The sequence below is a fragment of the Elephas maximus genome, chromosome 5, assembly GCF_024166365.1.
Source record: "Elephas maximus indicus isolate mEleMax1 chromosome 5, mEleMax1 primary haplotype, whole genome shotgun sequence".
Taxonomy (NCBI): domain Eukaryota; kingdom Metazoa; phylum Chordata; class Mammalia; order Proboscidea; family Elephantidae; genus Elephas; species Elephas maximus.
This window is the reverse complement of record NC_064823.1, coordinates 87,649,314-87,721,402: the sequence shown is the minus strand read 5'-3', so window position 1 is coordinate 87,721,402 and position 72,089 is coordinate 87,649,314. Positions and strand designations below refer to the sequence as shown.

General features: G+C 37.8%; 1 protein-coding gene and 1 long non-coding RNA gene across 2 annotated transcripts; one reads left to right on the top strand and one right to left on the bottom strand.

Annotated features, from left to right (window-relative positions):
• Positions 1–31,239: 31,239 nt before the first annotated feature.
• Positions 31,240–32,439, top strand: CABS1 (calcium binding protein, spermatid associated 1). The gene has a single exon (XM_049886164.1). It carries the CDS (start codon positions 31,240–31,242, stop codon positions 32,437–32,439), a length of 1,200 nt encoding a protein of 399 aa, XP_049742121.1.
• Positions 32,440–53,272: 20,833 nt separating this feature from the next.
• On the bottom strand, positions 53,273–65,624 carry LOC126077150 (uncharacterized). Its single transcript, XR_007517664.1, has 5 exons — positions 60,626–65,624; positions 59,788–59,863; positions 59,441–59,501; positions 56,628–56,727; positions 53,273–54,224 (listed from the first exon to the last, which is right to left on the bottom strand). It is a non-coding gene; the product is annotated as an uncharacterized LOC126077150 (long non-coding RNA).
• Positions 65,625–72,089: the final 6,465 nt, after the last annotated feature.

Below are 72,089 nucleotides of genomic sequence, written 5' to 3'. Positions count from 1 at the left end.
GGATTGACTCCCCCTTCATCTGGTCTAACGGATGAAATAACCCACTGAAGGCAAGCAAAATTCTGAAACAGCCTAAAAAAAGCCAAGTGACAACTGCCAAGAGACAGGTAAGACAAACTGCAGTAGCACAAAAACCATCTTCAGCCAAAAAGAAAAGTCGAATCTATAAAACCCCTGTCCACATCTGGCAAAAAGCAGTTGAATAGTCCAAGAGTAGCTAGAACAGCACCAAAAAGACCTTCAAATACAAAGAAAAGTACAAAAAAACTAAGAAAACCTAATCTACACCTGCTAAAAAATAGTTAAGTCAATCCTCAATTAAAACAGCTCTGAAAAGATCTCTACCTAAGAAGAAATCCTCTAAAAAGGCCTATCTACATCACCCAAAAAGCAAGCATCAGTTAAAGCAGTTCCTAAAAAAAACCCTAGCCAAAGAGGACACTCTAAAGAAACCAAAAAATAAACAGTTAACTTCAGTCAAGAAGAAGCAAACTAAGTCAACAGCAACAAGAACAGATTCTGAAGACAAAAAGAAAAGTCTCAAAAAAAAGAAAAGTCTAACTAAATATCAAAACACAGTGTTCACACCTGACAAGAAAAAGCTGAAGCAGGCAGCTACAGCAGCTACAGGAATCCCAAAAACACCTTGAGCAAAAAAGAAAAATCTGAAGAAATCTAAAAAATCTTTCTCCGCCTCTGCCAAGAAACAGCTAAGTCAGTCTACAGCAGCTAAAACAACATTAAAAAAAAAATCTCTTACCTCAAAGAGAAGGCCAAGTAAATCCAAAAACTCCTTGCCTAAAACTGCCAGGAAGCAATCAAGTCAGGCAAATGAAAGCAGAACTTCAGTTTCAAAAAAATCTCTGGCAAAAAAGAAAAACCAAAAAAAAACTAAATTATCTCAGCCTATACCTGCGAAGAAACAGCAGAATCGGCTAAGTCTAATTATATCAGCTACAAAATCACTTCTGGCCAAAAAGAAAGCTATAAAGAAACCTAAAAAACCCCTGTCTACATCCACCGAGAAACAATTCAATCAGTCAATAGCAAAGCCAAAACCATTTGTAACAGCTAGCGAAACTCTAAAAAAGACCAAAAAGAAGTTATCAATCCGTTACAAAAAGTTTCAAACAACCTGTATCTGCTCAAGCTGTACCAAAAAGACATCTAACCAAGAAGAAAACTCAAAAGAAATCTATACCTGCCAAAAAACAACAGAATCGACCCATAGCAGGTACAAAGACTGCAAAAACAACTCTTGTAAAAAGTAAACCTATAAAACAATCTAAAAAAAAAAAGACAGCCTACAACCCTAACAGCAAATAAAAGGCTAAATAAATTCAAAAACAGACCATGTAAACCTACTAATTCCCCTCAGAGAGTAAAAAGGCCACCTCCTTCATCAAGAAAAATTGTAAAACAATCTAAAAAAAAGAAACCTACACTTTCCAAAAAAAGATTAAAACCATCTAAACTAAAAAGATCTAAATCTGTTCAAGCTACATGAAAAAAGTGTCCATAGTCCCAGGCTACACAAGGAAAACTTAAACCTTTCCAGAAAGCCACAAAACCATTTCCACCACATTCCCATGCCTCTGCTTCATCTAAATCTCCTTCATGCCCATTTGCTAGATCTCAGTCTCATCAAACTAAACTTTCTCGTCCACAACCAAGACGTCCACGACCAAGTCAACCCCGTAAGTGTCATTCGCCTCCACCAAAACGACACCAAAGTTCATCCCACTCCCCACATCCTCATGCAGCCCATCATCATCACCATCACCACCATCATCATCACCACCACCACCATCATCATCACCACCACCACCATCATCATCTGCCTCCTAAACCACCTTGCCATAAGCCTCAGACCAGTCCAACAGTCACAGCAAACGTTACAACTGAGCCAACTCGCTTAACTGATACCCCAACCACGGCCGCAGCTGTGGCTATTACTACTTTAGCCAGGATCACTAGTACTGTATCCAAGAGCAAAACATCTGTGTCAGTTACCACAACTAGTAGAAGTGCTACAACTTCTGCTGCTGCTCCTGACACTACTGGATCTAACACTGCCACTACAGCTGTATCTGATACTACAGTTATATCTGCAGTGGCTTCCACCTCCATGGCTGAAGCCAATGCTTTTACCACTGATACAGAAACCACCACCCAGTACCTTGACTCTACTACACCAGAACATGAAGCCACTACAGAGTCAACAGATGACACAACTGTTAAAGCTACCACTTCAGCTGATGAGCAAACCAGTGAATCAGCCAACACAGCACTCTCACTACATCTCCATATGATGCAACCACAACCCCAGTACCTGATGCTAAAACCTCAGCAACAGACGCTGCTTCTACTTCTGTTCCAACAATACCTTCAGCCACAGCCCCAATACCTGCCACCAGCCCAACTGTAGCATCCACTACAACCCTAGGAATTAATGTATCAGGTAGTACTGATACAACTCTTGCTTCTACTATGACAAACATACCTGGTACTTCTACCACAGTTCTTTCTGGTTCTGCCTTAACAACAGCATCAGGTACCACAACACCATCAGGTGCCACAACCACAACTGCATCAGGTGCTATAACTACAGTTGCACCAGGTACCACAACCACAGCCATATCTGGTGTCACAACTGCAGTTGCACCAGGTGAGACACCTACAACTATACCAGGTGCTGCAACTACAACTGCACCTCGTGCCACAACTACAGTTGCTCCAAGTTCTGCAGCCACCAGTGAACCTGGCAGTGCCACCACAGCTGCATCAAGTGCTACCACCGCAACAGAGGGTGAGGCTACCACTGAAACAGCAGATGACACAACCTCTGAAGCTATTACCCCAGTAGATGAGGAGCCCTCTGAGTCACCAGAAGATACAAACACTGTAGCTGCGACCACAACTTCACTTGATGGGTTTACAACTGATGTAACTGACTCCACAACCTTGGAAAGAGACTTCACATCCACTGCTACTAGCACAACTGCTGGACTCACAACCACTGGAAAAACAACTGCTACAACAGCAGCACAGGGATAGAAACAGTCACCAGTGGTACAGGCACAACCCCAGCCACTGGTGATACAACTGCTGCTGCCAGCACAACTCTAGCAGATGCAACCACAACTGAACATGGTTCTACCGCTTCAACCCCAGCTACTTCTGCCTCTACTGATGGCGTGTTGACTACTCAGTGTAGAATCACCACTCAGTCATCTGAAGCTACAACTTCAGGGATTGAGGCCTCCACCGAATCAGCAAATGACACAACCATTGAAGCTGCCACCACTCCAGCCGAAGATCCCCCAACCTAACCTCCTGATGCCACAACCCCCATAACTAACCCTACATCTTCAGCGGTAGATGCCACATCTCCAGCTGTTACCATAACAACTGCCTCAGCTATAACCACAATACCTGCAGAAAGAAGCTACCGCTGCAACCATAGCACCCTCCACAGCTCCAGGGGTTGATGCCACCACAAGCATTGCTACTACACCTTCATTCACTGGTACTACATCTCCTTCTGGTGCCACCACAACTGTACCAGGTGCCGATGCTACAACTGTACCAATTGCTTCCACCACCACACCAGCTACTTCTGCCTCTACCACTGAATCTGGTGCGCTGACCACCACTGAAATCCCTGAAACTGCAACTCTGTGGGATGAGGCCACTGCTGAATCAGCAGATGACACAACCACTGAAGCTGCCACGACTCCAGTTGAAGATGCCACCACTTTATCTCTGATGCCACCACTTTACCTGCTGATGCCACCACTTTACCTGCTGATGCCACCACTTTACCTGCTGATGCCACCACTTTACCTGCTGATGCCACCACTTTACCTGCTGATGCCACCACTTTACCTGCTGATGCCACAACTTTACCTGCTGATGCCACAACTTTACCTGTTGATGCCACAACTTTACCTGCTGATGCCACAACCCCCATGGTTCATTCCACAACCTTAGCAGCAGATACTACATCTGTGCCTAGCACTGCAGCAGTTGCTGCGTCCACAACTGCTGTACCTATAGCAAATACCACTGCATCAGCTGCAGCCTCCACAAGTATTGCTACCATGCCATCAGCCTCAGGTGCCACAACTATTACCAGTACAAATGTACTAGATGCTGCCACCACAGTTCCAGTTATTTCTGTGTCCACTGTTGAATCTAGGTCTTCAACTAAAGCTACAACTCCAGTGAGTGAGGCCACTATTGAATTCACAGATGACACAACCCCTGCAGCAGTGGCAACAGCTCCATCAGATTCCATCTCTACCACTGAAGCCGATGCTTTAGCCACTGAATTGGGCTCTACCACCCCAGAACCTGAAGTGACTACCCCCATTGATGAGGCCACGACTGAGTGAGAACATACCACAGAAACTATAGGTGTTGGTACTACCCTCCCCACAACAGATGCCACAAGTGCCACAGCTGCCACGACTCCTGCAGAATCCACAGAAACCTCTGTGAAATCCACACCTGCAGCAGATGCTACCCCTCCACCTCCTGAAGGAATGTGCACTGTCCCACCCCTCACAACAATAGCAGCAACTTCCACACCTGCAGCTAATCCTATCCCCACTGCCCCAGTTGCAGCTACCAGTCCTGTAGCTACGACTGCCAATTTGGTACCTGTCTCCACAAATACAGCCTTGGCTGTGACCACCTCTATTGCTGGTAGCACCGCACCTTCATTAACTGATACTACACCAGCCAATATACCTACCACTGGCATTAGCAATGCCTCCACAGAGTGAAAGCAATACAAAGGCACACCTGAAGCATCTCGGTAAACAGGTAAATTACTACACGCAAAGAATTAGTTGAGGAAACTCAGTAGTGTTCTGTATATCCCCAAACTCCTTACCTTACCTTAAAAAAAAAAACAAAACAGCTAATTATTCCTGATAGGCCCAAATTCTGATTTTTCCAATTCTAAAAAAGAGCACGTACCCTCCCATTTTACGTACAAGGAAACTAAGGCTTAGAGGTACAGGATTTGCCAAGACTAGAATCTAACTGTCTCAATAATTTACATAGTGGTCAGAAATCTTAGGATCCTAACACAGTGATCCCAGAAATAGTATAGAAGACAGATGAATCACAATCACTTAGCTTCTTTTTCAAAATAAAGATTACTGACCTCTACCACTTTGGAAACTGTATTTTTAACATGATCCCTTGAAGTAGGGCTGGGAGAAGTCTGAGGAGGTTACACATTTGAAAACATTCACCCAGATAGTATTTCAGAATGGGAAATCAGCATATATACAACCTCAAACACAAGAATGAGTGAGTCACGATCAAGAAATTATAAGCAGTAGAATTTGACTGGATATAGCAAAAGTGAAACCTCAGTTAAGTTCAGATGGAAGTGAGGGCACGCTACTACTACTAATAAAGAAAACTTGTGAAGAAGAAAATATAATTCAGAAAATGTTGTAATCATCGAGATACAATAAGACAAAGAATTAGTCTACATTATGAAGCCATATTCTAAAACTCCAGAGACATAAGGGGAGGATCTAGGACTATTTCAGAGAAAGGGTTGCTGGAACATATATCTACAAAATTTAACTTTTATTTTTAATAAAAAGATGAATGAAAGCATCCTAGGTAGTAGTAATGATGCACTAAGACTTCAATATATTTAGTGTAGTTGTTTTCCAAATAGCTAAGTAGATACACTTTTCTCTGAAACAGAGTTACAGGCTCTTGGGAAAATAAAAGAGGGGTGTTGGGGGAGGGGGGTTTGCTCCTGTAAAGATTTAGGACTAAATTCATAGAAGAAATATAAAAGAGTAATTTAAAACAACTAGGTAATATTTATAGGACTGTAGAAATTAATTTTATATTTCTCAACATTTTTTCTAGGTCCTAATGTACCTACCTACTGAACTTCCCACCCTAACTTTTGCCAATATTGCCTCAAGAAATGGCTATCTTCGCACTCCCAAAATGAGATTATTCTCAAAATTCTGCTTCTTTTACTCTCTTACTTTTTAAATGTGTTCATTTTCACTTCTTCCGCTTTTGTTCAATAAATCATCTTGACATTCATTTGTTCCCTGTGTGCATTTTTCCCACTCCCTTAAATGTTTAGAAATTAATTAAAATATTATTATACTTCTCCCTCTAGAAATCACTCAACAATGGACAATACTTAAACATAAGGTAGATGTGTGGAATGCACAAAGAAATGAAGAGGCAAATAAAGTTTGGGTTAAAACTCCCTTTAGCCAAGCTCAACAAAAATGAAAATAGAGGGCTATGCCAGTAAAAATAACCTGAAATATCTTTCATGTTTTGCCTACTTTTAAGATCCTGTACTATATATTTTAAAAAGTCTGAGATTGAGAAATGCTGAATTAAATATAATTTATTAATATTAAATATAATAAATATTTTATAATGTATAATGTGTTATAATATATATAATAATAAATATAATAACTATTTTTTAAATGTACAATTAATTTTGGGAAAAAAACAGTAATAACAGTAAGGGAAATTCCTACTGTACAGAAACAAAAAGGAAATGAAACCCTAGAGATATGTATGGCTCTGAAGCTGCCGAGAAGGTGATGATTGGTTTTGGTAATCTAAGAACTTCAACTTATTAAGACGTAGGTGAAGACAAGATAGGACAATGAGTCCTAACTGAAACACTGCATATATATCTGGGGCTCTCAGAAATCAATATCCTGCAAGTGGATTACAAAAGTTTTGATCATTGATAAAGGGAAATTAAAAGAAATTGCTGTGCTCACTTGAGCTCTGAAAGATTAAAGAGAATTTGAGAAATATGGGACACAAGTTGAGAATGACTAATATCCTTCCAAGGAAATAATGGAGACAAAGAAATGGATACTATTCAAAGATTTAGGGGCTGAGAATCAGTCACATCATTCACATTTTGATTAAGACAACAAGCAAGTCAACAAAAAAAAAAACCTGCATGTATCTTCTCCCTGAGCAGGACCTACGTATCAACCAGATGTCTCACGTACTTTGGACAGGTTATCGGTAGGGACCAGTCCCTGGAGAAGGACATCATGCTTAGCAAAGCAGAAGGTCAGCGAAAAAGAGGAAGACCCTCAACAAGATGGATTGATGCAGAGGCTGCAACAATGAGCTCAAATATAGCAACCATTGTAAGGATGGCTCAGGACCAGGCACTGTTTTATTCTGTTGTATGTAGGGTCACCATGAGTTCCAACATCCTTTGGTGGTTACCAGGAATAAGAAGGGGAGGGAGGGAAAATCACCAAATAGAAGACACGTGTAAATGTTGGTGAAGAGAAAGGCAATATACAATATGGGAGAAAATAGCACAATACAACCAAAGCAAGAGAGGACGCTGACAGGAATGTAAGAATAAAGGGCAACTAAAACCCTGGTGGCGTAGTGGTTAAGTGCTACGGCTGCTAACCTAAGGGTCGGCAGTTCGAATCCGCCAGGCATTCCTCAGAAACTCTATGGGGCAGTTCTAATCTGTCCTATAGGGTCGCTATGAGTCAGAATCGACTTGATGGCACTAGGTTTGTTTTTTTTTTGGTTTATTGTTGTTGTTAGGTGCTGGTGAGTCAGTTCTGACTCATAGCAACCCTATAGGACAGAGTAGAACTACCCCATATGGTTTCCAAGGAGCAGCTGGTGTATTTGAACTGCTGATATTTTGGTTTGAAGCTAAGCTTTTAACCACTATGGCACAAGGACTGCATAAATACTATAGCATAGAAAATCCTGCAACAATAGTTTTAACAAACAATAATTTACCAATGGATACATAGGTAGATATGCCAAGAGGTGTGGGAGGGTGTAAAGGAGCACATCTTGTGGAAGACATAAGTTTGGTAGTGGATATTTCTACATACATGAATATAGGTGCTCCTCATGTATTAATATGGACAATAGAACACACAGGAGGCACAGTCATGGAAATCTCTTACACATAACCAAACACCTCATGGGATGAAATTCCTAGACTTAAAGGAAAAGGACCATAGACTTGGTGAACATTCATGCCAATTGGCACAACATAGTTCATAAAGACGATGTTCTGTATCCTTCTTTGGTGAGTAGCACCTGGAGTCTTAAAAGCTTGAGAAAGCCATCTAAGATACAACTATTCATCTCTCCCCATCCGGAGCAAAGGAGAGCAAAGAAAACCAAAGACTCAAGGGAGCAATTAATTCAAAGGACTAATGGACCACATGAACCACAGCCTGCATAACCCTGAAACCGGAAGAACTAGACGGTGCCTGGCTACTGCTACAGACCACTCTGATTGGGATCAAAACAGACGGTTCTGGACAGAGCAGGAGAAAAAATGTAGAACAACAACAACAAAAAAAAAAATCAAATTCATAAAAAAGATCAGACTTACTGGTCTAACAGAGACTGGAGGAATTCCCGAGAATATAACCCTAAAACACCCTTCTGACCTGGAACTGAAGCCATTCCCAGACACCACCTTCCAGCCAAACAATAGACCAAAACTCAAAACCTAAAACCCAAATCTACTGCCATCAACTCATAGTAGCCCTATAGGACAGAGCAGAACAGCCCCATAGGGTTTTCAACTCTGTAAATCTTTTAATGAAGCAGATTGCCACATCTTTCTCTTGTGGAGCAGCTGATGGGTTCCAGCTGTCAACTTTTCTTTTAGCAACTGAGCATGTTAATCATGGGCCACCAGGGCCCCTTATAAAACAATAGACACGCCCATTAAATAAACAATAACACCCAGGAGGAACCTGCTCCTTACAACAATTAATTTTCCAAGATCAAAAGGGCAATATTTGTCCAAAACAAAGATAAGAAGGCAGGAATGGGTAGAATAACAGGATGAAAGGAAACAGGGAACCCAGGGCAGAAATGGGGAGAACACCGACTATAAAACTCCAAAGACAGAAGGGGAAGACCTGGGGCTACTTCAGAGAAAGGGTTGCTGGAACATATATCTACCAAATTTAACATCTATCTTGAAATACAACATTGCCAGTGATAGAATAATATTCGTACCTCTACAAGGAAGACCACTTAATACAACTATTATTCAAATTTATGCACTAATTACTGAGGTCAAAAATGAAGAAACTGAAGATTTTTACCAAATTCTGCACTCTGAAATTGATCAAACATGCAATCAGTATGCATTCATAATTACTGGTGATTGGAATGCAAAAGTTGGAAACAAGAAGACGGATGAGTAGTTGGAAAACATGCCCTTGGTGATAGAAATGATATCAGAAATCACATGATAGAATTTTGCTAGACCAATGACTTCATTGCAAATGCCTTTTTTCAACAACATAAACAGTGATTATACACATGAACCTTGCCAGATGGGATACACAGAAATCAAATCTACTGCTCTGTGGAAAGAGATGATGGAAAAGCTCGATGTCACCAGTCAGAATAAGGCCAGGAGCTGACCGTGGAACAGACCATCAATTGCTCACATTCAAGTTCAAGTTGAAGGTGAAGGAAATTAGAGCAAGCCCACAAGAGCCAAAGCATAACCTTGAGTATTTCCTACCTGAATTTAGAGACCATCTCAGGAATAGATTTGACGCTTTGAACAGTAATGACCAAAGACCAGATGAGTTGCAGAATGACATCATAAATGCAGAAAGCAAGAGGTCATTAAAAAGAAAGATCAAAATGGATGTCAGAAGAGACTCTGAAACTTGCTCTTGAACATCGAGTAGCTAAAGCAAATGGAAGAAATGATGAAGTAAAAGAGCTGAACAGATTTCAAAGGGTGGCTCAAGAAGACAAAGGAAAATATTATAATGACATGTGCAAAGATCTGGAGTTAGAAAACCAAAAGGGAAGAACATGTTCGGTATTTCTCAAGATGAAAGAACTTAAGAAAAAATTCAAGCCTTGAGTTGCAACATTGAAGGATTCTAAGGGTAAAATATTAAACAACTCAGGAGGCATCAAAAACAGATGGAAGGAATACACAGAGTCACTATATTAAAAAGAATCGGTCGATGTTCAACCATTTCAGGAGGTAGCATATAATCAGGAATCCATGGTACTAAAGGAAGAAGTCCAAGCTGCACTGGAGGCACTGGTGAAAAACAAGGCTTCAGGAATTGACAGAATACCAATTTCAACATACCTATGCAGTCCTGGAGGTACTCACTCATCTATGCCAAGAAATTTGGAGGACAGCTGCCTGGTCAACTGACTGAAATAGATCCTATCTGTGCCCATTCCAGAGAAAGGTGATTCAACCAAATGCAGAAATTATCAAACAGTGTCATTAATATCAAGAGCAAGTAAAATTTTGCTGAAGATCATTCAAAATCTCCTGCAGCATTTCATCGACAGGAAACAAGAGGACATGGAACCACAGATATCATTGCTGATGTCAGATGAATCCTAGCTGAAACCAGAGAATACCAGAAGGATGTTTACCTGTGTTTTATTGACCATGCAAAGACATTCGACTGTGTGCCTCACAACAAATTATGGATAACATTGAGAAGAATGGGAACCCCAGAACACTTGACTGTGCTCATGAGGAACCTGTACATAGATCAAGAAGCAGTTGTTTGAACAGAGCAATGGAATACTGCATGGTTTAAAGTCAGGAAGTTGTGCGTCAGGGTTGTATCTGTCACCATACTTATTCAGTCTGTATGCTGAGAAAATAGTCCAACGAGCTGAGCTATATGAAGAAAAATAGGCATTATGATTGGAGGAAGGCTCATTAACAGCCTGCTTTATGTAGATGTCACAACCTTGCTTGTAGAAAGTGAAGAAGACTTGAAGCACTTACTGATGAAGGTAAAAGACTACAGCCTTCAGTATGGACTATACCTCAACATAAAGGAAACAAAAAATCCTCTCAACCAGACCAATAAGCGACATCATGATAAATGGAGAAAAGATTGAAGCTGTCAAGGATTTCATTTTACTTGGATACACAATCAACACTCACAGAAGCAGCAGCCAAGAAATCAAAAGACACATTGCATTTGGCAAATCTGCTGCAAAAGGTCTCTTGAAAGTGTTAAAAAGCAAAGATGTCACCTTGAAGACTAAGATGCACCTGGCCCAAGTCATGGTGTTTTCAATCACCTCATATAAGTGCAAAAGCTGGACAATGAATAAGAAAGACTGAAGAAGAATTTATTCCTTTGAATTATCGTGTCGGCGAAGAATATTGAATATACCGTGGACTGCCAAAGGAACAAACAAATTTGTCTTGGAAGAAATACAGCCAGAATGCTTCTTAGAAACAAGGATGTCAAGAGTGCATGTCACACACTTTGGCCATGTTATCAGAATGGACCAGCCCCTGGAAGACATCATGCTTGGTAAAGCAGAGGGCCAGCAAAACAGAGAAAGACCCTCAACGAGATGGATTGACACAATGACTGTAATAATGGGTTCAAGCACAAAGATGATTGTGAGAATGGCGCAGGACCAGGCAGTGTTTCATTCTGTTGTCCGTAGGATTGCTGTGAGTCAGAACCAACTCAATGGCACCTAACAACACCAACAATTAATACCTGACTAAATGAATAAATAAAGGACAATGAACATTGTTATCATGTACATTACTTTCTTCTTAGAATAAGTTGTAAATTCTTTGCAAGCAAGGACGTATCTTCTACATCTGTATCTCTACCAGAGCAGTTCACAAACAATAAATAGTTGTTGAATTGATGTCCATTTTTGTCCGTTAAATATATGATACTGATAAGCTTGGAGATTCAATAAAACAAAACAAACGTTCTGTGCAAATCATTTGGGGCAATAAAGTGGGCTGCATTTTTGTTATGTAAGAATCACAGCTGGATGTGGACACCAATAACGTACTTCCTGTTCAGTAACTCCTTCAAAATGATTATTTTATTACGTGAAATGATTATTTTAATACATGAAAATTCACTGATGTTAGCCTACATCTGCATTACAAAAGACAATTTCTAGAAGCAGTGAGAAGCTCATAAACTGGGAAGCACGCAGAAAAATAAATGAACTACTCACCTTAATGTAGGGGTACAGTGGATTAGAATTCCTTGGAATACAAAAAAAAAAATCAAAGATGAGGTTTCTTAATACAACAAAGCCTTGATTTTATTGTCCCAGGTTCAACTTTGGAAACCGTGAGGCAGAAATTCTTAGCTATCTTAAATCTTATGAAGATGAATTAGTGCCAACCAGGCAGTCTGAGTCTGAGGCTGGCGGCTTACTTGAAATGAAAATACCTGCAAATACCATCTCTAATCAAATGAACATTCCATTCTTAAGCATGTATTAGTCTCCTAGCTTTCCAACAATTTTTTCACTTGCCTTGAAGGGCAATATTTAGTGTCATGGGAACAGTATTTCCAAGCTAATAAAGTGATAACATTATAATTGCTCAAGTCATGACATATTTCTTTTGATCTGAAGGTAATTATCATGTGCATAGATGCTTTGTGCATCAATACTTTGCCTGATTAAAGGAAAAATCCAGTGACTGTCTTGGATATTATCTAGGGAATTTGGCATTTGCTTCAATGTGTAATTAAAGAAATCAGCTATAGAAAAGTATTAAGATGAACCTAAAGATAGTGGAAAGTGGGGACCTTGAAAAAAATGAATTACACAAAGTTTGAACTCATTTGTCTTTCTACCTAGTTAGACCCATCTATCAAAATCATCATTGAATTTTAAGGTTATGTTATGTGAAAGATGCTACGGGTTAAAAACAAAAATTAATTAAAAATAAATTAATTAAATTCAGACTAAGCCTCTATCATGTCTGATAAAACTACTCTTGCACCATGAATTGCATAACAATAATTGAAAGTCAATAACAACTTAAATTCAGGTTTTCATGGAGTATGTACCAAATGAATCGCCTCAGCGAGTACCACAATACAGTTGATGTATTTTGGTTGATTCTATCTAAATATCCAGTTTAATACACAAATAGCTTCAAAAATTGGAGACAACAGCCAGTGTTGAGTTTACTGAAGAAAGTGGATGCCTGAGAGATCAGCATAAAAAAAGAAAACAAAAACAAACCCGTTGCCCGTCAAATTAGTTCTGATTCCTAGAACAGGATCTATATAAATCATGAAGAAAAGAAAAACAACTGTTATAAGCCATATTATTTTTTTAATTTCTTCTTTTCCTGTATTATAAAGACATTTTTATATAGTCAACAAAGTATAACTCCATCCTTAAGAAACCCACAGACAAATAGAGGGACTCTCAGGGAAAACTAATGACAAAAACGTGTTAAATGCTATTAGAGTCAATCAAAAATTTTGCTGTGATGCGGAACAAGGACCAATTTCAAGAAAGCAGTGAAGTAGGTGGAAATGTCACTATAAGCTAGGGAATTAATTTTTGGAAGGCTTTATAATATTTAAAAACACGAGACTTGCCCCTTTCAATTTGAAGATAAATGTTATGCTGTTCCTGAAAGATGTATTCAGAAAAGCCAACAGGCATTTCCTCTTCTTTCTTTTGTTTTGGGATTAACTCAGAAGCAATCCCTTATATGTGAAGCTGTTTTTCTCTGCAATGAAATAAAGGTGAGAGAACGAGGAACCTGTGTTTCTTTATTATATATAGTAAATTTATATGGTGAAGTCCTTACTGAAGCACTCCTTCCAAAACGTGTTTGCTAGGTATATTGTTTACTCTTTGATGGTCTATAAACTATAGACAATGGCCCGAATTCTTCCTATTCTCACTAATTGATTAGAATTGTACTGGCCTTAGGAAATAAAGCACTCCATTCACTTACTACGTCTAATAACATGCTAGAAATACTGGGGTATTGTCTTCATCTTGGGGAAACCCTGGTAGGGTAGTGGTTAAGAGCTACAGCTACTAACCGAAAGGTCCGCATTTCGAACCCACAAGGCACTTCTTGGAAACTCTATGTGGAGTTCTACTCTGTCCAATAGGGTCGCTATGAGTTGGAATCGACTCGACTTTAAAGGGTTGTCTTTATCTTATTAAGTAAGCCAGGATTTTAATTAATGTAAGGAGCCCTAGTGGTGGCCCAGTGTTTAAAGCACTCGGCTGCTAACAAAAAGTCAGTGGTTCAAATCCACCAGCCACTCCACATGAGAAACATGTGGCAGTCTGCTTCCATGAGGATTTACAACCTTGGAAATTCTATGGGGCAGTTGTACTCTGTCCTTACAGGGTCGCTATGAGTTAGAATCAACTCGATGGCAATGTGTTTGCTTTTGGTTTTTGGTTAGTCATGTCAATAATATTGACATAATAGAAATTATTAATGAAGTTCTATTTTTTTAAATTGTCATTTATGGTAGCTTAGCGAGTAAATGTAACTGAGGACAATCTTGCGCTTTACTTGCAGACAATAGCAAGACAAGATGAAAACCCTAGTCTTGACTCTGAGCATCTTGAATTCTGTGGTTTGCTTCCCGGTAAGTTCAAGTATTTTGGAAAACAGAATCCTTATGGAATTATAAATTAGATGAAGAAAAAAATAGGTTCAAATTATCAGCTTAGGTTTAATGCAAGAAAGAGCATTTTGCCAAACAAGACGTTATTGCATTTTGACAATCTGTTTTCTATTTATAAATTTCCATCTTTTAAAATTAAGCATATACATAATGAAATGAAAATAACAGATGTTATAATGTACGGTATCATAAAATTTGAATGGGTTTCTCTATACTTTTTCTTTTTTTTTCTGTAAGAGATTCTTTTCTGAAAGTTTGCCAGGGAACACCCAACTGAATATAAATTTACACAGAGGGTAATTAACCCCAGCATATTAGCTGCTCCTTTTCACTTTGCATTTCTCATCTGATTAATGATACAACCAACAGATAAAGAGGGAAGCAGAGAATTTTATTCAGAATGTGTCTGTATCTGATTAACATCATGACTATTGATTTTAGGTTTTTAGTAAAATATAATCTGCAAGGGCAACCTCACAAAAATATTGTGCTTCTTTCCCTTTAGTATAATGGGAGTCAAGAAATACACAATCAGACAAATCAACATTTGTCTGCCAGTCCGTCTTTGTCCTCATCAGACAACCACACAGCAAGACTGATCTTATCCATCCTAAGTACAAAAGGAAATTCTGCACCTACGGAAGGCACAAACAGCTACTCTGGGTCTACCGAGAGAGTAACAGGGCTCTCTGAAACTCTCACAGACTCACAGACTCTTCAAACTAATATATATAACCTTCCCCCATTTGGGAATAATGTACCAAGTAACCCTTCAGCTAGCCAGACTTCACCTAGCTTTGCTTATGTCCAGAGTACAGTAGACAGCTCTCCTCAAGCAGAGGCTCCAAAGAGTAATGCCTTATCCTCTGCCACTATGCAGGACATTTCTACTGTCTATAAAACCCCCACCACAATTACTGCAAGTGACACCAAAGCCAAAACAGATGTTGAAAGAACCACAGCCAATTTCCAGGGTGGTATCACTCCTATGATTTTAATCATTCTCCCTGAAGCTATTAAAAAAAAAAGGTCTGCTAAATTTAGTGAAAATAGTGAAGTTGACCTCGCCTCAACTTCAAAGTTCAATATTGCCACTTCGGGTCAATCTACTGATGTTACAAATGAAGTCATTAATCTCTCCACTAGTGACAACAATGTTCAAGGTGTTGCAGGTCCTGACCCTGAAAGAGACTTTGTTATGAACAAAGGATACACTCTTCAGTCAGTAACTGAATCATCTACTGTAATGTCCAATGCCCAAAATAATGAATCTCAAACCTCTCTAATAAAAGATGACTTTTTGACTGATGCTTCAATGAAAATATCAGATACTGTGGCTGAAAATTCTTATCCTATTAATGATAACATTATACAAAAATGGGAAATTGAGAAAGTGTCAGTGGATCCTTTGAACATCCCATTGGGATCCATTTTGCTTACAGCTGATTTTGACTCTCCCAATGATAAAAACAATGTCACTGCCAATGTGGGTAACAGGACCATAATTATGACTGACAGCTCTGAACTAATGATTAATAAAGTTACTATGACAGAAGGAAGACCCAATGTAGCCATTACTTCTCAGCCTGAAAAGACAGCTGGTACTCTTACACCCAGAAAAAGGTTTGGAATTTTGGCAGACAAAAAAAGGGATAATAAAGAAGAATCAGCTTCCTCTACAGAAACAGATTCTATAGTGGAGGAAAATGCAGCTTTTCAGATAAAAGAAAATCTTTCACCTGCAAGTAAATTCAGGTACTTTGAACCAGGAGATAGCGTGTTTGAGAAGGATGGATTTGTGGCTGCCAATACCAAAACACCTCTTTCCCGATTAAGTAGTATTATACCTATTGCTGAAGAAACAATGAGTGACACAGATCTTACCAATCCTGCAGAAGAAACTATTGATTTGCTATATGATGTCACCTATCCTACAAATTACAACCAACAGTTTAAGCCAATGGCCACCAAAACAACAATTAATGGTTTGGGTGAAAGTGCAGCTGTGAAAAAGAATATGGAAGCAGCAGATGCCACAGTATTCCTCTCACTTAGCAATTCTAAACACCAAACTGGAGGAAAGTATTACCTTGTACATCCTAAGATATACTACAATGCAACCACTGACAACTCACTTACTGTCACCAAAGAAAATCCAAATATTGCTTACAGCACCATCAAGCCCAAACTATAGCTCTTCACAAAAGATACTACAGACCCTATTCATTACGGAGATGGCTATCAAACTCCTGTTTCCACCACTTCAAGCAATACTAAGAGACTGGCCAAAAAAGACAAAATTCCTGAGACTAAAATAATAAATATCCCTCTTGGCACTACCACTGCAACTGACAATATTTTCTATGCAAATGAAGATACTGAAGTTGTAAAAGACTTGATTTCAATACCTGCCACATCACCAATAAAGAAAGACATTTTAACCATGTCTAAAGGCACTACTCTTAACAATGAGCCTAATGAGCCTGGATACACCTTTACCATTTCCAGAGAAGACCCTAATGTGCCTAGAAATGATGACAGCCCATTAATAGCTAATTTCTCTATCTTTATGAAGCCTGTTGCCTCTCTCTATCAACCTCAAGCAACAAAATTTGTGAACAAAACCTCTTTGGCAGATATTATAACACCAAAAATCTTTCATAATAAACCTACTCCAGCAGCTTGGATGGTACCTATCACCACTGCCTCTCGAGAAGATGTTGACGCTATACTTTATACCCCAGGACATGAATTTGAAAACTCTTCCAAGGAAGATACAACATTGAACCATGAAGCAGATGTCCCCAGGGTGGTAGACATTACAATACAGGGAGAAGACATACTTCATGAAGAAAATGTCAGGGATCATATTTATGTTATACCTAATGCAGGTAATAATGTTCCTAAAGGCAACAATGTGACTTCTGAGCATTATCCTATTAACACTGATGTTCATGACTCCACCAGGTTCAGAGGAACAACCAAAACCGTAGAGGACCAACCTGAGCTTATAAATCCTGCACCTTCCCATATGGCTGAAGTCTCCAAACCTCCACTTCAAAAGTCTACTGTCAAGTTTCAAGGATTGTAAGAAACCATAATACTGGTGGTGATCATTTTATACTCTTCGGTGATGATATTCTTTATCTAAAGATGAACAAAAATGTTCCAAAAGGATTTATGTTTGTCCCTAAAAGAGAACCTACCTTTCAATCACCATATTTCAGGATGCCAATGAAAGATAACATAAATCCTTCCCAGGAAGATACTGTGATAATTGAGAAAGGGACATTCAGGAAAAAGTATGCACCCCGTACTGATAAGCAAAATGATCCAGAAGTAGAAAAAGACCAAATTGCTACAGGTAACTTGGAAAATTCTCATGCAGGCATTATTCCTGTTACTCCCTTCACTACTGTCTCCTCTGAAGACGTAAATGTGGAAAAGTATCCCCATATGTCTAAAACTGGCATTCCTTTATCAGTAAGATATGCGAATACATTGACAGGTGGTTCTTTTGTGTCGAAGCCTGGGTCTGCTCCAGCAAAAGAAAATAATCTAGGTAATACGAATTTGATTATCACTGGACCTGATAAAAGTGGTTCTGAATATATTCCAAATAAGTATGCCCCAAAGTAGAAGAAAATAGTCCTATTAAAAAACCTACTCAATTTACACATGGACCCAATGGATTTGTATTTGATCCACTCTCCTCTAATGTCGAGGCCTCAAAAAGTCTTCTATACAGAGTAACTCACCCTGAGTTTGAAACTAAAGGAAAATACCAAACTATTAACCTCCAAGAGGAAAATTCAGACTCTCATACTGTTGCTACTACATTCAAAGACTTCAACACTCAGCATCTGAGAACCATGGCACCGTCCCTAACTGGTGCAGGTGAGACTTCTCCCCCTGAGTTTCCAGGAAGATCATCTGTGGGAAAGAGGACTCTAAGTACAGACGATGCCATTATTCTTCCTGAAATTTCTGATTCAGGAAGTGACAAAATCAAGTATTCTTTTGTACCAGACACACAAACAGTTGTTACCATGGGAGAAAGTAGAACATTCAGAGCTGAACCGACTGATCATGCTTGGTCGCTACCCCAGTAAAAAGTCAAGGTAATTTCAACAGAAAAGGTATCCCACTGAACGCTTATAACACAGCTGGCCCAGAGTTGGAAGACACCATCACAATAGCAAGTGTCAGTGGAGATAAAAAGGATTTAGCCGAAGTGACCCCTTCAGAGAATCATGTTAACCCCTCAGCTCAGGAAATTGCCCTCCAAAGTGATATGCTGTATGTGGGTGAACTTACCAAGGGTGTAATCAACACAGCCTCAATGGCCTCTCTTTATCCTGCTAGCGTCTCTAAAATGCCACAAAATCCCACTACCATTGCACATAATAACCATGTCTTTGCCTCAAAGGGAGACAATGAAAATGGTGGCTCTATCATGCCTCAGAAAGATGACGCCCTGTCCATAAAATTAAAATATCTATTAGTTCCTAAGGAAAAAGGACCTAGAACTTCAGTTGCTCTTAATGAAAAAGTTGATTCTTTATCTGATACACCAGTGACACCATTAAAAATCTCAGAACCACTGGGTGAATGCTCTGCTATTATTGGCCAAAATTGGGGAATCATCAAAGAGCAAAATGACCCTCAGCGCTTCTCCACAGTCTCCTTTGTTTCCACAGAAGATCTTACTACTTTTTCAGAGAATCCCTTAAATGTCCTAGCCACTGACATACCTATTACAGAAAATGAGAGCATTAGTGATAAAACTGAAAGGACAGCTTTTTCACCTAATATAGTCTTTCAACCTGGAATCCATAAAAGGAGGGCCATAAATAAAACTTCTGACTATGATGTAAATCACCATGTAAACCCGTCAGGTTTTACTCCATCTACAAAAAAAATCACCTCCCCAACAACTACAGCTAATGCATTTCTCAGCAAAGATAAAGCTGTAGAGGATGAACCTTATATTTCTGAAGCCAATATTGCAGTGAATTTGAGAGGGGTAAATGCAACAAAGCTTCATCCCTTCACTCTTAAGTCTGTTGTTGTTTCTGCTGAGCAGAAAGCAACTGAAATTTTAAGAGAAACATTTTACCCTGATTCCACAATGAATACAAAAAGGCGGACAACGGCCAGAGCTAGAGACTCGTTTTCTCTTGATAATGATAATGCAGGGCACTCTGTCTCAAATTCCTATGATAAATTGTATCACCTGCCCCTGAAATCAACTCTTCCTCATGCTTATATTATGAAAATCAATAAGCATGAACTTGATCCAGGCCTTGTTATAGGGACTGGTGTGGACATAAAAAGGATTGATGACTCTATTATATCTAATAGAGTCAAAACAATCATGTCACCTAACAGTATCTTTACTGAAGACACCAGGAATGTTATAAATGAAAAAAGAGATGGAGATTATATAGAAGAAGACAATGTAACTGAATATGAAGCAATTTCTTTCACAAAGGACTTTACACCAGAATCAGATACAATTTTTCCGGCAGAGGAAAACATTCGAAATAATATAGGTATGATACCCAATGGGGCTGATGACAGTACTCTTAAATATGTATCAGAAAAAAATGCCTTCTATGGTGGAGAAGAAAAGAACCCCACAACAAAAACACCAATCCTCAATCAAGGGCTCCACAGATGTGGATCTTTTGTTCCCTTCTACACTGCACACATCACAGAGAACCTATTGAAAGAAAATCCAGTAGAATTCAAAACTAAAAAAAATCAAATGTTGACCTCCAGAGAAAGAAATCCTAACTCCAATAAGGATGACTCTTTGCTCAAAGATCATACTGCCAAATTCCGTACTGAAGCACCCAGATCTATGACTCACTTCCTAACAAATGGAAGTAAGAATGTTTCCCCTGAGTTTCCAGATCACTCAGCTCTGAAGAGGGGCATCCTGAGTGAAAGTGACATCATTTTCATTTTTCCTGAAGGCAAAGAGATTGAGCACATCTTTCCTCCAGACTTATCGCCAATGACCTTGGGACAAAACAGGGCATTCCCAGGTAAAACCACTGATCTCACCATGACTGCAATTCCAATAACAAATAAAGGCCAGTTTCATAGGAAAGGTATCTCATCTGCTGCTTTTAACCACTCAGTCCTGAGGGAAGCCAAAGGCACCATGTCGCCCAAGTCAGAAGGTAATAAAAACAAAACTTTAAAGGCTGAGAGTCTCCATTTACAGGATAGCACTATTCCTTCAGTTGCATTCAGTGTCAGCCTTGATAATGAACTTGCCTTTGTTGATGAAGATACTGAGGGTAAAAAACATAGGACTTCAACTTCCACTTCACTTATGAAGATAGCCCACACCATAGCTGATACCACTTTGCTTTCCTCTGAGAACGGTTATGAAGAGGGTGATTCTATGTGGCCTAATAAAAAATTAAAATCTAAAGGTTTCCGCTTCCTAATAACAGCTGAAACCAAGAATTCTGTCCCAGTGAGAAACAACATCTTGACTAACTCCCCAAAGAAAACATCATAAGTATCAGAGACAAGAACTAAATACCATGATCTCATTAATGGAACTGATATTTCAGAAAATCAGTTTAGTAAAATTCAAAGCAACTTTCAACCTCACTCCTCGACCTCAATTATTCCCTCTACTAGTTCAATCACTGTTACTGGAAATCTCACAAATGATGGGGCTGATTCATCATCCACTGTGAATAGAGATACTGCTGACATTTCTAAAATTAAGACAAATATTGAACATCAGCATACACTCGAAAAAATCCTTTCACTCAGGAAAATAAGCCCTTTCTCTTCTGAAACAAGAATGGCTAAAATCTCTGCTGAGGAAGACACAGCTGGTAAATTTGATTTAAGTCACATTACAAATGTAACGGTTCTCATTCCAACTTTGGAGAAAACCCTTCCCTCAACCTCTGAGCCCAGTACTCTCTCCGGGAGCAATAACAACGAGGAGGAGGAAGTAAATATTTCTGAAGTGGGCAATTTTGTTTTGGGAGATACAAGAGCACTGAAATATGACCCTATCAGTGGTAAATGTAACATTTCTGCTGGGCCTCAAGATCCTTACAATTTAAAAAGAATCTTTTCAACTAATTCTGCCATGTTTCTAGAAAAGGTATTAAAACCTAAAGATAAAAACTCTGTTCCTCCTGATGAAGACGCAGGCACAGAAGGGCTGCTTCATAATGCTCCCAATGGATCAGAGAGGTTACCATGGAAATCAACTCTTCTTCCTTCAGATTTCACAACATTTATGAGTTCATCTAAACTTGACCCAGTTGTCGACATGACAAAAGATACCATAACAAACACTACTAATAATATTCTGCCTGAGGAAACAAATATTCCATCTGTCAAAATCATCATTTCACTTGCTACCAATATTTCAAAAATAGTCATGCTGAACGCTGCTTATGATAATAGAAGTTTTACAGAGAAAGACGTAATCACCAAAAATGAAGCACATTCTTTTACAGAAAATACTTTAGAGGAGAAACATGACATTCTTTTGGAAGGAGAATATATTCCAAATAAAGATCATTTAATTAGCACTGAGCTTGATGACAGAGCTATTGAGTATGTTTCAAATGAATATGTCCTTAAACCACCAGAGGAAAAAGACAACCTCCTTATAAAAAGAACTATCCTTAATTATGACCCTAAAATCTTTGGGTCTCATCCACACTATTCCAGCGCTGTCGCCTCAAAACATCTATCTAAAGGAGCTCCAAATGAAATCAAACCTAAAGAAATGCTGCAAAATTGGATAGCTAGAGAAAAGCACTCCAGTTCTGACTTTGATGCTCTTATTCTCAAAAGTTTTACTGACAACACAAATTCTAAGACTCCTGGATCCATGACTTGTCTCCTAAATCATACAAGTGAGAACAGTCACAAGTTTTCAGATAAAAAAAAGTCTGGAAGGGGACACTCTAAGGGAAGACAACAACAACATCATGCTCCCTGAAGACAAAAGAATGAAGATCAGCCTTGTTCCAGACCCCAAACTAATGATAACCATGGCAGAACAAAGGAAGTTCCCAGATGAGCCTACTGATCCCACTATGATCACCTCCCCATTAACAAGTAAGGATCAATTCTACAGGAAAACCACCTCACCTACAATTTATAACACTAATGCTCAAGATGAAGCCAAAAATCTCTCATTCAGAGTAGACAATGTTAAAGGTAAAACTAATATGATAGAGATTTCACACTCGCTGGACAACATTATCCCCTTGGCTGAGTTTAATACCATCCCAGATGGTGAATTTCCTTTTATCAATGAAGATAATGCAGTTTCTAACAATAGGGCTTCAATCTCTTCCTCACCTTTGGAAACAATCTATACTGTGGATGATACCACTGTTTTCACCACCAAGGGTAGTTATGAAGGAGGTGATTCTACGTTTCATGAAGAAAATCATATTAGATCTAGGGGATTTCTAGCTCCACAAACTCCTGAAAAGTCCGTGTCATTTCTAATGCTTCAATTAAAAATCCTGAAATCTCTGGCCCAGTGACAAATAACTCCTTGGCTAAATCTTCAGACACTTTTGAGACAATGGTTGAATACAATAATTATATTAGTGGTGCTGAGGTTTCTATTAAAAATCAAACTGACCTCCAGCACTACTCCTCAGACTCAGCTGTATCTCCAATTGGTTCCACTACTTTATCAGACAATCCCATAAATAATGAGCTTCCTTTACTGCCCTCTGTAAATAGAGAAACTACTTACATTTTTAACACTGGGAAAGATGAAATACATTCCAAACCTCAGATAATAGTTATGAATGGCTTTTCTCCTACAAAAATCTCTCAAAATAGGGTCAATGAAGAAAGAAAAATAGTTAATCTTTCTGATCAAGAATATGCAGCTGCTAAATTTAAATTAAGTCACTCTACAGTTCTCCTCCCAGCTACACAAAAAACCATTCCTTCAGAAACCGAGTCCAATATTCTCTCCAAGAGTGTCAATAACGAGGAAGAGGAAGTCCATATTTCTACAGTAGGCCATTTTTTCCCAAAGGATGTAAGTATACTTAAAGATAATTCTGTCACTGTCAAATTTGATGCTACTCCTGCTAAACCTGAAGCATTTCCCAATTTAAAAGAAGTCTCTTCAGTTGATTCCACATTAAGTTTTCCAGAAGCATCTAGGACTAATTATCAAAAATCTGCTTCTCCTGAAGTTGCCACCCAAGATAGGACCACTACAAATGTCCCCACTGGATGGAAGTCAACTCTTCCTTCTGATTTCACAACATCCGTGAGTTCATCTAAATATTCTAAACATAATCCAGTTATCAAAATGAAAAAAGATGCCACAAGAAAAACTAACAATAATATTTCACCTGGGGAAAGAAATACTCCAACTGGCAAAGTCATTCTTTCACCTACAACCATTATTTCAACAAATGGCATGGAAAACCCTGTTTATCATAATAGACTCTGGGACAAGATTTTTACAGAGAAAGATACAACCACTGAATATGAAGTAATTTCTTTTACAGAAAACATTTCAGAAGAGGCGCTTGATCCTATTTTTACAGGTGACATTTTTTTAAATAATGAGAATATAGTAACCAGTATGTTTGTTGATGATGCCCTTGAATATGCTGCATATAACAATGCCTTTGAACCAGTGAAGGAAGGAAATAATCCTCTCGTAGGAAAGACTACACTCCCTAAAGACTCCAATGTATTTGGGTCTTATGGACCCTATTCTAGTGCTACTAAAGCCTCTGAACATCTCTTTGAAGGTGGAAGTGATATCAAAATTAACAAAAAACACCAAAGTTTGATCCCCCAAGAGGACAATCGTAATTCTGACAATGATCCTCCTGTTCTCAAAAGTTCCACTGCCATTTTTAATACTAAGCCTCCCAGATCCACAATTTATTCCCAAACTGATTCAAGTTGGACTTTTTCCCCTGAGTTTCTAGGTGAGACAATTCTGGAAGACAGTCCTTTAAATGGAGATAACACCATCATTCTCCCTAAAGGGAAAAGAATGCAGTACCCCCTTGTTCCAGACCCAGAACCAATGACAGTAATAGGAGAGAGCAGGATGTTTACAGGTGATTCTATTAACCTCGCTGTGATTACCACTCCTATAGAAAATAAGGACCAACTCAACAGGAAAGGCATCTCATCTGCATTTTATATCAATGCTTCCCCAGGTGGAGCAAGAGTCACATCAGCTGGATTAGGCACAAATAAAGATAAAATAAACATGGCAGAGGTGCTTCATTCACAGAGCAAAAATACTCCTTCTCCTGAATTCATTGTCATTCCTGACGATTACCTTCCCTTTACCATTAAAGATACTGAGGAAGCAAACAACAGGGGTCCAATCTTTTCATCATCTACAAATAAAGCAAAGAGCACTGTGACTGAATCCACTGATCTTTCCACTGAAGATAGTTATGAAGGAGATTATCCTATGCTGCCTCGAAAAGATACTGTTAACTCCAGAGAATCTTCACTTTTACAAACTTCTGACATGCTCATTCCTAATGTCTTAACTGAAAATCTTGAAACCTCTGGCATAACAAGACATAACAGCTGATCCAAATTTTCAATTGTTGGTGCAGAAGCGTTAGAGTAACAGGATATGTTGATACCATTAAAGGAGGTGATGTTCCAGTGAGGCAGACCATAATAACTCAAACTGACATTCAATCCTATCCCTTGGCCTGGAAAGCTCTTCAAACTGAATCCACTGCTTCTTTAGAGTCCCTCAGATGGTGAAGTTCATTCATTTTTCTCTATGAATAGAGATACTCCTGCCTATTATAAAACTAAGAGAATTAAAATATATTCCATACCTCAAAGATCAATGATAAAAGCCTTTTCTCCTGGAGAAGACACTCAAAATACTGTTTCTGAGAAAAGGAAAATAATATTTAAATCAAGAAGATCCAGCTGCTAAACTTGAATTAAGCCACTTTACAAATGCAACAGCTCTCCTTTCAGCTACAAAGAAAAACCTTCCCTCAGAAACTGAATCCAATAGTCTTTTCAAGAGTGACAACAATGTGGAAGAGGAAATCCATATTTCTGAAGCAGGAATCTTATCAGGAGATACAAGTACATAGAAAGATAATTCCTTCACTGTTAAATCTGACACTACTTCTGTTAAACCCGAAGCACATCCCAATTTGAAAGGAATCTTTTCAGCTGAGCCCACAATAACAATTCTAGAAGCTTCTAAGCCTAATGACCAAAGTTCTGCCTCTCGTGATAAAGTTGCTAACAAAAAAGGGTCCATCAGAAATGCTCCAAGTGGATCATATGGTATATTGTGTAAATCAACGCTTCCTCCTTCTTATTTCACAACATCCATGGGTACTCCCAAATATTCTCAACTTGTTCCTATTATGACTACGGAAAAAGATACCACAGCAAAGATTGATGATAATATTCTAACTAAAGGAATAGTTACTCCTTCTGACAAATCTATCATTTCACCTATTAATTTTAGCTTTGAAAACGATATGACAAGTACCTTAAAACAGATTATATTTGGTCATAAAGATTTTACAGAGAGTGAAACACCTACTGAATACGAAACAATTAATTTTACAGAAGACATTTCAGAAAGGATGGATGACATTTCTACACCAGAGAAAATCACCACAGCATATATGGACTACATAACTACTATGCTTGCTAACAGTGGCTCTGAATATGTTTCAGATGAGTATGCCTTTGAATCAAAAGGATAAATGAAATGACTTCCTTATAAAACCATATACACTCAAATATGCTCCCAAGACACATGAATCTCATGCACTATTCACCACAGCCACTGCTTCAGACAGTCTATCTAATACAACACCCAGACAGGAAAACAAGAACTTTGATGCTGATGCCATTGCTCTCAAAGATTCCACTGCCAATGTCAATATCAAGACCCATAGGCCTGCCCACTTCCTAATTGATGCAAGTGACAGTTTTCCTGACAAAACATCTATGGGAAAAGGCACCATAAATGGTGATGATGACACTATTTTTCTCTCTGAGGCCTCTAACTTAGGAAATAAAGTAACTGAGTATATCCTTGCTCCAGACACAGAACCTACAGTTGAAAGCAGGACGTTCACAACTGACATTACTAATCATGCTGTCAAAAATAGAAACTATTTCTTCAGGAAAAGTGGACCACCAACCATTTATAAGACATTTATACAGGAGAGCAGACACTGCCACATCCACTATGTCTGAAAATGCTAATGATAACACTGGTATAGCTGCAGTGTCTGGTTCAAGGGTTAGCATTTTTCCCATAAATCAGCTTTCTAGTGGTATTTTCTACATGGAGAAAAATAGAGAAGATTCCATCAACAGAGCTACTACTCACTTTTCTCCTTTGAAAAAGATGTCTGCAATTATGTCAAATGTTCCTGCTATCTCCATGAAGAACAAAAATAATATTGGTTATTCTGGCCTTTCTTCATCAAAGAATGTCATGTCTCCAAGATTTACATCTGTGGGAATACCAGGGACTCTCACTGTAACTGCTAATGTTCCCACTAAAAAAACTGCAACTCCTAGAATTGTAAAAGGATCAAGCCTGTATCATCCACCAACATTAATATCAGCAACATCAGAGCCTGTGTCTATAGATTCTTCTTACTTCAATGAAGCCATTGTCCCACAAGGGCAAAATACTAAAAATCAAATGACCCCAAAGGCTCTCCCTTTGACATACACTGTTCTGCAAGCTGATTCCACTGGTTCTTCAGACAATATAACAAATCCTGAACCTAATGCATCTACTAGTATTGTCAGAGAGGATAACATTTTTTATACTGATGCCAATAGTGGTCTAAATTCAGAACTCAAGAAAACAAACTCCAAGTTTTCTACTTTTTTTCCTAATGAAGATAGTGAACAAAATTTCTGCTACACAAGATAAATACCTGAAGCTTCTGCAGTGAAAGTCACTGCTACTGAAATTGGAGTGTCCATCTTACAGACGTGAATATAACAAAAAGAAATTATCCAGTTGCCCAGAGGGAAACAAACTCTCTTAAAGATGCTGACCTAAAGTCTTTTTTTTGTGAATAAAAATGTTATTGCTGCTGATAAATCAATCAATAAGGATTATGATAGTAGTTTTATATTGGCTTACTCGACCCTTCCCTTACCTACTGATTCCCTTCTAGATGGATCTATTCCTCAGGAAATCACTTCCATGGCTGGGGACTCAAACTTGTTCACAGAAGCAATTGCCATTATTCCTACTGATTAGAAATCTTCATCTTGGAGATTATTTCTCCGGTGGAAGGAAATTCTAAGTTGGAATTTGATGTAGCTAATCCTAGAGCAGATAATACTAAATTTCAAGCTTTGGAAAGCACCAATGTTACTCATGAATCCATTGTTGACATAGGAATATTATTATCCAAATTTCAAGAAGTTTCTATTGTACCACAAGATAACGAGGAGGTTAAAGAAAACACTTCCCTTAGAACTGATATGTCTCAGTCACAGATAGAAGCAACTATTTCAAATGGTATCCCTGAGGAATCTACAAACAAAGCAGGTATGAGGGTCATAACTGACTTGCTGTAAATTCCATCTCCCTTGGATACAAAGAAATAATGACCTCACAGGCCATTACATCTTCCAATTACAGTTCACTTAGTCATATACCCAATAATCCACCCACTAGGCAAGAAGGGAACAAAAATGTGAATGTTGATGTAACCAAATCCCAAAATGTGATTGCTTCTCTGGCTTCCTTCACTGTTTCTGACAGTAAAACTGGTTCTCTGAATGAAGATAGTGAACCTGAAACTCTCAGCGACTCCATTTCAGCAGTGATTGTAATCACCTCAATTAGGGATAACATCTCTATATTCTCCAGTAAACTGATAAAATCTGAGGATAAATAGACTTTCTAAAATGGACATTCTAGTGCCCATAAGAGACACTCTTCATCTAACAGCTGATTCTTCTAAGATTGCATGTCTTTATTCTAATAAAACTCAAGATATTCTCCATACAAAGTACACCTTAATGGTCGACATCCCTATGATGCTAGCATTTTCAAAGTCTGTTCCTGAGAATATTCTTGCTAGTCAAATATCTCTAAAAATCATAAATGTGTCAAATAACCTTCCTGGAAACTTACTGAGAAATTTTTCCCTGTATTAGCAGTTTATACCTTCTCACTTAAAAAAAGTAAGCCTTACGTCATGGACCTGAAGGAGATGCTACTTAAAAGAAGGCATAGTCACTGAGCCAAAAACCACGAAATTTAAAGCAAACAAAAAATACCTAATAGCCAAGCACACTCCTGCTAAAAAAAGAGATATATACTCTCAGAGATATGTCAGTAGATACGAATTTGACACTCCTTGGAAAAGACAAAACATTCCTGCTGTGTGACAGATACTCCAACAAGGTAAGAAGATGCTCTTTAGGTAAAATAAACATTATTTATGGAACCTCATCTTCTGGCCTTAAATCAGATGATATATTTGATGGCAATAAATTATTTGTCAGAGAAGAGCATGTTATATTCCCTGGAGCATATGTCACAAGCTCCATCCTTACCAAGGCTAATATTCCAGAAATCACACCAAGACTTTTACTGTATGCTTCCTGTTCCATGATGGATGACATACACTCTCAATCTGAAACGTCCTTTTTACCATCACTGAGTTAAAAAGCACAGATAATGGTGATAACATTACCTTCAGGGGAGAAAGTCTTATTTTGCTGCTGCAGTCAGTGCGATTCCACATCACAGCTATATAAGAGGAAGCATAGTTGGTGTGACCGAGAAAGCAACCCCTGAAATTAAAGACTCTGTGACAAACCAGCATTGCTGAAGATGATATAATCATTTCACCTGACATTTCTGAAAAGAATTAAATGCTCATAAAAATGAATATTCTTCTCATTATTCCAACTCTGTTCACCAAAGCAGACACCAATCTTCCAAGATGTACAGCAGTTATTCAGCTAAGTTACCTCCATCTCTTTTTCCCTTTTTTGCATGTAAAGAAACTTCCCCCCAAAAGGACAATGAGTTCTCTTTTACAACATGCTTTATCCTGAAGTAAGCTTCACAAACAACTAGTGATACAAAAAAAAAAATTGGAAGTTAAAAACCATCTCCCTAAGTTAGCCAACTCATTGAATAACTTTACCCTTCGACTTCCTTTAACGCCACTGGAGATGGCAGTATTTCTAACTGAAGGCTCTATGCTTGTTACTAACTCTTGAGATTTCTTTCCTGTCCCTGATGCTGAGAACATACCCTATATCAATAAAGACTTTGGAGTCTTCAATAGTGATGTCCCTTGAAGCAAAAACATTTTTTAAAGAAAAGAAAAAAAAATAAGCTGCCCTTATATAATCAAATTTTCTAAATGTCCATCTTAACAGCAATTCAGATATTCTTGCAGATAATTGTGATATGTCCACATCAGAGACCAGTACACTAACAGAAGAAACTATAACTTTGAGGCTGGGCTCATATTTATTGAAAAATAAGCAATTGACCTTGAAATAGACATGCCTACTCTTGCTAATGCTGCTGCCCTTCTTTCAGGTTTGTTTTTATCTGAGTTTGAAAATTATATTTCCTTTAATGGCATTGTTTGTTTTCAAAAAAGACTGATTTTAAGCATTAACACTTGACTATAGTCTTCTTTCACCGCATTCAGTTAAACCTTAAGACTGATACCACAATGATGATATTTGATCAAACCAACATCACTATAGAAAACACTCCCTCTGAAATTGACACTGTAATTCTTATGGCTGATACAGTTATCGCACATTCTGATTTCCCTGATCCTGTTTCTGGAAAACTTTGCTTAGAGTAGTTAAAATTACACCTTAGATATAAGGAAGAATTGTAACATGACATCAACACCTGGCCAGACACTTCTTTTGGGACTGAAATACACTCTCCACACAAAAAAAAAAAAGCTCCAGAAGAATTTGAACCTAAAAATTTGACACTCTGTTACTCAAATTAATTCAAGAAAATGTGGGAATTATGATAAAGAACACTGAATGAACCCTAACAGACCAGTGATTTCTTAACAGAATCCTTACAGAATAAGTGAGAATTCCTTCTCTGAAGAAGAAAACAAAATGCAATCCTTGCTATCTAATTACCTTCTACAGCTACATTCACTGCCGTGGAAGCCATTAATTTTTGAAGATATTTAAATAACATGAATCTCAAGAGAAGATGTTTCACTTGAAAAAAAACAGCACTACTTACTTGGAAGACAGGAGACTTGAAGCTGATACTGATAAGCTTGTGCCTCCCAGAGCTGTCTTTATTGACACTGAAAGCACAAAGTACCTGGCTGACTCTGCTGGATCTGTTTCAAGTGACACTATCTCCATATAGGAAGACATAACTCTTATAAACAGAAACATGGTAAATCCCAAGTTCCATACGATTAAAACATGTTTGGTCGTGAAAGTTAGTTACGTAATACGGAAGACTCCATTGTGTTTTCATTTAATATTAATATTCCTGCAACTGGAAACCCAACCACAGCAAAGAAACAGCCTCCAAGGAGAGCCAGTGTCATTGCCCCTGTGGTTGATGCAACAATTGCCATGATGACCAATGCTTCATCACTATAATGAACACTACTTTCCTGCCTGGGATGCCAGTGGGCCCAAGAGAAAGATCTTGTGAGTGTGCATGGTGTCACATCACCCTATGGCTGAAGATGGTTCTCCTAAAATTTATTCCCATCATCCAACAGAAAGGAATAAAACACCAACTGAAGCAACAATTTTCTTTGGGGCTGACACCACTATTTCTAAATCAGAAACAACTATTACTTTAGAAGGAGACCATATTTCTTCAGCAAATGACTATACACGAGAAAGCGATTTTTCATCTACTACAGGCAACAAGCTGACACCTCCAAAGGAAAGATTAAAATCAGAAGATGATGTTGAGGCTCATATCACCAAATCAACAACCCATACGGAGAAAGAAATGCCCTGTCTGACTGGCACTACAAACCCTATGGCTGATAACTCCATTAATGAAAATTTCATTTCACCAAAAATTGGTAATATTTCATCACCACTTGCTACTGTTTCTTTAATAGATTTTTCCACTAACCTAGCAGAAGATATTCTATTGGATACTACCCGCCCAGGGCATAAAGATGTCTCAATAACTTCTGAAGTCTCTGGCGAATTTAAGAAAAGCACCACTTGCATTGCTGACACCCCTACACTTTCAGGTAAGAAGGATGCACCTGATGTCATCCATTCTAAGTCCTCAGACAAATCTAATGCTGATAAAATTCTACAGGTCACTAACTCCTCTATTCCTGATATTGAAATCTCTTCCTCTCCTAAAAACAATGTCACCACTATTCCAGATATAACTGCACTTACAGAAGAGAAAATAACTGAAATTGATCTAATTCTTTCAGATGAGGATTCTGATGCTGTAGCCAAATTAACTGACTCTGATGAGGAAAATTTCATCACTGTCTTTGAACTCACTACCTCTGCTGAAAGAGACAAAGATAACCCAGAAGATATTCCACTAATGGATGAAGAGTCTAGTGATGAGGTCAATGTTTGGGTAGAGAGAGATAGCCCAAAAGAAGCAGAGACTCATTCCATTTTGCTTACAGCTGTTGAATCCAGATACGACTTCGTTGTCCCCACATCAGTAGCTATGAACCTTGAGGATGATTCACCTACTACAACAACGAAAGAATTGTCTGAAAATGGTAGAGCTGAATCTGTAACTAAGGTCACTGGGCCATCCTCCCCCATACTAGATGCACCAATCCCCATACTAGATGCTTCGAGCCACTTGGAAGACAACTTTACAACTGAAATGGATCTCTTTAAACTACTTGGAGAAGATCCAGATGGGTTCATGATTTGAAAGCAGCAAAAGTGATACCATGTAGAATGCTTTAATAACTTATTTAGTCAGCTAGTCTTAACATCTAAGACGTTTGTCCAGCAAGCAAAACTCTAAAAATAATGACAGACTTGAGCATTTTAAGGCAAGTATTAAACTTAGAAAATTCGGATGCTTAATAAAAGAAATCATATAGCTGAATATATTTATGGAAACCATAAAAGACCAAATAGTACAATAGCCCTCCTAGTAACACAAAGTGTAACTGAGTCATCCAACAGCTATTTACTTATTTTAATACAAAATGTTCAATCCCAGTCTGGAGGAATATGAGCAGAGAGCAATAAAGGAAGCTCACTTCTTGCCATAATTAATGAGGTACATCATTTTAGTTCATCCTAAATAGCATATTTTAGTGAGAGTTAAGGAAATGGAGAGAACATATCTCAAAAAAAAAAAAAATCATTACAGAATTAAAATATTTTCTGAAATGAACATGCTGATTCTAAACAGATTTAGTTTCTTTAATATGTGACTCGTGAATATATTTATAACCCTCGCTTATATAAGAATTAAGGCTATTCAGTAACTATTGAGTACCCATATGAGATATATATGCCATAAACAAGTTTCTTGGTTCATGGTGGATTCAAGCTAAGGTAAAATAATGTTTTACAAACATGTACATTTTTCAAAAAAACTATTATGTGTAAACATATGAATCAATTAATTTTGTTTCTTTTAAAATTTCTTTCCTAAATTTTTGTCCATTTTTTCCAGGTCTTAAGTCATTGAATACCCCCACTGTTCTTAGGATCTTGGTTAGCTATTCAAGGCCAGAAATCTTCATTCTTTTCTGACACAGACTTTTTAAATGGGTCTGTCTATACTTTGCTGATTTTTCTGCAATAAATCCTTCGACAGCAACTGATTTACTGTGTGACAGTGTGTTTGGTATTCTAGTACAGAATTCTCACATTAGAAGAAATATAGATAAAATAAAAATCTATCATTTGTTTAAAGAACAAATTAATGTGTAGAGACTCATAAATTTGTTATATTAAAAACAGAGAGAGAAACAAAAACAAACCCAAAACAATGGATGAATACTAAATGGTATATTTCAGAAATGTGGGGTCATTATAACCGTTTTACAGAAATGAATACAAATTTGCATCATTAGATAGACAATGTCGTGGTGGTGGTGACAGTTAGTTGCTACAGAACTGGTGCCTACTCATGACAACTTTATGTATAACAGAATGAAACATTTCTCAGTGCTGTTCCATCTTCATCATCATTGGTATATTTGAGACCATTATTGTGACTACTTTGTCAAATCATCTTATAGAGGGTTCCCCTGGTTTTTGCTGAACCTCTACTTTACAAAAGAGATAGACGATATTTTATACTATAGACTATAAAACCAAAAACCAAACCCATTGCCATTGACAAGGATAATTACAGTAGCGTGTTAAAACCCAGAAACACATTTTAACATAAAAATGTAGTGTTTGTAAAGTGGACTTTAAAACCATGGAATAATATATGATAGTTAATAAATCTTGCTCTAATGATTGTTTGTAAGAAAATTGTTAAAGCGCTATTTAAAACCATGCTCTTAGATAAATTCTACATAGATCAAAGACTTTAGTGTGAAAAATAAAACCACACAAAAATAAGAAGGCAAGTTATGTGTGTATTTATCTAAATAAGAGTTGAGGCATCTATTTAAGTGAAGAAAAGTTAAAAAAGATTGATAGATTTCATCACATGAACATTTAAAAGTCTCTACAAAAGGAAAATAATGTAATATTAAAAGACAAATAATAACTGGGGGAAAATAATTGCATTATACATGACAGTGAAAAAATTACTATCCTTACTCTACTAATAATTCTTACAAAGAAAGCATTTTAAACAAACAGTAGAAAGAAACAGATAATTCATGGAACACAAATTGACAACAAAAATATAAGAAATAATCATTAATAATAATATTCAAGAAATAGAGACTACTAGACACCATTTTTATCCATTTTACAATTGACAGTGATGGTTTTAAATATTTACTGTTGGCTGATGCAAATTTATCTAAACTTTCTGGGTGGCAATTTGGCAATATATATAATAAGCGTTAAAAACATTTAAGGTTTTTAACCTAGCTGTTTTACATTTAACAATTTTCTTAAGAATTAATAAGAGATTATGAAAGAAGCTAACGGTTATTAAACTCTTACTACAAGCTGGGCACTGTTATCTTTGAATTTAGAATAACATTTTATCTTCATGATAACCCTATGAGAAGACATGTTATTATAATCATTTTACAGATAGTGAAACTGAGTCAGAAAAGTTAAACAACACACCCAACTTTAAAATTAATATGCAGTGTTTTTTTTTAAACAGGTCTCAAATTCAGGCAGTCTACCTCCAGAGCCCACGCTCTCTTAATCACTACACTGTATTAGCCCACATAGATTTAAATACAAGGATGTTGGCAAAGACTTACATACAAGGATGTTATTCTATAAATTTATAAAAGAGAAACACTGAAAGCAATCTAAAATTCTAGTGACAAAGAATTGGTTATGTCTTGATATATCTGTATGAAGCCATTATATGATTTTCTATTCAATCACTAGAAAAATGTTTACACTAAATTGATAAATGTTATACACACACATATAGATCCCTGGGTGGTGCAGGTAACATACTCAGCTGCTAACCAAAAAGTTGGAGGTTGGAGTACACCCAGATGTGTCTCAGAAGATCTGGAGATCTACTTCCAAAAAACCAAACTCGACAGCAACAGATACACAGATTTGTGTGTGTGTGTGTGTGTGTGTGTGTGTAGTCAACACTATCAGCCAGAAAACTTTCATATACATATGAAATTTTCGTGTATATAAATTTCACATATGTACATGAAAAGGAGAATGTTCCCTAGACAAAGCACAAAATTGAAGGAAAAAAAAATTTAACAATATCTTCACAGCAGTGATTATAAAGGAACTTCAAGTGATTTGTTTCATTCTCTGTGCTTTCATGCATTTTCTAATTATTCTTCAGTGACCCAGAATATAAAATGCACACAGGATGGATGATTGTCAACATCTCAGCTAGAAAATTTGGGAACTATCTCAGATTCCCCACTTGCCCTTACTTCCTACACTCAAGAAAAAAAAAAAAAAATAGTATTATGGAGTGTTTCCTCTGTGTCTGACACTGAGTATTTTATTCATTTTTCATTCATAAAGCATTTATTTTGCACATATGTTCCAAGTACCGTGAAACCCTCTTATGACATTGTAATGAATTAAATTGTATAAGGCCCATACCTTCATGAAAATTAATCTACTAGGAAAGACAAATATTAAATTCTCACAATCACACATGAAGAAACACCTAACTACTGATTGTGATGGGTGTCACAAAAAAATCTAAGAAGAGATTATGATAGCCGCAGACTTTACACAAATTTAAAGTCAAAGAAGCTGTCTCTGAGAAAGTGAGATTTATGCTAAGATTGAAAAATATGCAGGAGAATGGGGAAACAACATGCCTACAGCCTTGACGCTAGAAATGGCTTAGGTTTGTCAAACAATTGAACGCTCTGTGTGGCTGGAACATGTCATCACTTAGAAAATGACTCAATACAAAGCTGAAGAGGTAGGCAGGAGACAAATCATATGTGGTTTGTCAGACATTCTGGATCTTAATTATACATTTGAAAGCTCTTAAAAGTTTTAATCATGTTAACCTCCGATTAACCTGAGATAGATGGCAATCTAAAAATATATATTATTTCACAAACCAGAGCCATAGTTTTCTTCCACGGACTTTGTTTAGGAGAAAAGCTTGATAGTCTCCTTTGAGTGGGCGAGGTGAGGCACTGAACATAAATTGGACTGAAACATGTAAAAAATTGAAGAGGTAGCATGCTCAACAACAGAAGGTGGAGGGCACTGGTAGTTCAGTTGTAGAATTCTTGCCTTCCATGCAAACACCAGGAAATGCTAGCTAGTGCATCTCAAGCGCAACCACCACATGTCTGTCTGTGGAGGCTTGTGTGTTGCTGTAATGCTGAGTAGGTCTCAGCAGAATTTTCAGATTAGGAAGCAATGATTATCTACATACAAAAACCAGCCACTGAAAACCCTGCAGATCATGATGGGGCAATCCTGTTGTACATAGAGTCACCATAAGTCAAGAGCAATTCAACAGCAGCTAACAACAACAACAACAACAGAAGGTAAAGAAATTTAAAAATAGGGCTGGGCGGAGGCAGACCCAAGATGGCAGAATAGACAGATGCTTCCGCCGAGCCCTCTTTACAACAAAGACCCAAAAAACAAGTGAAATGAGCTAGGAGCCCTGAGCATCAACAGCAAGCTTAGAAAATGAACTGAGGGGCAGGGGGAGAAAGAGACTGTTCAGAACTGGAGAGGAGTTACCAGACCTGAACCGTGGGGAGCCCTCAGGCAGCATTCCCCAAGCAGCAAGGCAGGCTGGTACTAGTGTTCGGCTGCAGTTTCCTCAGGGAGAAGCAGCCAGCCGCACAGCCTACTCACACCTCGGCAACCTGAGAAGAAGGGTGCTCTCAGCAAAAGCTAAGTACTTGCGTATATTTTACCATGCCCCCCCCCCTCCATGCCGGCTTCAGCAGCTGAATTCCCTGGGCCTGAGATAGGCTCTGTTGAGCACCTAGAGCCATTCTCCCAGCCTTGGAGAAGGAAAAAATTTGCAACAGGGGGAAAAGATAATTTGCCAGCTACACTAACCAGGGGAGCTCAGGACAGAAGCGGCTCTGTCCAGGTATAAATGCTCTGTGGACTTTGAGCACCTTTCTCTTCTGCATGGACCTGTGTGGGCCTATTTCAGAAGAATAGGCCCTTGTTGGCAAACTCCAACCATTTCAGCTGTGCGGTGGGGAGGTAGGTTTGACATTGATGTTTGACATTGCTTTGCCTATTAAACAAGGTCCTTACCTACACACATCAGGGACCTAAGGACTGGTAGCTTCACTCAGGTCACCCAGCCACCCACGTCAGGGGTCCAAGGATAACTGGTACCTCCCAGTCCTTACAAGCAAAAACATTGGGTGTCCTGCAGAACCCGCCCACCTGCATGCTTTGGGGAACAGGGACATGCTTTCCTCAGAGACACTTGGGGGTTGGTTCTCAGCCCCCTGCCTTGTTCAGAGAGTGACTCCCTGCTGCAATCAGATACCAGTACATACACCAATCACCCCTGCCCCTCTAAGACTATAGGAGAGAGCCTGTACCACACACTTGATGACCAGCTACCTAGACACCTGAACTGAATTCATACAAGAAAACTGAATGGACTCCTAGACTGATATACCTGATATACCTAATAACAGCTGTAGCCATCTGCGGACAGGAAGTCAGAGCTCAAAGGGTGAAAATAATCAAGCTATCTCACTCAAGCAACCCATTTGGGTATACCAAAACAAAACAAAGCAAGAAGCTATGACACAGTAAGCAAGCATAAACTAATATAACATAGAGATGGCTCAGAGACAACAGTCAATATCAAGTCATGTAAAGAAGCAGACCATGATCACCTCAACAAGCTCTCAGAACAAAGAATCCAGGGATCTTCTAGATGAAAGTACATTCCTGGAATTACCAGAGCCAGAATACAAAAGATTAATATGCAGAACCCTTCAAGACATCAGGAAGGAAATGAGGCAATACGCAGAACAAGCCAAGGAACACACAGATAAGGCAATTTAAAAAATTAAAAAGATTATTCAGGAACATAATGAAAAATTTAATAAGCTGGAAAAACCCATAGACAGACAGTATCAGAAATTCAGAAGTTTAACAAAATTACAGAAGTAGACAACTCAATAGAAAGTCAGAGGAGCAGAATTGAGCAAGTAGAAGCCAGAATTTCTGAACTCGAAGATAAATCACTTGGCAGTAATTTATTTGAAGGAAAATCAGATAAAATAATATTAAAAAATGAAGAAATCTTAAGAATCATGTGGGACTGTATCAAGAGAAATAACCTACTAGTGACTGGTGTACCAGAACAAGGAGGGATAACAGAAAATACAGAGAGACTTGCTGAAGATTTGTTGGCAGAAAACTTCCCTGATATTGTGAAAGATGGGAATTTATCTATCCAAGATGCTCATCGAACCCCACATAAGGTAGATGTTAAAAGAAAGTCACCAAGACATATTATAATCAAACTTGCCAAAACCAAAGATAAAGAGAGAATTATAAGAGCAGCGAGAGATAAACGAAAAGTCACCTACAAAGGAGAGCCAAAAAGAATAAGTTTGGACTACTCAGCAGAAACCATGCAGTCAAGAAGGCAATGGGATGACATATTTAAAAAATTGAAGGAAAAAAATTGCCAACCGAGAATCCTATATCCTGCAAACTGTCTCTTAAATATGAAGGTGAAATTAGGACATTTTCAGACAAACAGAAGTTCAAGGAATTCGTAAAAACCAAGCCAAAACTACAAGAAATAAGAAAAGGAGTTCTTTGGTTAGAAAATCAATAATACCAGGTATCAACCCAAGACTAGAACACTGGGCAGAGCAATCAGAAGTCAACCCAGACAGGGAAATCAAAAAAAAAAACCAAGCAAGATTTAAAAAAAAAAAAAATCTCAAAACAGGGTAACAGTGATGTTATTAAATAAAACAAGACAACATTAAAATAATAAAGTGGGACTGAGAAATGTAATCATACATCTTCCACATAGAGAGGAACATGGGCGATAGAAAGAAATAAAAGTTAGGTTTCAATTTAGGAGAATAGGGGTCAATAATAAGGTAAACAAAAGGAGAAAACTATCCTACTCATCAAAATAAAAATAAAAAACAAGAAAAAAATAGAGACTCAGCAGAAACAAAATCAACAACAACGAATATGAGGAAAGGACAATATAATAATCTACTCACCACATAAAATTAAGTGGGGAAAAAAAACTGTAAACAACATACAAAAAAAGACATCAAAATGATAGCATTAAATTCATACCTACCCATAATTACGCTGAATATAAATGGGCTAAACGCACCAATAAAGAGAGACAGTGGCAGAGTGGATTAAAAAACAAGATCCGTCTATATGCTGCCTACAGGAGACACTCCTTAGACTTAGAGACACAAACTAAAACTCAAAGCATGGAAAAAAAAAATATATCAAGCAAACAACAACCGAAAAAGAGCAGGAGTAGCAATATTAACTTCTGACAAAATAGGCAAATTTAATCCATCATAAAGGATAAGGAAGGACACTATATAGTGATTGAAGGGACAATACACCAAGAAGATATAACCACATTAAATATTTATGCACCCAATGACAGGGCTGCAAGATACATAAAAAAAAACTTGGCATTGTAAAGTGAGATAGACAGCTCCATAATAATAGTAGAAGACTTCAACACACCACTTTCGGTGAAGGACACGGCTTCCAGAAAGAAGCTCAATAAAGACACGGGAGATCTGGAAACCACAATCAACCAACTTGACCTCATAGACATGTACAGAACACTCCAACCAACAGCAGCCAAGTATACTTTTTTTTCTAGTGCACATGGAACATACTCTAGAATAGACCACAAGTTAGGTCAAAAAGCAAGCCTTAGCAGAATCCAAAACATTGAAATATTACAAAGCATCTTCTCTGACCATAAGGCCATAAAAGTGGAAATCAATAGCAGAAAAAGCAGGGAAAAGAAATCAAACACTTGGAAACTGAACAATACCCTGCTCAAAAAAGATTGGATTATAAAAGACATTAAGGATTAAAAAAACCCACTGCCGTCAATTCCGACTCATAGTGACACTACAGGACAGAGTAGAACTGCCCTGTAGAGTTTCCAAAGAGCACCTGGTGGATTTGAACTGCCAGCCACTTGGTTAAGAGCTGTAGCACTTAACCACTACAACACCAGGGTTTCCGACAAAGAAATTCGCAGAATCGGTGAGAATGAAAACACTTCCTATCAGAACCTTTGGGACACAGCAAAAGCAGCGCTCAGAGGCCAATTTATATCAATAAATCCACGTATACAAAAAGAAGAAAGGGCCAAATTCAAAGAATTATCCCTACAACTTGAACAAACAGGAAGAGAGCAACAAAAGAAACCCTCAGGCACCAGAAAAAAACAAATAACAAAAATTAGAGCAGAACTAAATGAAAAAGAAAACAGAAAAGAAATTGAAAGAATTAACAAGACCAAAAGCTGGTTCTTTGAAAAAATCAACAATATTGATAAACCACTGGCCAAACTGACAAAAGAAAAACAGGAGAGGAAGAAAATAACCCGAATAAGAAATGAGATGAGCGATATTACAACAGACCCAACTGAAATAAAAAGAATCTTATCAGATTACTATGAAAACTTGTACTCTAACAAATTTGAAAACCTGGAAGAAATGGATGAATTCCTAGAAACACACTACCTACCTAAACTAACACAAACAGAGGTAGAACAACTAAATAGACCCATAACAAAAGAAGAGATTGAAAAGGTAATCAAAAAACTCCCAACAACAACAAAAAAAAAAGCCCTGGCCTGGACGGCTTCACTGCAAGAGTTCTACCAAACTTTCAGAGAAGAGTTAACACCACCACTACTAAAGGTATTTCAGAGCATAGAAAAGGACGGAATACTCCCAAACTCATTCTATAAAGCCACCATATCCCTGATACCAAAATCAGGTAAAGACACCACAAGAAAAGAAAATTATACACCTATATCCCTCATGAACTCATGAACTTAGATGCAAAAATCCTCAACAAAATTCTAGCCAATAGAATTCAACAACATATTAAAAAAATAATTCACCATGACCAAGTGGGATTCATACCAGGTATGCAGGGATGTTTCAACATTAGAAAAACAATTAATGTAATCCATCACATCAATAAAAGATAAGAATCACATGATTTTATCAATTGATGCAGAAAAGGCATCTGACAAAGTTCAACACCAATTCATGATAAAAACTCTCAGCAAAAAAAGAATAAAAGGAAAATTCCTCAACATAATAAAGGGCATTTATACAAAGCCAACAGCCAAGATCACCCTAACTGGAGAGAGCCTGAAAGCATTCCCCTTGAGATCGGGAACCAGACAAGGACGCCCTTTATCACCGCTCTTATTCAATATTGTGCTGGATGTCCTAGCCAGAGCAATTAGGCTAGATAAAGAAATAAAGGGCATCCAGATTGGCAAGGAAGAATTAAAATTATCTCTATTTGCAGGCAACATGATCTTGTACACAGAAAACCCTAAGGAATCCTCAAGAAAACTACTGAAACTAATAGACGAATTCAGCAGAGTATCGGAATAAAAGATAAACATACAAAAATCAGTTGGATTCCTCTACACCAACAAAAAGAACATTTAAGAGGAAATCACAAAATCAATACCATTCACAGTAGCCCACAAGAAGATAAAATACTTAGGAATAAATCTTACCAGAGATGTAAAAAAGACTTATACAAAGAAAACTACAATATGCTTCTGCAAGAAACCAAAACAGACCTACGTAAGTGGAAAAACGTACTTGCTCATGGATAGGAAGGCTTAACATTGTGAAAAATGTCTATTCTGCCAAAAGCGATCTATACATTTAATGCAATTCTGATCCAAATTCCAACAACATTCATTAACGAGTTGGAGAAAAAATCACCAACGTCATACGGAAGGGAAAGAGGCCCTGCATAAGTAAGGCATTACTGAAGAAGAAGAAAAAAATGGGAGGCCTTACTTTACCTGATTTTAGAACCTATTATACCACCACAGTAGTCAAAACAGCCTGGTACTGGTACAACAACAGATATGTAGACCAATGGAATAGAATTGAGAATCCAAACATAAATCCATCCACATATGAACAGTTGATATTTGACAAAGGCCCCAAAACAGTTAAATGGGGAAAAGACAGTCTTTTCAACAAATGGTGCTGGCATAACTGGATATCCATCTGCAAAAAAAATGAAACAAGACCCATACCTCACTCCATGCACAAAAATGAGCTCAAAATGGATCAAAGACCTAAATATAAAATCTAAAATGATAAAGATCATGGAAAAAAATAGGGACAAAGTTAGGAGCCCTGATGCATGGCATAAACAGTATACAAAACATTATTAAGAATGCAGAAGAAAAACTAAATAACTGGGAGCTCCTAAAAATCAAACACCTATGCTCATCCAAAAACTTCACCAAAAGAGTACAGACTACCTACCTACAGACTGGGAAAAAGTTTTTAGCTATGACATTTCCGATCAGCGCCTGATCTCTAAAATCTACATGATACTGCAAAAACTCAACTACAAAAAGACAAATAACCCAATTAAAAAATGGGCAAAAGATATGAACAGACACTTCACTAAAGAAGACATTCAGGTAGCTAACAGATACATGAGGAAATGCTCACAATCATTAGCCATTAGAGAAATGCAAATCAAAACTACAATGAGATTTCATCTTACTCCAACAAGGCTGTCATTAATCCAAAAAACACAAGATAATAAATGTTGGAGAGGCTGTGGAGAGATTGGAACACTTCTACACTGCTGGTGGGAATGTAAAATGGTACAACCATTTCCGAAATTGATTTGGCGCTTCCTTAAAAAGCTAGAAATAGAACTACCATACGTTCCAGGAATCCCACTCCTCGGAATATATCCTAGAGAAATAAAAGCCTTTACACGAATATATATATGCACACCCCTGTTCATTGCAGCACTGTTTACAATAGCAAAAAGATGGAAGCAACCAAGGTGGCCATCAATGGATGAATGGACAAATAAATTATGGTATATTCACACAATGGAATATTATGCATCGATAAAGAACAGTGATGAATCTGTGAAACATATCATAACACGGAGGAACCTGGAAGGCATTATGCTGAGTGAAATTAGTCAGTTGCAAAAGGACAAATATTGTATCAGACCACTATTATAAGAACTTGAGAAATAGTTTAAACTGAGAAGAAAACTTTCTTTGATGGTTACGAGAAGGGGGAGGTTGGGGGGGTGGGAAAGAGGTATTCACTAATTAGACAGTAGACAAGAACTACTTTAGGTGAAGGGAAAGACAACACACAATACAGGGAACGTCAACATGACTGGACTAAACCAAGAGCAAAGAAGTTTCCTGAATAAACTGAATGCTTCGAAGGCCAGCATAGCAGGGGCACGGGTTTGGGGACCATGGTTTCAGGGGACATCTAAGTCGATTGGCATAATAAAATCTATTAAGAAAACATTCTGCATCCCACTTTGAAGAGTGGTGTCTGGGGTCTTAAACACTAGCAACCAGCCACCTAAGATTCATCAGTGAGTCTCAACCCACCTGGATCAAAGGAGAATCAACACCAAGGACTCAAGGTAATTACGAGCCCAAGAGACAGAAAGGGCCAGATGAACCAGAGACTACATCATCCTGAGGCCAGAAGAACTAGATGGTGTCTGGCTACAACTGGTGACTGCTCTGACAGGGAACACAACAGAGAACCCCTGAAGGAGCAGGAGAGCGGTGGGATGTAGACCCCAAATTCTCATAAAAAGACCAGACTTGATGGCCTGACTGAGACTAGAAGGATCCCGGTGGTCATGGCCCCCAGGCCTTCTGTTGGCCCAGTACAGGAACCATTCCCGAAGCCAACTCTTCAGACATGGATTGGACTGGACAATGGGTTGGAGAGGGATGCTGGTGAGGATCAGGTGGACACTTGAGACTATGTTGACATCTCCTGTCTGGAGGGGAGATGAGAAGATAGAAGGGTTTGAAGCTGGCGAAATGGACACTAAAAGAGAGAGTGAAGGGAGGGAGAGGGCTGTCTCACTAGGGGGAGAGTAATTGGGAGTATGTAGTTTTTAGCAAGGTGTATATAAGTTTTTGTGTGAGCAACTGACTTGATTTGTAAACTTTCACTCAAAGCACAATAAAAGGTATAAAAAAAAAAACAGGGCTAGGCAAAAAAAGAGAGAAGAGCAGAGCCCCTTGACAACTGGCTGGGGCCCAATAAGAAGAGTAGCAAGTAAGATTCTTGGTGGCCAGTGGACAAAGGACTTTTTTAGAAAGGGTGCCTATTAATCAGTTTAAAAGTGTGCAGCTTCAAAGCAGTTTCTCCTTGCCTTGAAACCTCATTAAATACCTTTAAGAAGCAGTGTCTTCTGACTTGATTTGTATACTTTCACCTAAAACACAATAAATAAAGTTAAAAAAAAAAAGCAGCAGCGATGTCTTGAATATGTAATATTGAGGAAATAAAGGAATAAGTGGGCCCAAGGAGGAACCTCTAATGAAGGAAAGTATGCTAGACAAATTATTCATTCCCAAATATACTAAACAGTGGTAACCCTAGAAAGGACTTTCGGGCATACAACGGGCTGACATTTAGAGCAAACTCATTTTACAGGTGATCAGACTGAAACTGAGAAAGATCACTTGGCCCAAGATAAACAAGCTAGTAACTGTTAGCCCTCAGTTTTGAGCCCTGTGACTCAGGTTCGTCTGATTCTAAAGCCCAAGTTCGAAGTCACATCGCTTGTTCAACAGTTGAACAGGAAATCATTTTACCTCCTTATCATAACCCTCCCCTTTCTCCATTCCCACAGCCACTCCCTTGTTTAAGCCTACCTACAGTCATATAATTGGCCATCCCTCCTCTGGTCTTGCGTGCCACCAATTATAATGCCCCTTGGCACATATCTTTCATCTAGAGACCTTTACCGACTCCCCACTTTCTTTATGATAAAGCCTGAGCTCCTTAGCACACAAGCCTTTGCATGTTCTTTCTCTTCCCACATACCACCTGTACTTCTCCTGCCCTCCCTTCACACACTACACTGTACCCTACACAAGGTGTACTCTATCGAAAGGAAGTAGTAAAGGTAAGCTTCAGGAGAGCTGGGACCCCACACCTATTGAGTTAAACAGTAGCTAGTATATAGTAAAGTAGGTACACAATAAATGTAAATGAATAAAGGAGAGGTATTATAGTTTCCTTAATGTGATTGACATCTACTATTTTTGACCTAGTTTCCAATCCCACCCCCTTGCATGTAACGCAGCCCCTCGCCTTTCATATATGGGTGATTTAGGTGAGATGGACCCCACCCCCAACTTCAGCAATGAGCTAGTCACATTGTGTCCTTTATGCCTTGCCACAGTCCCTTAGGGATACGCATATAACCCACTCAGAATAAAAGGACACGAGGAGGTGTTTGCTGGGGTTTCTGGGAAATAAGCTTCTGAAAGAAACTTCAGGCTGGAAACATTTACTGTCAGGGGCTGCCAGAATCATCTTGGGATCACAAGGAGGCAGGTTGCCTGAGAATGGAGCCAACACTGCAGAAATTAGCATCAAGAAATTTAAAGATTTACCTGATTTCTAGCTGTATCATGGATCAAGCCTTACCTGGCCTATTTATTTCCCTGTGACAGTGCATTTTTCTTTCTGGTTAAACAAGTTTGGGTTGTTTTCTGTGTTTGAAATCAAAGCATGCCAATAAACAAGAATTCAAGCTGTTTCAAGTCCCTGAGTCTTTCTTCAGTGTGTTCCATCTTCGTAGAATTCTTTACAGTCGTTCTTATTTGGCAAACACTTAATCATCTTTCAAGATTCAGCTCAAGTGCTAGCTTCTCCAACTATCCTTAGGCATGATGACCTGTTGTGTATACCACTATATACATCCTCTAGCCACACACTTATTATACTTAATTGTATCTATTTGATGAAAACTATTCCTGTCACAAGATAATCCTATATATAGTTCCTTCTAACGCAAGATAACTCTGTCCAAAGTTTCCCTTTGTCCGAATGTAACCCTTGCTCACAATCCTCACCACATCCCTTGCCCATAGCTACCCGTAGCCTATGGCACAAAACTCTGCTTCACACCGTAAGGAATCCTTGGCCACAGTAAGAGAGAGACAGAGAGAGAGACCAGTTCTAAGAAGGGACCCCTGACTACCATAAAGAAAGTCAGTCCTCCTAAAGAAATCCCCTGGCCATTTGTTCAAGTTACTAAACTAGCTCTACAAAAGAACGACAAAAGGATGCATTAAAGAACATTTATGACTTAAAGACACCAAGAAGACTGGGGAATTGGACCAGTATGTGTGTGGTATGTCTGCTTTCCCCAATTATTCTACTTGTTGCACATTAGGAGTAAACAAAAGATACATATTTAAGTCTGTAAAATGTTTAACACTGTTAAATTTTGAGTCTGCGATCTTTATTTCCACAACACCATTGGCAACTTGTTTTGGATTTCTCACGTCTCCCGAACATAACAGAGGTATAAATTGAAATTGACATCCCCCTTCCCTCAAAGTGTTCCTCTTCTAATACTCCACATTTCAGCAAAAGACATCATCTGCACATTTGACCAACCCAGAAACTGGGGAACCATCTTTCTCTCCTTTCTCACTCCCAGCATCAAACAAATACAAATTTTTCACCACTTAGTTCTAAACATCTCAGGAATCAAATGTCTCATCATCTGCTATTGTCAGTTTTTGCTCTCATATCTCAACTACACAGATCTTCTCTCAGTTTCTTTAGTGTCAAGCTATCCCTTGCCTCAGGGTCACTGAACACACTACACCCTCCTTGGGACATTCTTGAATTCACCCTTAAAGCTCACCAGAATATCCCTGAGCCCTCCAAACACCTAAGTCCCCTGCATTCTTCCATCATATTGTGTCATTGTAAACTACACTTCCCCTCATGTAACATCCATCATTTTTTCTATTGCCTTTTTAATGTTATCTTCCCTATTGGACTGTATGTTTGTTATGTGGGTTAATCTTTTAAACCCAAAATTGATACACGTGGTCTGACAACTCTTCATTATTTCTTTCTCATTTGCTTATAAGTCTATAACATTTCCCTTGTTCACTGCTAACTTTAATTATTTCATAATTTATCATCTGTATCAGAACATTTTTGGACTAAAAGGAGACACTACTAATAATGACTGCAAAACAGTAAGCATAAACCCTAGTATCCTAAGCAGAGCTATCTGACCACCTCTTCCTAAGGGGTCACATCCCCCTTATTCGCTGCTAAATTCTGACAGATTGGAACACTGTAGATGCTCAGGAAATATTTGCTAAATGAATGAATGAGATGAACCACTGGATGAGTGAATAGATGCCTTCAGTGATTGAACTATGAATGGTCTCAGAGGAATGATGGAATGGACTGGATACATAAGGATGGACATGAGTTTACCAGGACAAGGACGTGACCATTGGTTGCAAGCAGAGGAAAGAGAAATGGCAAAGATCAGAAGCATAAAATTATACTTTGTGTGGTCAATAATTTTGAAGTAAGGCAAAGCATAGTGGGTATGAGAGAATGGTAAGAGATAACACTAATCGTGAATGACAACATAGCCTTATAAGCAAATCAGAAAAAAAAAAAATGATCAAAACTCATCAGAACATGTATGTCAGTTTTGAATTTAAAAGCTGAGTCCACATAGCTAAGGGCTCACATTTCCTGAGCTAATTTCACTGGAATTAATAGTATTTACAGAAGCTGAAAAGAGTTCCAGGGTCAAATACATTTATGAATGTTGGGATGAATCAGAGCTAAACAGATTTTGTTATAGCAGAATTCCCCGGAGACTTTAAATGAGAATATGCATATGAAGTATTCATAGAGCTCCAGTAAACATCTCTAGGAGTGAATGTTCTGTTGAACATGGCTTGGGAAATGGTGCTTTAAACAGTGGAAGGCATCAAAGTTTTCAAACAGAGGATTAATATGTCAATTGTGTTTTGGAAATATTACTTTAGCGACAAAGTAAAAAAATGATTGGAGGTGGCAGAGTAAGCAAAAGGCAGAAGGACAAGAAACTATGGTGCTCATGTAAGTAAGAGACAATGAAACCCTGAGGAAAAGTAGGAATCATAGAATAACTAATAATATATTCTAACACTTAATAGTTTTCTCCAATACATATTAACCAAAATGATAATAAAAATAAGCACAAGCTTAACTACATAGGCTTTTTAACTTTCTAGGAAAACAAATTATTGTGACATGAAAATTTTATGTCACAATCTGAAAGTTCTAGAACGGGCCTATCGGACAGGTGTTCCAAGCCAAGTTACCTTCCCCTCCTCAATGAGGGCAAGCATCTTATGAGTTGTAATCCTCACTATTCTCTCATTCCAAAGAATTTTCAATTAGATATAATTTGCAACAAAATCAGAAAAGGAAATGATGTTTATATATATTCGCTTGGTCAAAAGCATTATTTACTACCTAGGTTTATGCCAGGAAATCTACTAAGTGTTGAGACATAAAGATGCCTAAGACAGTCTCCGTCTACAGCTTACTAACACTAGAATAATTAATCAAAAATTCTCTTAGCAGAGGTTATGCATCCTTAAGAATATCTTGTTAGATATGTATGTATTCCTGCATGTCATTTCATCTCATGTGTAGGTCCATGGAACCATCACCTCAATCAGATCACAGAACTACTCGTTGGCCATAAACATCTCCCTCATGCTGCGTCTTTATACTCATAGCCATTCCTCCAATTCTCCCCAACGCCTGGCAACCACTTCTAAACTACTTTGTTCATCTGTAAAATTTTTGAGAATATAAATAACAGAATCATAGAGGATGTGATCTTTTGAGATTATTACTTTTTCATGATGTCCTTGAGATCCATCCAAGTTGTTGAGTTTTTCAATAGTTCATTCCTTTTTATTGCTGAGTACTATTTAGTGGTATATATGGATGTACCACAGTTTTAGCATTCACCTAACATAGGACATTTTGGTTGTTTCCAGTTTTGGCCTATTATAAATACAGCTACTATAAATAAAAATAAAAAGAATATCTTGTTGCACAGGAAAGAAAAAGAACTGTGGAAACAAAAGATACTGGCTCTTGAAATTCTGAGCAAGTTACTTATTTCTCAAGTCTCAGTCTCTTCCTATCCAAAATGACTACTGTATCTATGCAAAAGTACACTGATCTAGATCTGCATTTCAATTCTCGATTTAGATTTTAGATTGTTCTCATTATAATAAGTTTTTCTAAAAGAAAGGTACAGGCAAATTGAAAAACCAATTACCAAAGAGACGTTTTGTCTAGTGTCCTCAAATTCACCTTTATGATAAGAGTCTGGAGGTCCTCAGCTGATCTTTAATTTACCGCATTGCAAATTGATGCCAGGTGGATATACCATTGTTAATAGCTAACTTGAAAGAAAAGCATGGCAAATCTGATTACCCACCAGCAGACCTTCCACGTGTAAGTTCATGATGTTTTCCTACCTTCATGGTAAAGAACTACATTTTCATGTAAAGTTAAGATTATTGAAATAAAAGCAAAAGTCAATTTACTACAATGTTCACATTTTGTACTGTTGAACGGCTGGCCCTTTTCTTCCAAACAAGACAATTACTGTGGTGCACAATGTATCTTCTGTTACATTTTAGTTAAAGAATTATTATCAATCTAGTAAGGAACCCAAGTGGCCTAGTAGTTAAGAATTTAGCTGCTAATCATAAGGTGGGCAGTTCGAAGCTGAGGTCTGCTTCCGTAAAGGTTACAGTCTTGGAAAAGCTACAGTGCAGTTCGGAATTTACTGGATGGCAATGGGTTAGGTTGGTTTTATTAATCCAATGGTTAGAAAGCATACAGTAGAGGGTGCCAAGATGTTCATTAGTCGCATTTTCTTATTTTTATGTCAAGGTAAGGCAAGAACACAAAGTTGGCAACTACCTTCTTATTGCTAATGTTTAAATTGAGATTTTTTTTTATAATCTCTAAAAGTTAACTTTCAGGAATAAAGTAGGATACTTTAAAGAGCTAAGGATTAACACAAAAAGCTATCATCTTCAAATACTTTCTGCCTTCTCAGAGTCTGTAGCACTGGCGCTCTAGTAGCAAGACATATTGTAAAGAACATAAGTACTTAGAAAAATACTTGTTTCGCCACGGTTTGCAGTTAAGGTTCAGTAATTATTGCTTTGAAGGAAAATGTCAGGTAAACAAGTTATGTAAGAAAACATCCAAAATGAAGGAAAGAAATTGAATCAAAATATTTTATTTAAATTATAAAGAATAAGCCTTTACTTTTTCTGGTGCACAGAAAGGTAATTAGCCACAATGTTTCTGAGAAGAAATGAAAAAGACAAGTGTCAACTTTGAAAGATTATACACTCCTTTTTTTTGCTTCCAGAACTAGCGTCGATTATCCTAGAAGCAAATGCTAAAATAATAATAATATTTTGCCTAGCAATTGGAACAAAGTAGAAGGGACAGAGAAGAGAAAATAATCCTTTATACGGCATGAACCACCTGTATTCTTTCTCTGAGATTACAGACTCCAAGAGCTGAGATAAGCCCAACATTGCTGGATGCAAAGGAGGACCCCTTATTAAGGTATTTATTTAAATTTTGAAGACATAAAAAACAATTTTCTTTAGACTTTGATTCCATTCAGCTTTTAATTAGTAGAAATATTGTGACATATTGTCATCGATTGAATTGTCCCCCCAAAAATGTGTGTATCAGCTTGGTTAGGCCATGATCCCCAGTATTCTGTGGTTGTCCTCCACTTTGTGACTGTCATTTTATGTTGAGGATTCAGATGGGACTGTAACCCTTAATCAGGTTACCTCCCTGGAGTGTGACCTGCACCACCTTTTATCCCTCAAGAGTTAAAAGGAAAGGGGAGCTAGCAGAGAGTTGGGGACCTCATACCACCATGAAAGCAGCACCAGGAGCAGAGCTCATCCTTTGGACCCGAGGTCCCTGAACCTGAGCAGCTGCTTGACCAGGGGAAGATTGAGGACAAGGACGTTCCTCCATAGCCGACAGAGACAGAAAGTATTCTCCTAGAGCCGACACCCTGAATTTGGAGTTGAAACCTACTGGACTGTAAGAAAATAAATTCCTCTTTGTTAAAGCCATCTACTTTTGATATCTCTGTTACGGCAGCACTAGATGACTAAGACACATATGGAACGCTGTTTTCCACAGAGTTCTAATGGACAACACATTTTAAAGGAAATATCATAATAAAAAAAAGTGAGAATGTTTTAACAAGTTCGTCAACCTATAAGTCTTATCCACTTTTTTCAGTAAAATGATAATAATTTCAGTAAAAAGTAACAGTAATAAAAATAACTTGCCCTCCGGAATCCCAGACATCTTGAAAATGGCTCTTTTTGGATGTGAAACTATAGTTTGTACCTGTAAAAATGAAAATGTTCTCAGTGGTAGAAAAATCTATTTCACTAAATCGTACAAGAAATCATTGAGACTTTACTTTTCTATTAATGATTATTACCATTCTATTTACCTCTTTTATTACAAATGAAGGGTACATAAATGTCTAAATGTGTCTTCCATTTTGCTTAAGATTATGACAGTTTTGCATAATGGAAATGCACTTATTAATTTGGTTTTCTATTCTTATTTTTGAAGTATTAGAATCTGACAACTTTATCCATCAAATAAACTAATCATCTCATTTTATTAGAAAAATGAACCTGGAATAGGTTAGGTAGTGTTGATAATCGAAGCTCAGCTTGTGACTATCGGTCCAATGCTCTTTTCCTTAAAATCACAAGGAGATGCCCTATGGAACATAGTCACTGTTAAAAGATAATAATTCTCCATCAGTTATGTTCTTGCTTTGATTGTTGTAACTTAAAACTTAGAAAATTAATCACATTTGAAGCTGTGACTTGATAAGCATAAATAATTAATCATTAATTCCACTTCTTATCAGCTACTTCTCTTCTTTGAGAGAAGAGCTGGCTAAATGAATGTTGGCACACACACATAAAAACAATAGATTCATTACTGAAGTATAATATATGATCACAAAATTATGAAGAAGGAAAATGTTTACAACAGTCCTCAAATAACTGCAATTGACAGTTTAGTTTTATGTATGTTTTGGGTCTTTTTTTTTGCATTTTGTTTGAATAAGAGAATCTAGCATGAACAATCATATCATCATAAAATCATATCAATATAATCATATCACATAATCATATCAATCATATAAATAATAGAAATTAAACTGATAACAAATTAATAGAAATATTTTATATTTCTAAATATGCATATATTTAAGTTATAAGCTAGCATTTAAATTTTTCTAACATTTTAAGTATATAAGGACCAAATAAGGACCAGAAGACAATTTTAACAAAAATTTCTTCTATCTTTCAAGTGTTTAAGTTATGAAAACAACTAAACACCATTAATTTTTTGTTAACAGAAAATCCATATATAAATTTTACCATAATACCACGTCTACGTTAATTTTTGTTTTACATTTTCTACTCCTTATTTACTTAGATAATTTATGCATATATGGCATTTTAATTGTTCACTTGTCATTCAGCATAAACATTCTCAAATTTCTACAAAGACTTTGTGGTTATCAATATTCAAATTTTTTAATTATGAGTAGTACTAGAAGGCATATCTTCGTATTTTTTTTTCTCCGTATTGGTTACTTTACTTAGGACAACTCTCAAGACAGAGATTTTCATGTTAAAGATAAAACATTTTCATTTTTTTTTTTTTATTGCCATACTGCTTTCCCAAAAGTAGTGAAGAGTATCAACCTCACTGCAACCTCTATTGTATTTTGGTGTTACCTTCTTAAATAACCTCTTGGTAATTGTAAAATGGTGGCTCAAAAGGTGAGTTTAATATGTTTTCTTGACAATGAAACAAGAACTATTTTCTACATTTTTATCTATTTATATTCTTATTTGAATTTATTATTCTTAATGTTTGCTCATATGTTTGGTTCCATGAGAGTCTCTAGACTTGACACCTGAATGAATGGTAGTTATAACGAAAAAGAGATCCAAATCTAGCACTATTGGGAAATTGGAGAAGGGTTGCTGACACACCCATAGAACATGCAGGGAGAGGAAGGTCTCCAGAAAACCTGATCATCCTTATCCCATATGTAGTCTTTAAACTGTTAGAAGGTCCCCTCGTGTGTTAGGGTGACAATAAAAATTCTTAAATTTTATTCCATTCTTAACCCAACCACATCTTAGCCTCAGCAAATGATTTATAAGCAGTATTCTCAAAATACCATTCAAGCTCTGGGTCTAATTATTTGTATCGTCTATCCCATTTTAGTCAGCTGGCGCACATAAACGAAAAAGCCGCAAACAAGTAAGTTGATTTATATTTCTGTTTAATGACTTATATTTTCAATCATAATCAAAGTCAGTTATGCCTGAGGAGTCATTAAGGCAAAAATATTTATTTTTTATTCCCAACCTAAGAAAACGTTAAGAGAGAAAGCCAGAGAGTCACCTGAACATCAATGGTTAAGAACCAAATAGAGTTCTATGAACACCAAAACCTTGCCTCTAATTGCCTGCCTTTCACATATGCACCAGTCTGCAATGGGAGTATGGTCATTTAACTCATGAAAAGCAAAGTTTACCCAGCCTTCAGTACCAAAAATTACCTATATTTACATATTCAATGTAGATTTGTTTTTCTTGTAATTTTTATGGTTCTTTATAAGGAATATTTCCTATGATCCTGCAAAAACCAAAAATTAGTTTCTTTTTTCAAAATCACTGGTTTTCTGTGGAGAAGAAAAGGAGATTCAAAATCATCTGGACAGACTTTTCAAAATTACAAGTTTCTGTTTCCACTCTCTGCCATTTCCAATTTCCACAATCACCAACAGATGTCAGAATGGAGGGGGTGTGCACAGTAGGATATGTTCCCTGTAAATACTTCTCCCGTCATTCTGTCAAAAAAAAAAAAAAAAAAAAAAACAGCTATGGTAAAGTCAATTCCACCACGTGTGAAAGAGTAGAGCTGTGCTCCATACGAAAATCCAGCACAAAAATGGCTTTTTTTTTTTAGAAGTAGATCTCCAGACCTTTTTTCTGAGGTGCCTGTGGTTCAAGCTGCTAACCCTCCACGTAACAGCTGAGTGTGTGAACAAATGAAAATCCTAAGGGAATGTCATATTAAAAGTCCTGAAATGGAAACCAATTAAAGCAAAATGTGTCCTTGGCATTGCTGGAATGAGACGTTCACAGAGTAGAAATGCACTGAAGGATCTAAGGCATGTCCAGCCTTTAGTGTCTAAGTGAGTCAACCATATGGATTCAAGGAATGCCCTAGTGGCACAATGGGTAAATGCTCAACTGCTATAGGAAAGGTCAGTGGTTCAAACCCACCGGCTTAGAGATCTGCTCCTGTAAAGTTAACAGCCTAGGAACCCTATGGGATGGGGCAGTTCTTTTCTGTCATATAAGGTCGATATGAGTCTGAATTGACTCAATGACACCCTATAATGACAACAATCAATCTAATCTGAAGGTCTATGAAAAGTGAACAATGCAAAGCTTCTGTAGTCTCCTTTTATTTGTTCAAGGAAGTAAAATGCATTATCCTCTCTTACAGCATAGAAATTAAAATAGCATTCCCCAAAAGGTGCTCCATGAAACACTGAACACTAGTATGAAGAAATGCTACACACACATACACACACACATGATATTTCTGTGATGAAGTAAATATGGAAATACTGTAGACCTCGGATATGTTAAAAACTCACTGGCATGTTAATAACTCCAAAAAGTCCTGCAGTAAAGAAATATGTTCTAATCTACCCAAATCCTTTTCATAGTTATTTGACCACCAAAATCTTTTCAACAGAGAACCTATTATGGAACATATTTTGGGAAAATCTGTAATAAAAGCATTAGGCTTTAAGAAGAGCAGAGGTAGAGTCTATTTCCTTTACATTCCACCAAAAATCCAAACCAAGCCGTTTGCCATCTAGTCAATTCCAACTCATACAGACCCCAGAGGACAGGGTACAGCTACCCCATAGGGTTTCCAAGGAGCAACTGGTGGACTTGAACTGCTGACCTTTTGGATAGTAGCTGTGTCACTTAACCACTGTGCCAACAGGGCTTCTTATATTAAAACCCTGTAAACAATGCATATTATTGTCCCCATAAAATCTCTTTATGAAACAACATTAGAATGATTAAACAAATTTCCATGATAATATATACATATATAATATGATAGAAATTTACATATACCTGATATTTTATTCTCATATATTTACATATATCTAATATATGTATTTAGGAGTCCTGGGTGGTATAAATATTTAATCGCTTAACTACTAGCTAAAAGGTTGACAGTTCAAAACCACTCAGAGGCACCTCAGAAGATGGGCCTGATGATCTGCTTTCGAAAGGTCACTGCCTTCAAAACCCTATGGAACAGTTCTACTCTGCACATATGAGGTCCCCCTGAATCAGAATCGACTCAATAGCAGCTAACAACAACAAATCTATCTATCTACCTATCTACCTATCTATCATCCATCTATCTATCTATCATCTATCTACCTACCTATCTATTTATTTAATGCTTGATTTAAGACTAGTCTATGAATCCTATCTGTGTATAAACAATTTTGTTTTTATATTCTTTCTCTGAAGTCTAGTGGCAGTTCTGAAGAGGTTTTTAAACTATTTAAACAAAATTCTCCACGGGCAAGGGGTGTACACGGTCCACTTCGAGTAATCTACAAACATTTTGCAAAATTTGGACAACCTTCTGAAGGTCCAGGTGGTCACCATGGCCATCGCAGCCCCTTCTACCTCCACGGCAGCCACCACCCCCACCGCCTCCAAGGCCCACAGGGATCATTGCCCAACTCTACACCTGCACCTGAGAATGTTGTGAACCCCAGTTCTCAAGCACCACCAGCCACTTTTAATGGTCCAGCACTTATAGCGAGCACCACCTCTCCTGCCGCCACCACAGCCGCTGCTGCTTCCGCTGCGTCTGCCACCAATGCTCCCCCCACCGCCCAACCTGAGACCCCTAGCATTGCTTCACCTGCTGACACCACTCTTGCTGTCAATCAAGTAGCACAACCACTTCAATAAATCTTGAAGCTATCTAACATTATAAATGTATTAAATTGCAAGAAGGCAAAGGCAAACCTAGGTAAGTGCCATTTTCCGAAAGATTTACTAACTAAATGAGCAAATTTGAGATATCTTTAAATAAGGCCAGGTGGAGTTTTTTGGTTTGTTTTCTGTTTGTTTTTTGTTTGTTTGTTTGTTTTTGCCACAATCAAAGAGAAAGATAAAGAAATAGATTATAACTTTACCATATGGATTAAAAGCTCATATTCAGCTTTTCTTTCAGGAATCAAATTTGGTCTTCTTGACTCCATAGGTCATGTCAAAAAATTCAGCCTTGGCTGATTCCTATAAAAGAAAGAATAAATGAAAAGGCTTACAGATTGTGTGTATGTTTTGAATTTCTATTCCCAGCATTTACATGTTTTATTATCCTGAAAAACTCACTTTTAATCAGTGTCCTTAAATTTGCACTTCAGTATTTATTAAACTGCAAAAAGTATGCATTTCACGTAACAAGACTGCTCTCCTCACTCTTTCAGAATCTACCAACTCTAATAAGAGCAATAAAAGATAAAAGACTTTAGCAAATATTACAATAGTCTTGAGAATAAAAATATAAACAAAATCACAACTCATAGATGAGCTCTCTGGCTATAAAATTCAACTGAAACACACACATCATGATCTAACATGGTCCTGAAGAAGTAATATTGAAGAAAGAGAAAAATATCATACATTGATCATATTTCTGAATATAGGAGCTCCTAATTATAACACAAATGGGAAGAATAATCCCAATTCCATAACATAAAACCACAACGAGAGAAGTCAGTTGTTAAAGACAGTATTCCAGATGCTGTTAGTCAGCTTACCTTGGAACTAAATTTCATTTAATACACAACCCTGTGAAGGTGTCATTGTTCCCATTTTAAAGATGAGGAAACTGAGGCAATGATAATTTATGTAACTTTCCGAAGATCCACAAAGCCTGTGAAGCAGACCAGGCTTCAAACTCACATCCATTTAATTCCAAAGTGCTAGCCCCTGAAGCCCTACTCAGCATTTGGCTATTTTAAGGCAAGTGGAGGGAAGAGTTTATGAACTTTTGACTAATGATTGTGATTGTTTTTAAAGATCCTGAAAAACTGAATATTGATATACTTTGTGACCACCTTCTCTCACCACTAACACAAAACCAAACCCAGTGCCGTTGATTCGATTCCAACTCATAGCAACCCTATAGGACAGAGCAGAACTGCCCCATAGAGTTTTCAAGGAGCACCTGGGAGATTTGAACTGCCGACCCTTTGGTTAGCAGCCGTAGCACTTAACCACTACACCAGCAGGTTTTCCCTCTCACCATGAGGGAAAAAAAAAAAAAAAAAATCTGCCTCCCCTTTCATTCATTCTAACAAAAATATAGGAAGAGATACAAAATATAGGGATGTGGGTTCTAGTTATTTCTATTTTTAATCTTGTAACACTGTAATAATTTTCAAAAATAACTTGATTTGTGCATTCGATCCCTGTGTATTGGTCTCTTCCTTTTTACCCTGTAGAAAAATAACACTATAACCAGAACCTTCGCCCTGTCAGGTGCTTCTATAACAAAATATGTGTCAAAAAAAATGTTTAATGCTTCACAGGCAATTTAAAAAAAAAGTGTCTTGCAGGTGAAAAAAACAGTATGTGACACCATCATGTTATAATACTATAAAGCTCGAAAATCACTTTTCTTTTTTGCTACAACATACTCATCATTTAGTCATAACCAAATAATCATATAAAAGTACAGCCATGACAAAAGCTACAAAGGAGAGATCCAAATACAATCCTACCCTCAAGGGGTCATAGTCTAGTAAGACATATGTTTGAAAACAACAGAAAGGATGCATAAGTTAAATTTCTACAAATCTTTCTTTTTCTGAATATCTCAAACACAAGATCTTTGCCTAACAGGGTATTTTCTCCACAGACTGTTCACCTAGAATCCATGAATCTTTTCATACAAAAGTATATTAGAGTATATATTAGATAAATTTCTAGTTGATTAATTGATTCATTCAAGTGATTCAGTAAAATTTACCTAGATTTAGGACAACGATAAGAACACAAATGTATGTCAATCAATTTCCCTCAAAGATTCAAAATCTCATGGCAAAGATAGAAAAAAGGGAATTAGCTTGTAAGAACTATATAAAGAAATCTGTAGTAAATATTATAAGCCAAGGCACAGGCAAATAATGATGACTGAACAGAGGAGGGAGATATTTATTCCCCTTTAGGGAGAGCAAACACAGAAAAACTGTAATGGACAAATTATTATAGGGGATGCAGATTATTATAAAATTTTGGTATTGAAGGAATGAAAATGACTTCAATAGTTAATGAGATATAACCTAGTGCCCTGGTGGCACAGTGTTTAAGAGCTCAGGCTGCTAACCAAAAGATCACCAGCTTGAATCCCCCAGCTGCTCCTTGGAACCCTATGGGGCAGGCCTACTCTGTCCTATTGGGTCTCTATGAGTCAAAATTGACTGGAGAGCAAAGGATTTGTTTTGTGTGTGTATGTGTGCGTGTGTGTGAAGGAGTCCTGGTGGTGCAGTGGTTAATTGCTCAGCTGCTAACTGAAAGTTCAGCAGTTGGAAAGATGCAGAGAAAGATGACGGAAAAAAGATGTAGCCAATCAGCTTCCATAAAGATTACAGCCCTGTAAACCCTAGGAGATAGTTCTACTCTGTCCTTATAGGGTTGCCATGAGTAGGAGGTAAAACTCAAGAATGCACATTACTCTTAACCATAAAAAATAATCCCCAGAATATAGCATGGAATTTTGCTGAGGAGATTAAAAAGGGTTTCATGAAAGAGATAAAACGGAGGGAATGATTTCAACAGGCAGAAATAGGGTAGAAGGCCAACTGCTAAAAATGAATGTAGCAAATGCATGGAGGCAAAAGAGCACATGGCGTTTATAGTCATGCCTTACAAACATCTACTGAGTATATACAAACTGCCAGGCCCATGATGCTGGGAATATAAAGATGAATAAAATACATACCACACTGTAAGTTTGCGCCCAATCCCAGGAAACTTATATCCTCCATGATTAAAGGACACACCTGGAGAAATGGGTCATCAGAACAGAATGGGAAGTTATAATCATATTTTCAAGGACCGGGATGAGAGACTGAACTTAATTCTACAGAAAAAGTAAACCATTCGAGATTTTGCCACAGAGAATTATTATGAAAAATAGATCTAAAGCTTGACATATTATACATACCATAACACTATGAGATAATTCCTATTATTATTGTGAGCCTAGATATGAGGAAACTGAGGCATACAGTGCTTAATCAACTACCTAAGGCACATAGCAGGTGCCTAAAGAGTAGAAATTCACACCTGGCTAATCTAGCACAGAGTCCATGGTCTTTCTTCACGTGTAAGTAAAGTCAATCTGGAAAAGTGTGTAGGATATCTGGAATGGAGAAACAAATTAGAAATCAATTGCAGTGGCCCAGGAAGCTTTACGTTCTACTTATCTTGGACTTTTATAAAGAAAATTTTCATTCAATAGGACTGTATAAACTTGACATTAATGTAATTTGTATTATCTTCATCATTAGCAATAGTTGAGAGTACATTCCTAATCTTAGCACAAGTCCCACTGTATATTCATGGATATTAGAAAAGAATAAGGAAGATGATGAGTGCAGGGACAGGGAAGCAGTAGGAGGAGAATGAAAAGAAGGAGGAATGAAAAAGGCAGAATCATGACAGAAGTTCATACTTATATGAGAAGGGGAAAAAAGGAAGCAAAGCAGATAGAAAAGAAGTCAAAGGTGACAGAACTGAGAAACTTGTCACAAAATCTGAGAAAAAGTTTTAAGAAAGAGTGTGAAACCAGTGAAAAGGAGAGAAAGAAGAAAAAGGATGAGAGTTATGTGGAGCAAATGAAGGACAGAATGTTTAGAAATGAGACTCTTAGTAGTGTTCAAATTACAAAAATTTAAGTAGCAGAAGAGACTATATATTAAACAGACCAAAAAGAGCCAGAGGGATGGGTTGTAAAGATGATGCAATAGAGAGCATATTTTTATTAGAAGAATACATTAGAAATTATATCCAGTTGAAAATGAGATAATGAATGTTTAAAAGTTCTCAAAACTTAAACAGATCCACATATCCACTTGGCACTGCGGTGGTGAAAGGAGCAAAATGCAACCGATGTGTCCTTTACCATGAGAGAAATGTCCCAGCATGCCCCAGAACACTGCATCTCTAAAAATTTTGTTGATGTGGCAGGCTCCTGACACTTCATAGGGATTATCTTCCGCCATCTGGAAAACAAATGAAATACCAAGGTCCCCAATATGATCATCACTACTTGCTCATTCAGTCTGATCAGCAGGATGACATTGAGATAGTGGGTCAGTGTGATATTCTGCAGGATGTTAGGACCATCCAGGGTTCTTCAGGTAATATTATGACATGTGGCAAGAGAGTCCACATAACCCTGGGAAAAGTTTGTAAATGTATGCTCTGTCCAATGCAACTGAAGGCATATTAACTCTACTTTTCCTTTTTAATAGGGATAGGAAAGAATGCATTTGCCAGATCAATGGCTTATACCCTGTACCTGAGTTTATGTTAATCTACTCTGGCAAAGATACCACATCAGATTCACTTGGGGCTATATTTGGCTGAATTTGAGATCGAGTGAGACAAAAATTTGTCTCACTTAAGTTTGGGTCAGCCTGGTAAATTAATTGAATCTCCTTCTGAAAATCAGCCAATGAAAGCCCTATGGAGCGTTAACAGTCCAATCCACAACATTATTATGGGGATAGTGTGGGAACAGGATTCATTTCATTCCATCGTTCATGGGGTCACCATGAGTCCAGGGCTGACTCGATGGCAAGTAACAGCAACAACAACAATGCTGGGGACCATGATCCTTGCACTCTTTACATCATTAAGGGCGGAATAAGCTTTACCATTTCCCCTGGGATATGATATTCTTTTTTTTATTTTCCATGGTACATTCGGTGTTCTTAGCCAACACCACATTTCAAAGTGTCATTTCTTCTTCTGTCTTCCTTTATTACTTTGTACCCACTTTAAAGCATGTACCCACTTTAGGTCACCAACTTGGATAGTCTCCTTTTTCCAGTGTATGGTCATGCAAATGATCAGAGATCCCGTTGCCCTCTGGAGGCAAAGTCTCTACTTCAGTCAGTAGGTTCCATGTTAAAAATAAAATGGGCTCAGGACCAGAAAATGGGGAAAGGATTCTGACATTTTGTTGCGGCAAGTACTCTCATGTTCACTCATCCTTGACTCTTTTGGTTTTATTGACGGAGCAATCCTCTTATTGGCTCCTTCTGGCTTTCACTTTTGGACATTGTGTTTAGTTAACCAACTCTGTAGCTCTCTGTAGGTCAGGCACCATTGACTGACAACCTGAACTTCCCACTCATTAAACTAGTTTTGCAACGTGACTTTCAAGGTTAAGCACTAGCAACTGAACTCAATTAATTCTGTGTCCTGTCATCCGTGTTGTTATCAGCGAACTTATTTCTCTCCCATCAGCCCTGGTCTACAGAGGAAAACCACGAGTGAACTTCTGACTGACGCTGTCGCACTTCTCACTTGTGTATGCCTTACTGCTTTGGTAAATGGAGTATTCTCTGGGCCATTCCGTAGAATGTATTCAGCAGGTAGGTTTTTCATATGTCTAGTCTAACTGCCCCATAGGGTGCCAAGGGGCTCTTGGTGGATTTCAATTGCTGACTTTTTGTTTAGCAGCCACAGCTCTTAACCACTATGCCACCAGGGTTTCCAGCCTGAAGGGAAAAAGGTGGGGGCAAATCCTGGCCAGGGAAGAGCATGTGTATCTTTCAAAATAGAGGTTTTGGCAAAGTTGTCAAGAAAGGAGGTAGTGCTTATCTCTAACAAGAAGGAATTAGCCACTTCTGAAATTTCAGAGGAGCCCTGGTGGCACAGTGGTTAAGTGTTTGGCTGCTAACCAAAACGTCAGCAGTTCAAATCCACCAGCAGCTCCTTGGAAATCTTATGGGGCAGTTTTATTCTGTCACTACGAGTCAGAATCAACTCGAGGGCAACAGGTTTACAGGGCAGTCTCAAAAAGTTCAGGGAACTCTAAAGATTCAAGATTTTCAAGTGGATAAACCGAGATGACATCATTCATATCTCAGAGTCCTATTCATTCCTAATCAAGGCCCTGAACTTGGTATTGCTGATCTGTCTGATTTAAGAGTTTGGCCTTCTCTGGAACTCTGTTCCTTGCATAAATGTGGAAACGGACAAAGAACACCCAGATGAGATGAAAGAAAGGTTTTTATTCAGAGTTTGTTCAAGCAAGGGAGTCAGCCACCATCACCTGCATTTGGCAGAGAGGCAAGGCAAACAGAAAAGTGGGAAAGCTTTATAGTGGAAAAATAGAAGGCTTCGGGTGTGCATCATTGAAAGCTGTTGGCATGGGTAAGCTGGCTGTGAGGTAACTAGAAGCGGAGCATTTTATGTGATTGATCAGGGGAGAATGTGTGGCTTTCTCCGATTGGTCCGAAATTGGAAGCCGGGGCCACAATTAAGGCAAACGTCAGTCAGTAATAAGTACTGGGCATTTTGGGCCCATTGTTACAGGAACCGTTGTTTGGCTTCCTGGACTGGTAACTGCAGATAGTAGTTTGACTTCCTGGCTGGATGCTGCAGGTTGTGGGTCAGAGTTCTATTTTGACCATTTGTTCATTCAATCTCTCATAATTAATTCCTGTGCCTGTGAGTCTCAAAGATTCTTTTGCCCTCCAACTGCAAGAGCTGGGAGTTTCTTTACACACTGTGTGGGAGGCCTTCTGATCTTCACACTTTGCCTTTAATAAATAACCTTATCTTTTTCCCAAAGCATCAGTTGCCCCCAGCAACAGCTTCCAGTTAAAATGGAACAGGTGGTTTTCTTCCATCTATTTTCGTCCTTTAGTTTGGATTCTATTAAAGCAGTTCTCAAAGTTTACTTAATGAAACATCTGCATCAGAACAATCTATGGTGTCTATTAGCAATGCTGTTTTTTGCCCCTGCCCAAACCTAGTAAATTAGAACCTTAGTCAATGAGCACTTTAGTTTTTAGTTATCACCAACCTCCAGGTAATTATTAAGCATATGTTAATAATTAAGAGTTTAAAACAAATTTGTTAAAACTTCAGGAGGCCCAGAAGTAAATTAATGTCAATGAAACTGAAGCTTCAGGGCTTCTTCCTTACTCTTCTAAGGCCCTCTGAGTAACTACAACAACATCTTCTTAAGGTCATATTTTTCCATAAAAATTATAAAAGCAAAGTATTTTAACTATCATCAGTTATGTCAGCCATCTCTTAGTACTTCAACTTCTTCTTGGACACACCTCCTCTCTTGTCAGGTGAAATTCCTCTGGCTCTGACTATTGTTATTTCCATCAGATGGCCTTGGAGTGGCTGAAGACATTTTGTAATCTCAAATTTGTATCTTTTTTTAATAATCAGCTCTCAAAATTATATAAGCTGCAGGCACCTCAGAACCTAGATCTGCCTTAAGAGGACCATAAACAGCTATTCAATTTAATTTCTTCATTTTACAAAGGAAGAAAGTAATACCCAAGGAGTTAATAAATTTTCTCAATTCCCCGCTATTAATAGCTGGCAAAGTCAATTCTGAAACTTAGGTCTTTTGACACCTCTCCCCCCGACAAAAAAATAAAACGTTGTTATTTAAGACTTGTGTATTGACCTTTAGGTTATGATACATGCACCCTTCATTATGCTTTACGTAACAAAATCATACCAGTAGATTATGAATAATTTTTATAGGGATAAATCTTATTAAGCGAATCTGACATGGTCCTAACCCTAGCTCTGCCCCTCTCTAAAATGCTCTCTTCATTTAAAAAAACTAGGATATTACTTTCTTCCTATGTATTACTTTTTCATATTAAATGAAAAATAAATATACCATTGTTTATTAAATAATAAATGCTTCACTTGCACTTACAGTTTAATTTTTTCAAGTATTTGATGTAGTTTTCAGGAAAAAAAGAAAAAAACACCACTTGTCTGTCAATTTGTCATACCATGGTGGCTTCCATGTTGCTGTGATGCAAGAAGCTATGGCACCGGTGTTTCAGCTGAGCTTCTAGACTAAGACAGACTAGGAAGAAACACCTGGTAAACTACTTCTAAAAAAATTGACCAGTGAAAACCTTATGAATTTTGCCTGATATAATACCAGAATATGATCCCTTCAGTTTGGAAGAAATTCAAAATACAACTAGGAAAGAGCTGCCTCCTCAAAGTAGGGTCAACCTTAATGACATAGATAAAGTAAAGCTTTTGGGATATTCATTTGCTAATGTGGCATGACTCTAAATAAAAAGAAACAGCTCAACCATCCATTAATAATCAGAACTGGGAATGTACCACATATGAATCCAGGAAAATATGAATTTGTAAAAAGTAAAATAGTATGCTTGAAGACAGCTATCCTAGGTATCCCAGACAGTCCTGAAATAGACTGGTATTGTCTATTTTGAATTGGACAATCATATAGTCTATTATGCCAGGAATGACAAATTGAAGAGGAACTGTGTCCCATTTATTACCAAAAAGAACATTTCAAGATCTATCCTGTGTCACAATGCTATCAGTGGTAGAGTAATACCCACATGCCTACAAGGAAGACCAGTTCATATGACTATTATTCAAATGTATGCAACAACCACTAAGGCCAAAGATGAAGAAACTGAAGATTTTTACCAACTGCAGTCTGAAATTGATCAAACATGCAGTCAAGATGCATTGATAACTACTGGTAATTAGAATGCAAAATTGGGAACAAAGAAGAATCAGCAGTTGGGAAATATGGCCTTGGTGATAGAAATGCTGCCAGAGATTGCATGATAGAATTTTGCAAGACCAACGACCTATTCATTGGAATGGCTTTTATTGACACCATGAACAGCAACTATACATGTGGGCCTCAAGAGAAGGAACACACAGGAATCAAATCAAATACATCTGTGGAAAGATATGATGGAGAAGCTCAATATCATCAATCCGAATAAGGCCAGGGGCTTGCTGCAGAACAGACCATCAATTGCTCATAGGCAAGTTCAAGTGGAAGCTGAAGAAAATTAAAATCAGTCCATGAGAAGGAAAGTATGACCTTCAGTGTATCTCAACTGAATTTAGAGACATCTCAAGAATAGATTTGAAACAATGGCACATTGAACACTAATGACCAAAGACCAGAAGAGTTGTACAGTAACATCCAGGACATCATACATGAAGAAAGCCAGAGGTCATTTAAGAGACAGGAAAGAAAGAAAAGACAAAAAAGAATGTCAGAAGAGACTCTGAAACTTGCTATTGGACTTAGAGCAGCTAATGCAAATGGAAGAAATGATGAAGTAGAAGAGTTGAGCAGAAGATTTCAAAGGGAGGCTCAAGAAGACAAAAAAAAAAAAAAACTCATTGCTGTCAAGTCAGAGTAGAACTTCCCCATAGGGTTTCCAAGGAGCATCTGGCAGATTTAAACTATCAACCTTTTGGTTAGCAGCTGACCTCTAACCATTGTGCAACCAAGGCTCCCAAGAACACAAACTATTATAATGAATTATGCAAAGACCTAGAGTTAGAAAATCAAATGGGAAGAAAATTCTTTGCATTTCTCCAGCTGAAAGAACTTAAGAAAAAATTCAAGTATCAAGTTACAATATTGAAAAATTTTATGAGTAAAGCAGTGAAGGACACAGGAATCCTCAAAAGAAGATGGAAGGAATACACAGAGTCACTGTACCAAAAAGAACTAACTGATCGACGTAGCATGTGATGAAGAACCAATGGTATTGGAGAAAGAAATTCACACTGAATTTAAGGCATTGGCAAAAAAAAAAAAAAAAAAAAAACAAGGCTCCAGGAATTGATGGGATACCAACTGAGATGTTTCAGCAAAGGGATGCAATGCTGGAAGCACTCACTCATCTATACCAAGAAATTTGGAAGACAGCTGCCTGGCCAACCAACTAAAAGAGACCCATATTTGCAGCTATTCCAAAGACAGGTGATCCAAGAGAATACAGAAATTACCAAACAATATCATTAGTATCACACGCAAGTAAACTTTTGCTGAAGATAATTCAGAAGTGGTTGCAACAGTTGATGTAACAATGAACATCCAGAGATTCAGGCCAGATGTGGAATGAGAGATATCATTACTGATGTCAGACAGATTTTGGCTGAAAACAGAGAATAGCAGAAAGATGGTTATCTATGTTTTAGTCACTATGCAAAGGCTTTCGAACTGTGTGGATCATAACAAATTATGGATAACATTGTGAAGAATGGAAATTCCAGAATACTGAACTGTGCTCGTGAGGAACCTGTACGTAGACCAGGAGGCAGTCATTCGAGCAGAACAAGGGAATACTGCATGGTTTAATATCAGAAAAGGTGTGTGTCAGCATTGTATCCTTTCACCATACTTATTCAGTCTGTATGCTGAGCAAATAATCCAAGAAGCTGGACTATATGAAGAATAAAGACAACATCTGGGTTTAAGGAACACTCATTAACAAGCTGCAATATGCAGATGACACAACTTCCTTGCTGAAAGCAAAGAGGACTCAAAGCACTTACTGATGAAGATCAAAGACTATAGCCTTCAATATGACTTACACCTCAACATAAACAAACAAAAACCCTCACAACTGGACTAGTAAGCAAAAAAGAAAAAAGGTTTTTTTTTTTATTAACTTTTATTGAGCTTCAAGTGAACATTTACAAATCAAGTCAGAGTGTCACATATAAGTTTATATACACCTTACTCCATACTCCCACTTCCTCTCCCCCTAATGAGTCAGCCCTTCCAGTCTCTCCTTTCGTGACAATTTTGCCAGCTTCCAATTCTCTCTATCCTCCCATCCCCCCTCCAGACAGGAGATGCCAACACAGTCTCAAGTGTCTACCTGATATAAATACCTCACTTTTCATCAGCATCTCTCTCCTACCCACTGTCCAGTCCCTTTCATGTCTGATGAGTTGTCTTCGGGAATGGTTCCTGTCCTGGGCCAACAGAAGGTTTGGGGACCATGACCGCCGGGATTCCTCTAATCTCAGTCAGACCATTAAGTATGGTCTTTTTGTGAGAATTTGGGGTCTGCATCCCACTGATCTCCTGCTCCCTCAGGGGTTCTCTGTTGTGCTCCCTGTCAGGGCAGTCATCGGTTGTGGCTGGGCACCAACTAGTTCTTCTGGTCTCAGGATGATGTAGGTCTCTGGTTCATGTGGCCCTTTCTGTCTCTTGGGCTCTTAGTTATCCTGTGACCTTGGTGTTCTTCATTCTCCTTTGATCCAGGTGGGTTGAGACCAATTGATGCATCTTAGATGGCCGCTTGTTAGCATTTAAGACCCCAGACGCCACATTTCAAAGTGGGATGCAGAATGATTTCATAATAGAATTATTTTGCCAATTGACTTAGAAGTCCCCTTAAACCCTGGTCCCCAAACCCCCGCCCTTGCTCCGCTGACCTTTGAAGCATTCAGTTTATCCCAGAAACTTCTTTGCTTTTGGTCCAGTCCAATTGAGCTGACTTTCCATGTATTGAGTATTGTCCTTCCCTTCACCTAAAGCAGTTCTTATCTACTAACTAGTCAGTAAAAAAAACCTCTTCCACCCTCCCTCACTCCCCTCCTCGTAACCACAAAAGTATGTGTTCTTCTCAGTTTATACTATTTCTCAAGATCTTATAATAGTGGTCTTATACAGTATTTGTCCTTTTGTCTCTGACTAATTTCACTCAGCATAATGCCTTCCAGGTTCCTCCATGTTATGAAATGTTTCACAGATTCGTCACTGCTCTTTATTGATGCGAAGTATTCCATTGTGTGAATATACCACAACTTATTTACCCATTCATCCGTTGATGGACACCTTGGTTGCTTCCAGCTTTTTGCTATTGTCAACAGAGCTGCAATAAACATAGGTGTGCATATATCTGTTTGTGTGAAGGCTCTTGTATCTCTAGGGTATATTCCGAGGAGTGGGATTTCTGGATTGTATGGTAGTTCTGTTTCTAACTGTTTAAGGTAACGCCAGATAGATTTCCAAAGTGGTTGTACCATTTTACATTCCCACCAGCAATGTATAAGAGTCCCAATCTCTCTGCAGCCTCTCCAACATTTATTATTTTGTGTTTTTTGGATTAATGCCAGCCTTGTTGGAGTGAGATGGAATCTCATCGTGGTTTTAATTTGCAGTTCTGTAATTGCTAATGACCGAGAGCATTTTCTCATGTATCTGTTAGCTGCCTGAATATCTTCTTTAGTGAAGTGAGTGTTCATATCCTTTGCCCACTTCTTGATTGGGTTGTTTGTCTTTTTGTGGTTGAGTTTTGACAGAATCATACAGATTTTAGAGATCAGGCGCTGGTCGGAGATGTCATAGCTGAAAATTCTTTCCCAGTCTGTAGGTAGTCTTTTTACTCTTTTGGTGAAGTCTTTAGATGAGCATATAGGTGTTTGATTTTTAGGAGCTCCCAGTTATCTGGTTTCTCTTCGTCATTTTTGGTAATGTTTTGTATTCTGTTTATGCCTTGTATTAGGGCTCCTAACATTGTCCCTATTTTTTCTTCCATGATCTTTATCGTTTTAGTCTTTATGTTTAGGTCTTTGATCCACTTGGAGTTAGTTTTTGTGCATGGTGTGAGGTATGGGTCCTGTTTCATTTTTTTGCGAATGGATATCCAGTTATGCCAGCACCATTTGTTAAAAAGACTGTCTTTTCCCCAGTTAACTGACACTGGGCCTTTGTCAAATATCAGCTGCTCATATGTGGATGGATTTATATCTGGGTTCTCACTTCTGTTCCATTGGTCTATGTGCCTGTTGTTGTACCAGTACCAGGCTGTTTTGACTACTGTGGCTGTATAATAGGTTCTGAAATTAGGTAGAGTGAGACCTCCCACTTTCTTCTTCTTTTTCAGTAATGCTTTGCTTATCCGAGGCTTCTTTCCCTTCCATATGAAGTTGGTGATTTGTTTCTCTATCACATTAAAAAATGACATTGGAATTTGGATCGGAAGTGCATTGTATGTATAGATGGCTTTTGGTAGAATAGACATTTTTACTATGTTAAGTCTTCCTATCCATGAGCAAGGTATGTTTTTCCACTTCAGTAGGTCCTTTTTAATTTCTTGTAGTAGTGCTTTGTGGTTTTCTTTGTATAGGTCTTTTACATCTTTGGTAAGATTTATTCCTAAGTATTTTATCTTCTTGGGGGCTACTGTGAATGGTATTGATTTGGTGATTTCCTCTTCGATGTTCTTTTTGTTGATGTAGAGGAATCCAAGTGATTTTTGTATGTTTATCTTATAACCTGAGACTCTGCCAAACTCTTCTATTAGTTTCAGTAGTTTTCTGGAGGATTCCTTAGGGTTTTCTGTGTATAAGATCATGTCATCTGCAAATAGAGATAATTTTACTTCCTCCTTGCCAATCCGGATGCCCTTTATTTCTTTGTCTAGCCTAATTGCTCTGGCTAGGACTTCTAGCACAATGTTGAATAAGAGCGGTGATAAAGGGCATCCTTGACTGGTTCCTGTTCTCAAGGGAAATGCTTTCAGGCTCTCTCCATTTAGAGTGATGTTGGCTGTTTGCTTTGTATAGATGCCCTTTATTATGTTGAGGAATTTTCCTTAAATTCCTATTTTGGTGAGAGTTTTTTAGCATAAATGGGTGTTGGACTTTGTCAAATGCCCTTTCTGCATCAATTGATAAGACCATGTGGTTTTTGTCTTTTGTTTTATTTGTATGGTGGATTACATTAATGGTTTTTCTAGTATTAAACCAGCCTTGCATACCTGGTATAAATCCCACTTGGTCATGGTAGATTAATTTTTTGATATGTTGTTGAATTCTATTGGCTAGAATTTTGTTGAGGATTTTTGCATCTATGTTCATGAGGGATATAGGTCTAAAATTTTCTTTTTTTGTGATGTCCTTACCTGGTTTTGGTATCATGGAGATGGCAGCTTCATAGAATGAGTTAGGTAGTATTCCGTCATTTTCTATGCTTTGAAATACCTTTAGTAGTAGTGGTGTTAACTCTTCTCTGAAAGTTTGGTAGAACTCTGCAGTATAGCCATCTGGGCCAGGGCTTTTTCTTGTTGGGAGTTTTTTGATTACCGTTTCAATCTCTTTTTTTGTTATGGGTCTATTTAGTTGTTCTACTTCTGCTTGTGTTAGTTTAGGTAGGTAGTGTTTTTCCAGGAATTCATCCATTTCTTCTAGGTTTGCAAATTTGTTAGAGTACAATTTTTTGTAATAATCTGATATGATTCTTTTAATTTCAGTTGGGTCTGTTGTGATGTGGCCCTTCTCGTTTCTTATTCGGGTTATTTGTTTCCTTTCCTGTATTTCCTTAGTCAGTCTAGCCAATGGTTTATCAATTTTGTTAATTTTTTCGAAGAACCAGCTTTTGGTTTGTTAATTCTTTCAATTGTTTTTCTGTTCTCTAATTCGTTTAGTTCAGCTCTAATTTTTATTATTTGTTTTCTTCTGGTGCCTGATGGATTCTTTTGTTGCTCACTTTCTATTTGTTCAAGTTGTCAGGACAGTTCTCTGATTTTGGCTCTTTCTTCTTTTTGTATGTGTGCATTTGATAGGAAGTATTTTCATTCTCGTTGCGTTCTATGAGTTTCCTTATTCCCTCCTTAAAGTCTTCTATAACCCAGTCTTTTTTCAGGAGGGTATTGTTCAGTTTCCAAGTATTTAATTTCTTTTCCCTAATTTTTCTGTTATTGATTTCCACTTTTATGGCCTTGTGGTCTGAGAAGATGCTTTGTAATATTTCTATGTTTTGGATTCTGCAAAGGTTTGTTTTATGACCTAATATGTGGTCTATTCTAGAGAATGTTTCATGTGCGCTAGAAAAAAAAGTATACTTTGCAGCAGTTGGGTGGAGAGTTCTGTATAAGTCAATGAGGTCAAGGTGGTTGATTGTAGTAATTAGGTCTTCCGTGTCTCTATTGAGCTTCTTACTGGATGTCCTGTCCTTCTCTGAAAGTGGTGTGTTGAAGTCTCCTACTATAATTGTGGAGGTGTCTATCTCACTTTTCAGTGCTATTAAAATTTGATTTATGTATCTTGTACCCTGTCATTGGGTGCATAAATATTTAATATGGTTGTATCTTCCTGGTCAATTGTCCCTTTTATCATTATGTAGTGTCCTTCTTTATCCTTTGTGGTGGATTTAAGTTTAAAGTCTATTTTGTCAGAAATTAATATTGCTACTCCTCTTCTTTTTTGCTTATTGTTTGCTTGATATATTTTTTTCCATCCTTTGAGTTTTAGTTTGTTTGTGTCTCTAAGTCTAAGGTGTGTCTCTTGTAGGCAGCATATAGACGGATCATGTTTCTTTATCCAGTCTGAGACTCTCTGTCTCTTTATTGGAGCATTTAGTCCATTTATATTCAGCATAATTATAGATAAGTAAGTGTTTAGTGTTGTCATTTTGATGCCTTTTTATGTGTGTTGTTGACAATTTCATTTTTCCACTTACTTTTTTGTGCTGAGACGTTTTTCTTTGTAAATTGTGTCATCCTCATTTTCATAGTATTTGACTTTATGTTTGCTGAGTCGTTACGTTTTTCTTGGTT

What these genes read in the sequence shown, in the direction of transcription:
- CABS1 (XM_049886164.1), top strand. Translation starts at nt 31,240, where the DNA reads ATGGCTGAAGATGGTTCTCCTAAAATTTATTCCCATCATCCAACAGAA.